The sequence below is a fragment of the Mobula hypostoma genome, chromosome 26 (genome assembly GCF_963921235.1).
Source record: "Mobula hypostoma chromosome 26, sMobHyp1.1, whole genome shotgun sequence".
NCBI classification, from domain to species: domain Eukaryota; kingdom Metazoa; phylum Chordata; class Chondrichthyes; order Myliobatiformes; family Myliobatidae; genus Mobula; species Mobula hypostoma.
In genome coordinates, this window is record NC_086122.1 from 7588471 (window position 1) to 7660559 (window position 72089).

Consider the following 72089-nt stretch of genomic DNA (forward strand, 5'->3'; position numbering starts at 1 on the left):
GTGGAGTGATGGAGGGGGTATGGATAGTTAAGGATGCCACCCGCCCTGGTCCACGAAACCCTGAGACCTGACCCAGGAAATCTTCTCTTCAACGGGAGTACTGTGAGACCCTCTCTCACTGTTCCCCCTCTGTGGTCTCAACTGCTCTCCAACTTTTCACCCACGTGCTGACCCAGACTCGCACCTATCAGCCTCCCAGCTTGTACTGCTTTTCCTTGTCCCACCATCTCCTTGTGGCTCCCCCTCTTCCTTTCCAGTCCTGAGGAAGGGTCTCCACCTGAAACGTTGGCATCACCTTCTGGTTTTGGGGTGGGGTGCGAGGCACTGCAGGGGATCGAAATAAGCTGCAGGAGTTTGTAAACTCAGTCAGCCCCATCATGGACACTAGCCTCACCAGCATCCAGGAGCCATGCCTCAAAAAGGCGGCATCCATCATTAAAGACCCCCCCCCCCCCATCACCCAGGACTTGCCCTCTTCTCATTGCTAGGATCAGGAAGGAGGGACAGGAGGCTGAAGGCACACACTCAACTTCATCCCCTCTGCGTTGCGATTCCTAAATGGATATTGAACCCATGGACACTGCCTCACCGCTTTCTCTCCCGCTTTTTCCACTACTAATTGTTTTAACTTTAAAATGCATATACATATTTACTGTATTTCACAGTTTTTAAAAATTAAGTATTGCCATACAGTGTTGTGGCATACCAACAAATTTCACGGCGTATGCCAGTGATATTAAAACTCACTCTGCTGCTCCATAAAAGCTGCCCGACCTCTCGACTTTCCCAGCATTTTGTTTCCCCAGCTCTGTGATCAGCGGATCAGCGCCCCCATTGGTTCCATAAACCCATCAATCATTTCCCTTCTCCGCCCAGCCGGACTCCGATTGGCGAAGCCGGGCTGGAGGGGGCGGGCTCGCCGATCGGGGACCATGGAACGGGAAGACGAGTGGCCGACGCTCGATGTCTCCTACAAGGTAGGCCGCTCCCGGGCTTCCATCAGCTGCCGCCGCCGGTATCCGAAGGTGGAGAAACTGCTGGAGTGTTAGTCCTCTGGGACCGGGCCCGGGCTCGGCTCCGGCTCAGCTCATAGGATGTGAGCTGAACCGCCGTTCCCCTCAACCCGTCCCGGGAGCTGGGAGGACGAAACAGCGGGTGGACTGCTTCTGGTAAAGGAAAGCAGGCGGGCAGGCAGGAGAGAGTCAGAGACTGTGCTGGAAACACTCGCCGGGTCAGGCAGCAGGGGAAGGGTAAATGCTTCAGCAGTCCGAAAACTTTATCTCTTGATTGATGCTGTATCATTTCCAGCTTTTATTTCAGATTTCCAGCATTTGCATTTGTGTAATCGTGCAGCGAATAAAAGACGCATCACTTATCAAAGCTATGAACACCAGAAACTGCAGAGTTGTGTGTATTGCTCAACATATGACGGAAATCACCCCCCCCCCCGACTCTGTCTACACTACACACCGTTTCGGTAAAAGAGCCCGCATTATCAAAGACCCCGCCCAACCAGGGCAGGCTGCCTTCGCCCTTTTCTCGGCCGGCTGCCTGAAAAGCACATCTCCCCAAGTTTATGGTTAGCTTCTGTTACTTATCATGACCTCTTATGCAATAACATGGTCTCGTGATCTTGCCACATACCTGGTTCTGATCTTCCTCTTTTCTGTCCACCTGCACTGCATTTTCCCTATTCTGCATTGTTATTGTTTTACCTTGTTCTACCTTATTGCATCGTGTCATGATTCGATTTGCGTGAGTAGTACGCAGGACAAGTTTTGGCCTCATCGCTCAGGTTGGAGGAGCAACACTTCTTGTTTCCTCTGAATAGCCCTCAATCTGGTGGTGTGACCACCAATTTCTCTAACTTCTGAAAATTTCTACCCTCTTATTTTCATTTCCCATTCTGAGTTGATCTTCTCTTCACTTGCCCTCCAATGCCCCTCCTCCTTCCCTTTCTTCCATGGTCCACTGCCCTCTCCTATTTCAGAATATCACCCGCATGTGTCATGAAATTTGTTGGCTTTGTGGCAGCAGTACAATGCAATACATAATGATAGAGAAGAAGGTGGAATTACATTAAAAATATTAAAAACGTTAAATAAGTCATTCAAAAATGGAAATAAAAAAGTAGTGAGGTAGTTCAATGTCCATTCACAAACCAGATGGCAGAGGGGAAGAAGCTGTTCCCGAATTGCTAAATGTGTGCCTTCGGGCTTCTGTACCTCCTCCCTGATGAGAACAAAGACAACAGGGCATGTCTTGAGTGTCGGGGATCCTTAATGATGAACACTGCCTTTTTGAGGCATCACTCCATGAAGATGCCTTCTTCAAGGAATCTGTTTAATGCCTTCTTCAGTCCTTCACCTTTTATCCCCTCCCAGCTTCTTACTTTATCCCTTCTGCCTCATCCATCCACCCACCCACATATCATCTATCACCTGTTGCCATGTTCTTCTTCCTCTCTCCCCCCCCCCAACTTATTCTGGCTTTTGCCCAGTCTTTCCCAGTCCTGATTAAGGGTCTAGTCCAGAATTGTTGATGTTTTATTCCTCTCCATTGATACTGCCTGACTTGCTGATTTCTTCCTGCATTTTTTATGTATAAGAGGTCATAAAGTTTTATTATTTTTACTGCATAATTGTGTTGGTATAACAAATGCATTTGTTTGCATTACTGTGTTTGACAGTCCTGTGTAGTAATTATGTTTGCTTTGTTTGGAAATAAGATATGTCAAATGATTTAATTTAACATATATGTGTTAAATTAAATAAGTAATGAAAAACATTGGAATTAAAAGTAGGAGTAAAAAGTGCTGAGGTAGTGTTCATGGGTTGAGTGTCCATTCAGAAATCGGATGGCAGAGGGGAAGAAGCTGTTACTGAATCATTGAGTGTGTGCCTTCAGGTTTCTGTCCCCCATTTCTGGTGGTGGCAGTGAAAAGTGGGCATGTTCTAGACGGTGAGGGTCCTTAATGATGGACGCTGCCTTTTCGAGGCATTGCTCCGCGAAGATGTCTTGGACACTACAGAAGCTGGTGCCCATGATGGAGGTGACTAACCTTACAACTCTGCAGCTTATTTTGATTCTGTACAGTAGCCCCCTTCCCCACACCGGACGGTGATGCAACCTATCAAAATGCTCTGTGTTGAAATTTGCAAGTGTTTGAGGTGACGTACCAAATCTATTCAAACTCCCAATGAAATACAGCCGCTGTCTGGCCTTCTTTATAGCAGCATCGATCTGTTGGGACCAGATTAGAAGTATTGACAAGGAACATGATATTGCTTACTCTCTCCAGTTATGAAAATAGTTATTGAAAAATATGTAACTGGTTCATGAGTTAAAACCCTGACCTGGGACGAGGCTATTTTTGATGGAACTTGCAAATGGCTGGCACAATAGCATAGTAGTTAGCACAGTCACTTTACAGGCACCAAGTGTAAGATCATGGTTCAGGTCTGCCACCATTGTCTGTAAGGAGTTTGTACTTTCTCCCCATGACTGCGTGGGTTTCCTCCAGGTCCTCCGGTTTTCTCCCACAGTCCAAAGACGTACGGCGTACGGGTTAGTGTTGGTGAGTGGTAGGCATGGAAGTGTGGGCTGCCCAGCATAATTGTTGATTTGATTTGACGCAAGCGACGTGTTTCACTGTATGTTTCAATCTACGTGACAAATAAAGCTAATCTTTATCTTTCTTTACTCTTTTGATTTGGGTAGGCTGTTTGCAGATAAAGGGAGGTCTAGCAAGTGCAAGTCTTTTGAGTGTGAGATAGGGAGAATTCAGGGCCAACCTGTTCTTCTAAGAGCAACACACACAAAATGCTGGAGGAACTCAGCAGGCCAGGTAGTATCTATGGAAAAGAGTAAATAGTCGACGTTTTGGACCGAAACCCTTCATCAAGACTGGAAAGGAAGGGGAGAAGTCAGAGTAAGATGGTGGGGGTAGGGGAGGAAGAAGCACAATGTTAGAGGTGATAGGTGAAACTGGGAAAGGGTGAGGAGGTGAAGTAAAGAGCTGGGAAGTTGATTGGTGAAAGAGATAAAGGGCTGATGAAGGGAGAATCTGATAGTAGAGGTCAGAAGACCATGGAAGAAAGGGAAGGGGAGGAGCACCAGTCCTGACGAAGGGTCTCAGCCCGAAATGTTGACTGTTTACTCATTTCTATAGATACTGCCTGACCTGCTGAGTTCCTCCAGCATTGTGTGTGTGTGTGTTGCTTTGGATATCCAGCACCAGCAGATTTTCTCGTGTGTGTGTTCTTGCAGGAGTCAAGAGGAAGCCTGCCAGAATGTGGGTGCCTTGGTTGACAAGGGATACTGTGGTTCTGGGCAAAAAAAAAGGAGGCATATGTTAGGGCAGCTGGGATCAAGTGAATCCCTTGAGTATAAAGGATGTAGGAGTACATTTAAGAGGGAAATCAGGAGGGCAAAAAGACAACATAAGATACTTTGACAGATAATGGAAACGAAAGTTCTAATGTGTATATCATGAGCAAAGGGATAACATGGGAGAGAATAGGTTCCCTGAAGGATCAGTATGGTCATCTGTATATGGTGTCAGAGGAGATGAGTGATGTCTTAAATGAATATTGTCATGCAAGCTAGGGAATTCAGAAAAGAGGATGTGATGCCTTGAAACATACCTGCATTACAAAATACGAGGTGCTGCTGGACCTAAAGTGCATTAAGGTGAATAAATCCCAGGGACTGATCAAGTGCATCCCTGGACTCTATTGGAAACCAGGGAAGCAATTGCTGGGACTTGGCAGAGTAATTTGTATCATCGTTCGTTGTAAGTGAAGTTCTAATGTTGTGTCTTTATGAAGGGTTGCAGTGTGGTAGCTGTTACCTTCAAGGACTTTTGACCTAATCCCACAGGTTTGGAACATTACATCTCATGGGATTCAAACTGGCTTGATGAAAGGCAAATGGATAGTTGTTTTTCCAGTCTGGAGTCTTGTGTGTCATCTCTATTATCAATTTGCATGGGAATGTGGTGGGCCTGGCTAGTACATCTGCACATGGAATCAAAATTGGTGGTAGAATGGACAGTGAAGAAGGTTATCTAAGATTACAACAGGATCCAGATCAAGTGGGAAAGTGAGCCAAGAAACAGCAAGTGGAATTTAACCAGAACAAATACAAGGTGTTGCATTTTGGGATGCTGTATTAGGTCCAGACTTTCACAATGCCCTAGAGATCGTAGAACAGAGGGACCTAGGGGTACAAGCACATAGATCCCTGAAAGGGACGACACGGGTAGGTGAGATGGTGAAGAAGTGTTTGATGCACTTGCCATCATCATTCCGGGCACTGAGTTCAAGAGATGGGATGCAGAGTTGAAGCTATACAAGAAATTGGTGAGACCACACCCGAGTACCGTGTGCAGTTCTGGTGATGTTGTTAGGCTGGAGGCTGGATAGGCTCGGACTTTTCTCTCCCAGCAGGTAGGATACTGAGGTGACCTTGCAAAGGTTTATGAAGTTATGAACAGATGTGAAGTGGATTATCATCGATTTTCCCAAGTAGGAGAATCTAAAATTAGAGGGTATAGGTTTAATATGAGAGGGGAAGGATTTAAAGGGCACCTTCGGGGCAACATTTCCACATGGAGGGTGATGAGTATGTAGAACAAGCTGCCAGAGGATGTTGGTCAGACCACATTTGGAGTATTGGTATTAGAGTTGGTAAGACATTGGTCAGACCATATTTGGAGTATTGGTATTAGAGTTGGTAAGACATTGGTCAGACCACATTTGGGGTATTGGTATTGGTAAGACGTTGGTCAGACCACATTTGGAGTATTGGAGTTGGTCAGACCACATTTGGAGTATTGGTATTGGAGTTGGTAAGACGTTGCTCAGACCACATTTGGAGTATTGGTATTAGAGTTGGTAAGACATTGGTCAGACCACATTTGGAGTATTGGAGTTGGTCAGACCACATTTGGAGTATTGGTATTGGTAAGACGTTGGTCAGACCACATTTGGAGTATTGGAGTTGGTCAGACCACATTTGGAGTATTGGTGTTGGTAAGACGTTGGTCAGACCACATTTGGAGTATTGGAGTTGGTCAGACCACATTTGGAGTATTGGTGTTGGAGTTGGTAAGACGTTGGTCAGACCACATTTGGAGTATTGGTATTAGAGTTGGTAAGACATTGGTCAGACCACATTTGGAGTATTGGAGTTGGTCAGACCACATTTGGAGTATTGGAGTTGGTCAGACCACATTTGGAGTATTGGTATTGGAGTTGGTAAGGCCACATTTGGAGTATTGTGAGCAGTTTTGGGCCCCACATCTAAGGATGCCCTGGCATTGAATAGGGTCCAGAGGAGGTTCACGCAAATAATCCCAGGAATGAAAGGCTTAATCTGTGAGGAATTAATGGCTCTGGGTCAGTACTGACTGGACTTTAGAAGAATGACGAGGGGATCTCATTGAGACCTATCAAATGTTGAAAGGCCTAGATAGAGTAGACTTGAAGAGAATGTTTCCTATAGTGGGAGAGCCTAGGACCAGAATGATCTGTAGAGCCTAATTCTGCTCTTTTGTCTTATGGTGGAGGTGGGTACAATTAAAAACGTTTAGACAGGTTCACGGAGGGAAATGGGCCAAATGTAGGCAAATGTGACTAGCTCAAATAGGCAAATTGGTCAGCATGGACAAGGTGGGCCCTTCCCATTCTGTATAAACTCTGACTCTATCAGCCATAGTGTAACATTGTAGGATTTTCAGAGCACATTGTAATAGGACCAGGCTGTAAATATTTGAAATTCACACCAACTGAAGAGATGATTCCTTTGGGGAAGGAACAAGCTGCAGACAGCTGATCCTCAGGAGGCCGTTCGAATCAGTGACAGTAACATTGGGAATTTTATAAATTACGCATACATGGTTGTTGTCAGTTACCGGGAATAATAACTGTGGATAACTATATAAGGACACAAGGAAATAGGAGCAGGTGAAGGCCTGCTCTACCGTTCAATCTGCCCCAGGCCTCAGTTCATTTTCTCAAGTAACTAATCATTCAAAAATCTATCTACCTCTTCCAATACCCCACTGATGTATCGTCCACAATCCTTTGGGATAGAGAATTTTATAGATTCAGCATCTTTTTTCAGAAGAAGAATTTCTGCACCTTAGTTTTAAATGACCAGCCTCTAGTTTTATAACCATGCCTTCTTTGTTGAGACTTTCCCACTAGAAAAACATCTCGCCATCTACCTTGTCATTCCTCCAGAAGCTCTTACATGTTTTAACGAAATTGCTCCACATCTTTCCAAACTCCTAAGAGTCTAAGAATTCAGGTCCCATTTCTTTAGCTGCTCATGGCAGGACAATCCTCTTATCCTAGAAATTACATAATGAATCTCTCTGAACTGACTGCAGTACCAGTATGTCTGTTCATAAGTGCGATAACCAGAATTATGCATAGTACTCCAAGTGTGGCCTCACAAATGTTCTGTATAACGCCTCTGTAATTTAATGTCGGTGTGATAGTTGCCTTCTAAACTACCTGCCAAACATGAGCAATATTTTGTGATTCCTCTTACAGAGGTGCATCAGCTCGCACTTCCCCAGGTTAAATTCCATTTATTATGTTTTAGCCCACTCACTCAACTTTGCAGAGTCCAAATATAAACTGTTTATGGAATTTTACCATGCTGTGGTCACAACCTACTAACTATGAGATCTTTATAGCGACACAGTAGCATAGCCGTTAGTGTAATACTCATTGTACTGCACTCGCTGAGGTGGAACATCAACTAGACAATCAGCTAAACTCAATGCGGAAATGACATGCGACTCAGGGTATAGTGTCCGAGCTCCTTGGATTTATTGCATGACATAACGAATAAGCAGCAAAAATGCAATGCTTTTGCTGTGGAAACAACAGGATGGCTTTCGAAAAAAACTTCTTTCATTCCTAACAAAACTCAGCAAACACTCACCACTTCCTGGCTGCACAGGAAGTGACCTAATACAAAACTGAAACGGCTCATTAAAATAAAAGCTGAATGTGCTTAACATCAATCCATTGCCTGAAAAGCAGAACAGTTATTATTGTGGCACCATCTGTCTGTAAGGAGTTTGTACGTTCTCCTCTTGACCATGCGGGTTTCCCCTGGGTGATTCGGATTCCTCTCACATTCCAAAGATGCAAGTTGTGGACATGTTATGTTTGTGTCAGAGGTGTGACAACATTTGTGGGTGGCCCAGCACGATCCTTGTTGATTTAATTTGTTGCAAATGCTGCATTTCATTGTGTTTCAATGTACATGTGACAAATAAAGCTAATCTTTAAAATCTTTATCTTTAGGTAATTAATCCTTTCTCATCACACAGGACCAAAACTGCAAACCCAGTTCCCAGATAGATTCTGCTCTAAGATATGGTCCCTGACACACTCAACACATTTCCCTTCCATATTACTCTTGCCAGTTTGATCTGTCCATTCAGTATGCAGATTAAACTTGCCCATGACAACTGCAGTTCCCTTCTTACATGCTTTTGATAGTTCTGCATTTATACTCTGTCCTGTTAAGAGGTTCCACTTTAAGACTTCCCAGCTGTGCATTCTGCTATTCCCCTCTGCCATCCGATTCCTAAATGGACATTGAAGCTTTGGACACTACCTCACTATTTTAATATACAGTATTTCTGTTTTTGCACGTTTTTAAAAATCTGTTCAATATACGTAATTGATTTACTTGTTCATTATTATGTTTTATTTTATTTATTATTATTTTTTCTCTCACTGCTGGATTATATATTGCATTGAACTGCTGCTGCTAACTTAACAAATTTCATGTCAAATGCCGGTGATAATAAACCTGTTTCTGATTATTCCCATCCAAACTGGTTCAAGGTAAATTTATTATCAAGGTACATATACGTCACCATCTGCAACCCTGAGATTCATTTTCTTGATAAATCCATAGAATAATAACCAAATCAGAATTTAGGTCAGAGCCAAAACCAACTTGGGCATTCAACCAATGAACAAAAGACAACAAATGTGCAAATACAAAGAGAAAGAAATGATAATAAATAAATATTTATCAAAATAAATAGGATCAAAAGAAGCCACAGAAAATTGTAAAATTAGCCAACTCCATCTTGGGTACTAACCTCTAAGGTATCCAAGAGATTATCATAGAGCGGTGCTTCAGAGAGCTGGTGTCCATTATTAAGGACCCCCACCACCCAGGGCATGCCCTCATCTCGCTGTTACCATCAGGTAGGAGATACAGAAGCCTGAAGGCGCACACTCAGTGATTCAGGAACAGCTTCTTCCCCTGTGCCATCCAATTCCTAAATGGACATTGAACCCATGAATAATATCTCATACTTTTTTATTTCTGTTGTTGCACTATTTTAAATTTAGCTATTTAATATATATTTATATACACACAACTTATTGCAATTGATTTACTTATTTTTCTATATTATCATATATTGCATTGGACTACTGCCACTAAGTTAACAAACTCATGACAGATGCCAGCGATATTAAACCTGATTCTGATAGTGATACTGAGACCATGAGATGAAGAGTCCTTGAAAGTGAGTCCTTAGGTTGTGGAAACATTTCAGTGATGGGGGAAGTAAAGTTTTCCCCTTTGGTTCAAGAGCAAAGAACTGTTCCTGAACCAGGTGATGTGAGTCCTGAGGCTCCTGTACCTTCTTGTTGATGGCAACTGCGAGAAGAGAACATGTCCTGTGTGGTGGGGTTCCCTGGTGACGGTTGGCTGTCTTCCTGCAACAGCGTTTCCTTGCTAGCCGTTGCATTTTTACCACTGCTCAGCATTGCCCTTGGTTAACAATGCTACTCCATCTCCTTTCCCTTTTCACCTCTTTTGGAAACTGGAATATTGACTTCCCAATCCTATGTCTGTAATAGCTGTAAGATCAAACTCATTTGTTACCACTTGTGCCATCACCTCATCTTTCTTGTTAAAAATGCAGTTTGCATTCATATAAAGTCATAAGTGTTCAACTTTTATAGTTTTTATTTCTTGCCACATACTTGTACCTTTTTTTCTCTTCCTGTTACACACTGGTTGTCCATCACTTTGCAGTTTGTCAGGATATTGGCCCCAGCGCTCTTCAGGTGAAGTCTGTCCCACCAAAACAACTCTTCTCACTTCTGTTATTTGTGTGTCATGAATCAAAATCCCATTTCCTCATATCAACCACTGAGCCATGAGATTACTTCTCTAATCTTATTTAGCCTCTGCTGGGGAAGGGTCAGAGGTCTCAACGGAAGGTTGGAGTAGATTAGGTTATGGGGAAAGATGGAGAAAGTTACAGGGGTACTTGGAGGGACATTTTGAGGGCAATATATTGGAAAGTTGTCAGATGAGAGAGCTGAAGCTGAGGGGCAGATGGAGAGCAAGTAATCTCATTGGAGATGTTGGATGGGTAGATTGAGATTGTCGGGAACGTTGCTGGGTTGCAAGGGAGCTGCACACTTGATGTGTGAAGTGAAGGTGGTAGGTGTTCACGGCGAAAGTTTGTGAGCAAAGTCATGGAGTGTGTCGAGCAAGAGTCAGCGTGCATGGTGAAGGGAGCTGGTTTGTACAATAAGAAATGGTGGAGTGAAAGTGGTTGGTTTGAAAGATTGAAAGATTTTAAAGATTAGCTTACTAAACTTAAATTAACTCACAACTTTCCAACTCTAACCAGTCATCTTTTGGAATGTGGGAGGAAACCAGAGCACCTGGAGGAAAGCCACTTGATCATGAGAAGAATGTACAGTCTCCCTATAGACAGCACTGGGGTACTGAACCCCAATCCTACAACTGGCATTGTAAAACTTAGAGCTAATCGCTATGCTACCACTTCTAAATATTGTGCTTTATGTTGGCACTGGTTTTCTCTTGCTACTTGTTACATGAGGATTGTTTTATTAACAGGAGAATCTTATTGGAACTCTACTCGCCATCTTTGGAAACCTGATCATCAGCATCTCTCTGAACGTACAGGTGAGCTTCGGACTGGCGGGAGGAAGGAAGTTTGGGCTTTAATGAGTGTCTTATCCTGAAATGAGAAGTGAGAGTAAAACTAGATGACATTGAAGTTCAAGGGAGCAATATTTGTGGTTGCTGCCGTGATAATTTTTTCCTGAAAATTTGAATTTAATTTAATTTGAATTTATGTAAATTTTACCTCCACCCCATAGCATGAGGGAGTAAAGATGTTTGTGTTATGACTCCATCACAATGTAGACACGTGAATTTATAAGTCCATTGGCTTGTAGAAGAAAGCTGTCCTGTAGCCTGTTGGTCCTGGCTTTCATGCTGCGGTACTGTTTGCCAGATGGAAGCAGCTGAAACAGTTTATGGTTGGGGTGACTGGTGTCCCGAATGATCTTCCGGGCCTTCTTTCTGCACTTGCTGCTGTAAATGTCCTCAATAGAGGGAAGTTCACATCCATAGATGCATTGGGCTGTCCGTACTACTCTCTGCAGTGCCCAGTGATCAAGGTTGGTGCAGTTCCTGTACCAGGCGGTGATACAGCCAGTCAGGATGCTCTCAATGGTGCCCCTGTAGAAGGTCTTGAGGATTTGGGGGCTCATGCTGAACTTCTTCAGACGCCTGAGGTGAAAGAGACAATGTTGTGCTTTTTTTGCCACACAGCCAGTGTGTACAGTCCAGGTGGGAACTTTGGTGATGTGTTTACCGAGGAACTTGAAACTACTCACCCTCTCAGCTGCAGACCCCTTGATGTTGATCGGGACGAGCCTGTCTCTGTTCCTTATGTAATCCATGATCAGCTCTTTTGTTTTTTGGACATTGAGGGAGAGGTTGTTATTTTGGCACCCGTGTGTTAGGGTGGTAACCCCTGGTCTGTAGGCTGTCTCGTCATCGCTAGAAATAAGGCCAATCAGTGCAAATTTGATCAGCAGATTGGAGCTGTGTGTGGCAGGACAGTCGTGGGTGTAAAGAGAGTACAGGAGGGGACTCAGGACACAATCCTGAGGGGGGCACCTGTGTTGAGGGTCACTGGTGAGGGAGCCCATCCTTACCACCTGGTACTGTTTGGTGTTTGCCATTAATTGACCAAACAAGGAGCATGCACAACACGTGCAACCAAATGTGTAACATAGAAACATAGAAACATAGAAAATAGGTGCAGGAGTAGGCCATTCGGCCCTTCGAGCCTGCACCGCCATTTATTATGATCATGGCTGATCATCCAACTCAGAACCCAGCCTTCCCTCCATACCCCCTGACCCCTGTAGCCACAAGGGCCATATCTAACTTCCTTTTAAACATAGCTAATGAACTGGCCTCAACAGTTTGCTGTGGCAGAGAATTCCACAGATTCACCACTCTCTGTGTGAAGAAGTTTTTCCTAACCTCGGTGCTAAAAGGCTTCCCCTCTATCCTCAAACTGTGACCCCTCGTTCTAGACCTCCCCAACATCGGGAACAATCTTCCCGCATCTAGCCTGTCCAATCCCTTTAGGATCTTATACGTTTCAATCAGATCCCCCCTCAATCTTCTAAATTCCAACGAGTACAAGCCCAGTTCATCCAGTCTTTCTTCATATGAAAGACCTGCCATCCCAGTAACATGTTATATCCAGTTGGAGCAATTATTTTATTTAGAGGAACATTGAGAATGTTAATGCGAGCAAATGTGTCACATTCCCAAAAATTGCCACACAAATGTTTAGAATTACGAAGCAGTATGATGGTAATCAAGCTGAGTAACCCTTACCATAGAGTTAGTTATGGATGGAATCTAATGAATAACATTGCATTGTTTATATAAAGAATAAAATATAGCTTGGGTGGCAGGTGGAGATATGTCTATCGAAGGAGCTGTAAGGCACTCCTGCCCTCTGTTAGCCTGCAGATCACCCTTGGGCAAGGTGTAGCACCTGCTTGTTCCCCCGACCATGGTCGCGTGAGAGCAAGTGGCGGATGGTCATATGAGCAGCTGGTGCATATCACAAATCCTGGTTGTGCGACCACTGACGTCAGGTAGACAGTCTCTGAAGAGTATTGATAATGGCTGGGGTCACCTGTCTTGTAAGGACACTGCCCCAGACGAAGGCAATGACAAACCGCTTCTGTAGAAAAATTTGCCAAGAACAGTCATGGTCGTGGAAAGATCATGATTGCCCACGTCAATATAACACAGCAGATAATGCTAATGATGATGAAATATAGCCTGTACTGAGAGAACTGCTATTAAACCAATGAACCTTTGCATTGCCTCCAAGTGAAATTTATTCCTCCTTAAACAAGGAGATTGAAACTTTATGTTGTCCTGTTACCCCAGGTGAAGTCTCATCAAAGACCTGTTCAATAACAGAAAGCTTCCCTACTTTTGTACTCTATATCAATTGCAATTAAGGGCGGAAAAGAGAAAACTCGTCTTCTGAATTACTTGGGGTACCTGCAGGCTGATTCTGTGAATAGTGGAAGAGGATGCTGTAAAGCAGTAGTTTATATTCTTTCAACCAACATACATCAAAGTTGCTGGTGAACGCAGCAGGCCAAGCAGCATCTATAGGAAGAGGCGCAGTCGACGTTTCAGGCCGAGACCCTTCGTATGCTGCTTGCCCTGCTGCGTTCACCAGCAACTTTGATGTATGTTGCTTGAATTTCCAGCATCTGCAGAATTCCTGTTGTTTGCGTTTTTATATTCTTTCCTCATTAATGACATTCTGCTTTTTCATTCCACAGCCAGAGTAAACAACCTCATATTTCCGAACATTGTCCTCCATCTGCAATCGTCCCAAAACTCCACCCTAAAATTACGCGGCTTCAGAGCTGATCCCTAACACTACCTCAGTGATTGCCTGGACTCCTTGTTCCTGGTAATAAGACCATAAGACACTGGAGCAGAATTTGGCCATTTGGCCCATCAAGTCTGCTCTGCCTCTCCATTATGGCTGAGTTATTTCTCCTCTCAATCCCATTCTTCTCCCTTCTCCCCATAACCTTTGATGCCCTTACTAACCAATAACCCATTAAATTCAGTGACTTGGCCATCTGTTGCAATGAATTCCACAGGTTCACCATTCTTGGGTGGACTTAGATTATGTTTTAGTTATAATTCTCTAAATTTGTTGAGTATGCCCAAAGGAAATTAAATCTCAGGGTTGTATAAGGTGACATTATGTACTTTGATAATAAAATTTGCATTGAACTTAAGACCCACCACAAACCAAGATCTTGACACCAATCATGGGTATGCATGTACTGAACTCTCTGAGGCATTATTACTGACCCTTGGAAACCTCTCATTGAGGTCCGAGACACTTACAAACCCTTAAGAACCAGGAACTGACTGTTCAGCCCCTCGTATCTGCAATGACATTCAATAAGACCATGGCTCTTGCTTTATCTCTGCTACTTGCCTTTCGGACATGGCGCTGGTGTTCAAAAGGTCAGCTATGTGGATAGATGAGATGTGTTACAGAGAAGTGTCAAGTAATATATCTTAGCAGAAACAGCGATAACTTGAATAATGATGCCTTTTAAAGCAAATAAAATGAGCTGCTGGAGGATTCAGCCTGAGATTTAGATTAAAATTTATACATCACGTGTACATTGACACGCAGCGAAATGTGTTGTTTATGTTAACAATCAGCACACCAACAGAAGTGCCGGGGGCAGCCCACAAGTGTCATCACACATTCCGCTGCCAACGTGGCCCACAGTGTTCAGCAGAACGACTCAAACAGTGACAACAGGATCAGAACAAAACAAGACAACAGCAACAAACCAGGCCCCTCCCCATCTCTCTCCCCCTCTCCCCAGGCCTCAGTCTTTGTCCCCAGGGTCCCAGACTTGCAACCTCAGTGGATCAGGCAGCATCTGTTGGGGAAAAGAAAACCAAATGGTTGACATTTTGATAAGAGATGCAGGGTCTTGTCCTGCATGTCAGCCATAGATGCTGAGTTCCTTCAGCAACTTCCTTTTTTGTTTCCTATTTTATCATCGGCAGTCTTTTGTATCTATATGATGATTTTAAAGAATGCACTGAAACGGTAGTATCTTGGTGCGTTATGCATTAATAGTTGAAAATGGCCAAAGTGACCCTGGCAGCATCCCGAGGAGTTTGGCTTTGATCCTGGGAAATCTGAGATCTCAGTTGATCTCTTGGCAGACACTGGGTCACAACTATTCCCCCTTTTCTGTACTCAGTATGCCTGGTCCTTGGTGGTGATAAAGGAACTACAAGAAACATCCTCTCCACATCCACTCTATCTGGGCCTTTCAATGAGATTCCCCTTTCATACTTCTAAACACCAGTGAATACAGATCCCGAGACATCAAACGCTCCTCAGACTGTACGTTAACCCTTTCATTCCCGGAAATACTCTTGTGAACCTCCTCTGGACCCCCTCCAATGCCGTCACTTATTTTCTTAGATAAGGTGCTCAAAACTGCTCACAATACTTAAAAGTGCATTCTGACCAATGCCTTATAAAGCCTCAACATCACATCTTTGCTCTTATATTTTAGTCCTCTCAAAATGAATGCTAGCATTGCATTCGCCTTTCTTACCACCGACTCAACCTTCAAGTTAACTTTTAGGGAATCCTGCACAAGGACGCCCAAGTCCCTTTGCACCTCTGATATATGAATTTTTTTTCCCCGTTTAGAAAATAGTCTATGCCTTTATTCCTTCTACCAAAGTGCATGACCATTCACTTCCCCGCATTTTTGCCCATTCTCTGTACAGTATTTGTCTTAAGTCCTTTTCAGACCCTTTGCTTACACAACTCTACTTGCTCCTCCACGTATCTTCGTATCATCTGCAAACATGGGCACAAAGCCATTAATTCCGTTATCCAAGTCATTGACATATAATGTGAAAAGAAGTGGTCCCAACACGGACTCCTGTGGAGCACCACTAGTAACCAGCAGCCAATCAGAAAAGACCCCCTTTATTCCCGCTCTTTGCCTCCTGCCAGTCAGCCAGTTTTCTATCTATGCTAGCATCTTTCCTATAATACCCTGGGCTCTTATCTTGTTTGTTAAGCAGCCTCATGTGTGGCATCTTGTCAAAGACCTTCTGAAAATCCAAGTAAACAATATCCACTGACTCTCCTTTGTCTATCCTGCCAGTTGTTTTCTCAAAGAATTCCAACTGATTTGTCAGGGCCAGTTTCTCCTTAAGGAAGCCATGCTGACTTTGGCCTGTTTTATCACGTGCCTCCAAGTACCCCGAATCCTCATTATTAATAATGAACTCCAACATCTTCATAATCACTGAAGTCAGGCTAACTGGCCTATAAATTTCCTTTCTTCAGTCTCTCTCCCTTCTTAAAGAGTGGAGTGATATTTGCAATTTTCTAGTCCTCCAGAACCATTCCATAACATTGTGATTCTTGAAAGATCTCTTTTAATACTTCAACAACCTTTTTAGCTACCTCTTTCAGAACTCTGAGGTGTAGTCCATCTGGTCCAGGTAACTTATTTGCCTTCAGACTTTTCAGCTTCCTAAGCACCTTCTCCTTAGTAATAGCAACTGCACCTACTTCTGCTCCCTAATGCTCTTTGAATTTCTGGCATACTGCTAGTGTCTTCCACATTGAAGACTGATGCAAAATGCTTATTAAGTTTGTCTGCTAAGTCTTTGTCCCCTGTTACTATCTCGCCAGTGTCATTTTCCAGTGGTCCAAAATCCACTTGTGCGTTGTTATTTATGACATTAATATGATGGGAATATAAAGGACTTTGTACCAGCAGTTAACTGCCCTTGGACTGTGTACAACGAGATGGGTTGTGGAATGTCTGTAGTGTATTGTGGATACAGGTCTGCTCTTTTTTTTAGCTGTAACTCACGTAAAATGTTGGAGAAACTTAGCAGGTCAGGCAGCATCTATGGAGGGGAATAAACAGTTGATATTTTGGGCTGAGACCGTCAGATTTATTTTTTTTCCCATAGATGCTGCTTGGCCTGCTGAGTTTCTCCAGCATTTTGTGTGTTTTACTTTGGACTTCTAGCACCTGCAGAATCTCTTGTGTTTATATTTAGTTTTTAGACAGGACCGACTGTGCTGCTGCATGTGAGGTAATAAATATGCATTGTCCTCCCTCTAAACCTGACTCCTCCTAGCCATGTTACATTTTTATACATTCTTAACCAACTTACAGGAGTATTCAAAGACATTTTCAATCTCTGATTGCTACAGTCAGAAGTTTCCACTTGCTTCGAAAGGGCAACAATTGTACCAGTGCCCAAGATGAGTAGTGTGAGCTGCCTCAACGACTGTTATCCAGTAGCACTCACATCCACGGTGATAAAGTGCTTTGAGAGGTTGGTTATGGCTAGAATCAACACCTGCTGAAGTCTAGGTCCTTCCACACTAGGTCTACAGTAGACATGATCTCAGTGGTTCTCCACGCAGTCTTGGATCACCTGGACAATACAAATACCTGTGTCAGGATGCTGTTTATTGACCATATTTCAGCATTTAACACCATCATTCCTACAGTCCTGATCGAAAAGCTAGAACCAAGGCCTCTGTACCTCCCTCTGCAAATGATCCTCAATTTCCTAATCAGAAGACCATAATCTGTACAGATTGATAATAACGTCTCCTCGCTGACAATCAACACTGGTGCACCTCAGGGATGTGTGCTTAGCCCACTGCTCTACTCTCCCTACATCCACGACTGTGTGGCTAGGCATAGTTCAAACAGCGTCTGTAAATTTGCAGATGATACAATTGTTGGCAGAATTTCAGATGGTGATGAAGAGGTGTACAGGAGAGGGATATACCAGTTAGTTGAGTGGTGTTGCAGCAACAACCTAGAGAGAGGGAGAGGGAGAGAGAGAGAGAGAGATAGATAGATAGATAGATAGATATTGATTGAGATTTCAAGTTCCTGGGTGTCAATATCTCTGAGGACCTAACCTGGTCCCAACATACTGATGCAGCTATAAAGAAGGCAAGACAGTGGCTATATTTCATTAGGAGTTTGAGGTGATTTGATTTATCAACTGAAATACTCAAAAACCTCTACAGATGTACAGTGGAGAGCATTCTGACTGGCTGAATCACTGTCCCACCGTCTGGTATGGGGGGTTAGGGTCTACTGCACAAGATCAAAAAAAGTTGCAGAAACTTGTAGAATTACTCAGCTCCATCATGGGTACCAGCCTCCGTAGTATCCAAGATGTCTTCAAGGAGTGGTGCCTTAGGAAGACAGTGTCCATCACCCAGGACATGCCCTCTCCACACTGTTACTGTCAGGAAGGAGGTACAGAAACCTGAAGGCACACACTCTGATTCAGAAACAACTTCTACCTCTCCACAGTCCGATTTCTAAATGGACATTAAACCCATGAACACTACCTCAGTTACTTTTTTTATTTCTGTTATTTTGTACTACTTACTTAACTGACTATGTTATAGATACATATATACTTGCTGTAATTCAGTTTTTTTCTCTATTTATTTTCTCGTGTATTGTATTGTACTACTGCCGTAAAGTTAACTGATTTCACGACATATGCCAGTGAAATTAAATCTGATTCAGATTATTCATTTGTCTCCTATCACAGAAGTATAGTCACGTCAAGTTATCGGGCACCAAAGATCCTCGATCGTACTTTCGGACAAAAACATGGTGGTTTGGACTGACACTCATGTTGCTGGGCGAAATAGGGATCTTCACTGCATATGCTTATGCCCCACTATCGCTGATCACGCCCCTCAGCGCTGTCTCCATTGTTGGTATGAAAGTTTCCATGCCTTTCAGCAGCGATATAGTGGGTCAAGTGATACCAGGGATCTGAAGAGAAGGGGAAAATACTCGGTTGTGGTGTGGGGAGTGTGAGGTCCCGTCGGAGGGAATGAGGTGCTGGAGGAGGGAGGGAGCTCGGTGAAGGATTCTGGGGTATGGGGCTACGTTTACAAGTTGATAGAAGCTGACCTTTCTAATGTGTTTATTTTATCTTGTCAGCCAGCTCAATTATAGGAATCATATTCCTAAGGGACAAGTGGAAACCCAAGGAATTTTTACGTAAGTTTTTATCAGGTGAAATTATCCCTGTGTTTTAGAACCTGACCATTTGTTTGGCTGGTTACCTGGATGTGGGTAGAAACGTGGCAGGTGAAATTCACCAGTGAATAAATGTATTTTCAGAGTTGGAATCCTATAATACCGTTCAGTAGTGCAATTTTAAAAGCAGAGACTTTAAGTGGACAATTGAAGTGATTAGGCAGGTTTACAGAACAGTTAGAACATAGAAAAACTACAGCACGTTACAGGCCCTTGGGCCCACAATATTGTGCCGACATTGATAATGAAAGAGAAATGAGTGCAGAAGACAGAAAATTGTGCTAGTGCAATAGATTATCATCAATTAGACACCAAACTTTTGGAAGAACATGAAGGAATGCAGATGGAACAGCATGGATTTTCTGCTGTGGTTGAGGTGAATAATTTGGCTATTAGCTGGACAGAAGAGGAAAAGGTTAGCTGTACTTGTGACATGTACACGGAAACATTCATTGAATGCATTGTTTGCATCAACTCAAATCAGCGAGGATTGTGCTGGAGTCAGCCCGCAAGTGTCACCGTGCTTCCGTTGCCAACAGGCCATGCCACAACTCATTTAGCCCAACCGTACACCCTGGAATACGGGAGGAAACGGGAGCACCTAGTGGAAACGCATGCGGTCATGGGGAGAACGCACAAACTCCTTACAGACTATGGTGGAATTGATCGCTGGTGCTTTCAAGTCTTATGCCAACAGCTATGCTACTGTGCTGTACCTGATTGGGGCTATGTTTCTTTGAGCAGGGCAGTGGGTGTTTAAAGTCATATCTAGTAGCCAGAAAGAATAAACTGTTTCTGATGGTTCAAAATTTGATTAACAGGTTTATTGTGATTTGGAATGCAGTGTCTCATACCAGTGATGGGTAAAGGTTATGTAGTGACTGGGTAAGGGTGGTTCCTTTCAATTGGGAGGCTGGCCTTAGCTTACCAGTTAGGATTGTTTCTGCCTGAATGGCCTACGGCGTTTGCAAGCCTTGCATACTCAGTGGAATCTTGTGCAGGTGGTGTTAAAACGTGTATATGCATGACATTGGGCGTCACTGCATGTGGCTGGTGTAGAGCATGCAGCACAGAAGCATGCCCTTCAGCCCATCTTGTGGTTTCTGCTTGGTCCCATCAACCTGCACCTGGACCATATCCCTCCATACTCCTCTCATCCATGTATGCACCTGTCCAAACATCTCCATTAAACCTGCATCTACGACTTTGACTGGCATTTCATTTCTCACTCACAGCACCCTCTGAGTTAAGAAATTTCCCCTCAGGTTCCCTTTAAAATATTTTAGCTTCCACCCTAAACCTGTGACCCCCCCCCCCAGTTCTAGTCTCACCCAACCTGAGAGGAAAAGGCATGCAAAAGCATGCAAATCTTCCTTTTGTGCATGTACCTGACATGCTGAGAGCCCAGAATTAATTTAGAAAACTCCGTGAGCTGCACGTGAAGGATTAGATACCTTTGTAAATTGCAATACCTGAAGGATTTTCTAGCCCTTCCTGTTTCCTTGTACTTCTTATCACAGTGGAAGATCCAGATTTATTTATCACACGTACATCGAAACATACAGTGAAGTACGTCATTTGCATTAGCAACCAACGCAGCCAAGGATATGTTGGTGGTAGCCTGCAAGTGTTTTTGCATATTCAGGCGCTAACGTTGCATGCCCGCAATGTTCGACAGAACAACGTAGAACACAAGAATGGTTCAGTCTAATATCAGAGAATGTACACAGTATGCTGTGTACATTGCATGTGTTATCAGCACCCTCCTGTATGGCAGCGAGACTTGGACCATCTACTCCAAACAGGAGAGGAAACTCAATAGTTTTCACCTGCACAGCCTTCGCCGTATCCCCGGCATCACCTGGAGAGACAAAGTCCCAAACTCTGAGGTCCTCTCCCGTGCTGGACTTCCCACAATGTTCACGCTTTTAAGACAATGCAGACTGCGCTGACTGGGCCACGTCCGTCGTACGAAGGAAGGTAGACTGCCAAAGGTCATCCTCTACAGAGAACTAGCAACAGGCAAGAGGAACGTTGGTAGACCCCAGCTTCACTTCAAGGACCTCTGCAAGCACGACATGAAAGCCTTAAAAATCAACACAGAGTGCTGGGAGGATACAGCAGATGACCGCAACAAACGGCGAGGTACTCTGCAGCAACACCTAGAGCGAGGGGAAAGAGTGATCCTGAGTCAGTTTGAGGAGCGGAGAGCACAGCAGACAACAATTCCATGACGTCCTACGCGTGCAGTAACTGTGGCAGAGCCTACCGTTCCAGGATCAGCCTCAATAGCCACAGTCGACGCTGCTCGACAAACCAGTGACTACCAGAGGTGCGTTACCCATGGTCGACCACGACCGACGGAGACCACAGAGACAGTATGCAACCTGAAATTCTTACTCTCCACAGACATCCAAAAACCAAGACAAAAAAAGGAATGAATGACAGAAAACATTAGACCCCCAAAGCCCCCTACCCCTCCCATGCACAGGCAGCAGCAAAAGCATGAACCCCCCCCCCACTACCTACCATGTGACCAATAGCAAAGGCCCCAGAGACCACGATCTAGAGTCCATCCCAACACTTTGACGTCTCTCACTAACGAGGGAGAGGTATCGCTTCTGCAACAAACGAGAGGGAGACCAACGGTTCACTGTTTGGATGTTACAATCTGCAGCGTCACTTATTCGAGTTCGCCTGAGTCCGAGGGCTTTCTTCTGACTGCAACGTACACTGCTGTCTCGATGCTACAATCTCCTGCGATGCTTCAGTCAGCGACACCGGTGAGGAATCGGATCGTCCACAGGGCCGTACCTCGAAGGCGCACGTCATCCAGGCCGCTCGGTGTGTTCTGAGCGCGAGAACCCACCGCCATGAAAAACGACAGTTTGAGTGCAGCTGTAGATCATGGACTCCCAACAGGACCCCAGCCACCTTGAACAATAACAACATCAAAACAATCCCCTTTCCTAAACCTACCCTCCCTCCCACCCACACACAGGCAGTGCTCTAACTCAGGATAGGCCCTCTTCAGGCCTCAGGCCTCCAGTGGATTCGGACTTGCAGATATTGGGTCTCCGACTTCCCCAGCAAACTCAGAGATTCCCAGAGATACCACTCTCCGCGCTACGACTATCCACTTTCTATCTACTGAAATTATCAGGATTGACAACAATAGGCAGAAGGTTGATAAGGATGTATGTACTGTATAAACTCTGATAGATAAATATTTTTGCTTTTTAGGCTAAGCAGCAGGTGGCAGCAGAGCTGGTTAATTTGAGCATTGAACACTCTACTCCAATAAATTTACTGCCCTGATTTCTATATTGGAACAGAAAGTGCAGTTGCTGGGTATCCAGAGCCAACACTGAGAATGCTGGAAGGATACAGAAAGCCAGGCAGCATCTGTGAGGAAGGAAGTGGATTTGAGGATCAAGGATCGGATATCACAATCAGAAAATCATAAAGATAGGAAAGGGAGAGAGAGGTGGATACATATGGCAGGATGCAGGTTGAAATTGTCAAGGTAATAACACTATTAAAGTCAATAATTGGAGACAAAGTAAAAAACAAAAAAGAAACAAATTTAAACAGGAAGATGTGGTCAAACGGACGTAGTTAGTGCTGCTTTCTCACAGCGCCGGGTATATATTTTGAATTGTGACCGCTGATGTTTTCTCTGGCATTCACTCATTCTCTGACAGTGCATGGATTCCCACCTCGTGCTCTGATTTTCTCCCACCTCCCAAAGGTGTGTTGATAGGTTAATTGGCCATTTTACATTATTCTATGGGGCGGGTAAAACAATGAAAGGGAAGTTCACGAGCACGTGAAGCAGAATAAATTGCCAGGCCACGGAGGAACAGGAAAAGTGAATGCAACTGATTGGTTTGCTCTTCTGGGAGCCAGTACAGATCCGATGGGCTGAATGGTTTCCTGTGACCTTATAGATAAGTAACTTCTGTGAAAGGAAAAATTGTAGTGTGTATCTGGAATTGTAAAATTCACTACGTCTTGAGGGCTTCAACATGCCCTGGCTGAAGATGAGATGCTAATGGTTGAAGTGACATTGGACATTGCCGGAGGTCAGAGTGGCAGTGGTGGAAAAAGTAAAATGGCAGGTGACAAAGCTCAGGGTTGCTCTTGGAGACTGAGTGGAGAGGTTCCACAAAGCGTTCCACCAGTCTGTGCTTGTTTTCTCCAACGTGGAAGAGACCACATCGTGACCACCAAGTGCAGTGCACTAAATTGGAAGAAGTAGAAATGAATCACACTTTCACTTGGAAGTTTGGGTTCCAGGCTGGTGGGAAAACAAAGATGAAAAAGAGCAGCTGCTGTTCCTGTCAAACCTGCAAAGGAAAAAGGAAAACGTGCAAAATGAGAAGTGGTATAAAGGGAACAGACCAGATGGAGTGCCAAACGAGTTAGAGATACAGTGTGAAAATACGTCTTCACCACAGTCCCACTTACACAAATCCTGTATTAATCCCATTTTTATTCTTACCACATTTTCATCCCAGATTGTACCTCTCAGCTACGCATTAGGAGCTATTTACAATGTCCAGCCCACGGATCTTTGAGATGTAGAAGGAAATGGGAGGGCCCAGAGGAAAGCCAGACGGCCACAGGGAGAAGATGCAACTTCACAGAAGCAGCGTTGCTGATCAGGGTCTATTTTATTTTAGTATTTTGTTTGAAGGGACAGTGAGGAACAAGCTCTTCTGGTCCTTTGACCCACGCCGCCCAGCAACCCTCCGACTTAATTCTAGCCTAGTCACGGGACAATTTACAGTGAACAATTAACCTACTAACTGGTATGTCTTTGGACTGTGGGAGGAAACCGGAGCACCCGGAGGAAACCCACATGCTCATGGGAAGGAACGTACACACTGGAATTGACCTCTGATGTCCTGAGCTGTAATAGGATTTCGCTGACCCGTACCTTACCATGGCCCTCATTGAGCCCGGTCTTTGGTAGAATGATGCCAAGGCTGTGCTAGCTGTGCCACAGCTGAGTTGATGGGGTGGAGGTGAAGAGACATCAAGTGTTCTGTTGTAAATGACAGTAATTATGGAGGCTGATTAGGTTGAGGATGTGACAAGGGGACTCTACCCGGTTGTGGATGGGACCCAGGCTGTGAAAGCAGAACTACAGGAAGTAAAGGACTGTCAATGGTAGAGGGAAAGCCACATTTGAAAAAGGAGGACATTGTAAATTCTTGCCATTAGATTTTTGCATAGTAGAGTAATTAAGGGTTACGGGAAAAAGGCAGGTAGGTGGAGATGAGTCCATGGTCAGATCAGACATGATCTTATTGAATGGCGGAGCAGGATCGACGGGCCAGATGGCCGACACCTGTTCCCATTTCTTTTGTCCTTATTATGTATCAGATCAAGTATATTGGGCTCTGAGAAACTGGAAGACTGGAATAGAGTACATACAGAAGCAGGGAGGGAGGAGATGGACAACTTTAAAATAAGCAAAGCCTTCTCTGACCCTGCTTCCTGTAGTTGGCCAGGCTCCCACCTGAACTTCTGTTTCCCACAGGGATCCAAACAGCTCTTCCAAGTGAAGCATCAATTCATTCACATTTCTTCCAATTTGGTGCTCTCAGTGATTATTGCATATTGGGTAAATGTTTTGTAGAGTTCCTCCATTCAGTTTCCAAGGTGGCCCTGAGCTTCCTGCTGTCTGTGGCATTAATTCTTCACTTCATCCAGATTATTCTGACAGCTTCATGCGTTGTTTCAACAGTTCCCAATGTAGGCTTGAGAAGCAACACCTTATCTTCCAAGTAAAACACACAAAATGCTGGAGGAACTCTGCAAGCCAGGCAGCATCCATGGAAATGAGTAAACAGAATCAACGTTTTGGGCCAAGATTCTTCATCAGTCTGTACTTGTCACAGGCACTCTCTCAATGTCTCTCTGTCTCCTCCACCCAAACCCTTCCTGCAACTTCACATTTTAATTTTTCCAATTGTAATCGATACAACAGTTCTGTTTCTGTCATGGATCCTGGATGTTGCCTGATCTGCTGAGTACTTCCATCTTTTGTTTTTGTTTTTGATCCTGAGTAATTTGGGTGAGGTTTGTAGCCTGAGTAGAGCATCTCTCTGTAACTCACGTATTTGTTCTTCTGTTTGTCCTGCAGGAAGTTACATATTATCATTCCTTGGTTGTGGGTTCACAGTGGTTGGAATCTACCTCCTGGTTACATTTGGACCAAACGCTCATGAGAAGCTTACTGGGAAGAATGTTGTTTCTCACTTGCTGGGGTGGCCCTTCCTACTGTATCTGGTAAGGACTGGGTAAGACCAAGCTGGGAACAAGGTGAAATGTAAAGTGGAAAAGAGAGTGATGTGGGGAGAGAAGAATGACATAGAGAGTGAGAGGAAGAGGCTGTCTATAAAATAAAAGATGATTGGGCACAAATGACAGCTGACATTGAAAGGAAGGTGAAACAGCAAAAGGAGAGTGTCTAGCTGATGTTAGCTTGGAGAGAGAATCAGACTGAATCTAGGAAGATCAGAGAGAAAATGAACAAAATAAGAGGGAAAAGGGGAGAACGTGAGAATAGACTGACAGCTTATTATGAAACGAAAATTAGTTTTTGTAGTCATAGAGTCGCATATTGTAAGTTTCAAACAAATATTAAGAGGAGGGTGGAGGTCAACAGAGATCAAAAGAATGAACGAGATGTACATGCACACAAAACTTTGAAGCTGGTAGGGCAGATCGAGATAGTGATTTTAAAAAAGTAAATAAGAGCATAGCACACAAAAACAAGGTCATTTTATTGAAACTGGTTTGTCCACCAATCAGGACACTGCAATTTAGGGAGGATATGAAGACTTTAAAGAGGTGTCAGTGACGAAATTGACCTTCTTAAAGAAGATTTTACAGAATGCTGTAATGATCCATGAGAGGGGAGGTGGGGAGAGCTGAGTGAGTTTGAATTAAGAGTGAATGAGAGCATGGGGAAGGAGGGTAGGGTGTAGCAAAGGGACAGAGAGTGCATGTGCTCTCAAGAAAAAGCAAAGGTCTGTATTACTGTTTGTTTTTGTCAGATTGAACAGTGTATTGCCAAATCTGTTGTTGAAATGTCATAATTCAGTGTTTCCTATTGGCTTCCTTCTGTCTTCCAGCTGGTGATGATTATCCTGTTCTGCCTTCTCCTATATTTCTACAAAATACGCAAGATGGCCTATCTTGTTGTTATTCTTCTACTGGAGGCCCTGCTAGGTGAGTAACAGATCAGCTTCAGTTCACGATGCACGTCTGGAAGTTCAGGGCACCACTTTGGTTGTGCAGCCCAAGTCTGTACACGGAAAAAATTCTGTGGTTCTAATTAGTTATTAGAATGGGTTGCAGACAGATTCCAACATTGCTTCCTTACTATGATTGTTACTTAGTCTGTTGGTGTCTGAGTCGTTACTCACTCCCTCTGTTTGTCAAAATGACATTAGCATCAGTGTTACTGATCTTGCCAATATCTATTAAAGCATTTTTGGTGTGACTGGTGTCTCTCATAACATCCTGAGACTGATGGTTATGCTGCCCCTCAGTATCCCCAGCCTGATTATTATTCTGACCCTTCGTGTCTGTCTGGTTACATGGTTGTTACTCAGCACCACTGTAAAAGTTTAGGCATGACCCTTGCTTCTGGATACTCCAGCTAAAGAAAGCAGCTGTCAATCTGCGCTAAAGAAAGCCTCTGTTATTCTTCTGATGCAGGAGAGCAAGGGCACTGTTGCTTAACCTATTCTCCCAGGAAAGAGCAGGCACTGGTGAAGGCTCTCTACACTCCAGCTGTTGGCTGACGGGGGTCCTTAATAATGCCCCTTTTTGAGGCATCGCCTTCTGAAAGTGTCCTTGGTTCTGGGGAGATTAGTGGCCATTATGGAGCTGGTTGAGTTTACAACTTTCTGCAGTTTTTCTGATCCTTTTCAGTCGTATCGCCATACCAGACAGCAATGCAACTAGTTAGAATGCTCTCCACAGTAGAAATTTGCGAGAGTCTTTGATGTACTGTATCAAGTCACCTCAAGCTTCCAATTAAATATAGCTGCAGTCTTGTTGTCTTTGTGATTGCATCGAAGTGTTGGGCCCAGGATAGATCTTCAGAGATGTTTTACCCAGGGTGAAACTACTCACCCTTTCTACTTCTCATCCCCCGGTAAGGACTGATGTGCGTTCCCTCGAATTCCCCTTCCTGAAGTCCACAGTCAGTTCCTTGGCCTTACTGACATCACTCGGCCAGCTGATCGATCTCACTCTGTGCGGCTTCTCGTCACCATCTGCATCTGCCAATAATAGTTGTGTCATTGGCAAATTTATTGATGGCAATAGCCACACAATTGCGGGTGGAGAGAGGGTAGAGCAGTGGGCTAGGCACACATCCTTCAGGTACGCCAGCACTGATTGTCAGTGAGGAGGGGATGTTATTCCTGATCTGCACTGACTGGTCTCTCGGTGAGGAAGTCAAGGGTCCAGTCCCAGAGGGAGGTACAGAGGCCCAGGTTTTGGTGCTTGTCGATTAGAACTGAGGGTATGATGGTGTTGAACGCGAAGCTGTAATCAACAAACAGCAGCCTCTGATACTGCATATCAGTTGTTAAGGTAAAAACAATTTCCCCTCTATTAAACCACGTTGAATCTGCCCAGTCTTATTATTTGTTTGTTCTCTGCAATAAGGATGCCAGTCATCAGGTCCTGGGGATTTACAACCCACCGCACCCATTCATTTCCCTAGTACTAATTTTTTACTAGTCCCATTTCCTTTGAACTCCTCATTCACTCCATAGCCGCAGTTCACTGTACATTTCCAGGACCTTTTCCTTATCTTTTTCATGAAGGCAAGCACAAAATACGTCAATTTCTCTAACATCTGGTAATTTTTCCCCTTCCTTTTCTCTTCTTTTTTTCAACTCTCCATTCTGGCTCCCCTCTTACCCCTTTTCTTCTCCTCACCTGCCCATCACCTCCCTCTGGTGCCTGTCCTTTCCTTCATCCATGGTCCAGTCTCCTCTTCTATAAGATTCCCTCTTCTTTAGCTCTTTACCTCTTCCACCAGCACCTCCCAGCTTCTCACTTCATTCCCCACTCCTCTACCCACCTACTTCCCCCTCAGTTGGTTTCACTTTTTCCCCGCCAGCTTGTACCTCTTCCCCTCCGCCCTCTTTCTTATTCTGGCTTCTTCCCTCTTTCTTTCCAGTCCTGATGAAAGGTCTCAGTTTAATACATTCACTGTTCATTCCTCTCCAAAGACACTACCTGACCTTCTGAGTTCCTCAGCATTTTGTATTTGTTGGTCTGGATTTCTATAATTCCTAATATACTTTCTCCAACCATTATGTACCTATAGAGGTTTCTGAGGTTTCTTTTCAGACTTGTCTAATATTCTACTTTTCCTTTCCCTTTTGATGCATTATCTTACATCTTTGCTGAATTCTAAGTTTTTTTTTCCTGTCCTCAAGCTTGTTGCTTTTTTTGGCAAAATTATAAGCCTGTTGAAATAACTTCCCCGCGTAGCCACAGTTGGTACACTTTTATAATTAGGGTTTTGTGCCTTCTTTAATTGCTGGCTTTGGTTGTTTATCATCATAACTTTTAACATAATTTCGCAATCTGTCACAGCCAACTCATGCCACAGTCCTTCCTTGTTTGTGTAATAAGAAATTCATAGTCATAGATGCAAACAGCACTGAAATAGGCTATTTGGCCCAAATGTCAACCTCCCATATGCACTAATTCAACACTAATCCCAAATTTATTCACCAAACATTCTCTCCTAGATGATACCACAACAGAGAATGCAGATGCTGGAATCTTGATTTTTAAAAAAACTACAGAAGAAACTTGGCATATTGAGCTGCATTTGTAGGGGCAAAGTAATCATTGATATTTTGGGTTGAGACCCTGCATCAACACTGTCAACACTTTAATACAGTGTATTGACCCAAAACATTGACATTTTCTTTCCCCTACAGATACTGATCGGCATGTTGATTTCCTTCTGCAGTTTGTTTTTATTTTGCTTTTTTTTTTCAGGACAGTTTTCTCCCGCCATCCGAAGGTAGAGCGTCCCTATGAAACGGTTTGTAAGCCAAAATGTCATAAAGCGAAGAAGCAATTACCATTTATTTATATGGGAAAATTTTGTGAGCATTTGCAGACCCAAAAATAACCTACCAAATCATGCCAAATAACACATAAAACCTAAAATAACAGTAACATATAGTAAAAGCAGGAATGATATGATAAATACACAGTCTATATAAAGTAGAAATACAGTACTTCTCTATAACGATTGCCTGCACAGATCTCCGTAGCGAAAATCTCACGCAAGCTCTGTTGGCATGAACGCGCTCTCCAGTAACCTTTAAACTATGAAGCTGCCAAATCTATCAAATAACACGTAAAAATACACAGCCTATATAAAGTAGAAATAATGTATGTACAGTGTAGTATCACTTACCGGAATTGGGAAAACAGCGCCGAGCACACTGATGATGGTGTGTTAGGCTGAGTCGTCGCAGGCTGGGTGGTGCAGTGGCCCCCACCCTCCGGGCCGCTGACCCGATACATTACGCGAAGAACGAAGCAGTAGCTGGGAGGCACACAGCACATCTTTAAGAAAAAAGCCGAAATAAACATGCTAATTAATTAGGTGCTGCCCAGCACGTAAATGTTGGCACAGATCAGAGGCGATTGCCAATTGCATCGCCTCTGACCTGGGCCGACAATTACGTGCTAGGCGACACCTAATTAATTAGCATGTTTATTTCGGCTTTTTTCTTATAGATGTGCTGTGTGCCTCCCGGCTACTGCTGCATTCTCCGTGAATCGATACAGTATCTGTCCGCGGCCTTGGTGTTGGGATGGTGGGACACGGGAGTGTCATCTCATCGTCGATCAGGTCAGGCTGCTCATCTTGTTCTATGACTGCCCGCCTCGATGTCGAAGGTCGAGGTTCGTCGTCTGCTGTGGCTGATGTGGAAGGCTTGCTTGACTGCTGAGCCTCGCGCATTTTTCTATCATACAGTTGTTTGTAAGCACTCAAACCATCCTGCAAATATCCCTTAAACCTACGTACCCTTTCAAAGTTAAAGTTGTACTTTATCATTGCAGGGAAAATCTCACGCAGTTGCTTCACTTTCTGCATTCGGTTTCGATTGTTATCCTTTCCTCTTCCAATTGCATCAGCTCTTCATCTATCAGTTCTTGGTCATGGAATGCCAAAACCTCTTCAACATCATCTTCGTCAGCTTCCACAAGCCAAACTCACTTTGTCCCCTTGCTTCGTTCACCACGATCGAAATGCTTAATTTTGTCTAGTTTTACGCTAAGTATAACACCCTTACTCTTCCAAGCTTTTCCGACACCTTAGAACTCATCTTGCTAATGGCTGCTCAATGCAACCTGTTTAAGCAATGCCGTTCCGAATCTGGGGCAGAGCGGCTGCTCGGGGTGCGCGCTGCCTTTTATCGTGCGCTGATTTTTTATCGCGCGCTGCCTTTCTTCGTAACAGTGAAAACACCTTCTGAAAGCGAAAACAGGTAACTAATGTAGGTCTTTGGTAACAGTGAGGTTTCATAAAGCGAACGTTCGAAAAGCGGGGGACACCTGTATCTTAAAATGGTTGAACATTATTTCATGACTCGTAGGCACACTCTGCCATTTTATAAGGCTTAGTGTCTTGTATGCTTTTTTTTAAATCAATTTCTCAACCTACTGTGCTGTTTTCATGAACCATGGGCCTTTACCCCCAGATCTCCATTTTACCATTTTTGGAATTGTATTCTTTATATTAATTCACCTCATTCTTTGTACCAATGTGTAATATTCTGCATTTTCAGCAGTAAATTTCACTACCCACCCATTCCACCAGCCTATATCCTCTTAAATTCTTTTGCTAATCTCCAAACAGTTCACTGTGCCTCTAAGTTTTGTGTATTCTTTATATTTGGAAATACACTTAAAGACAGCTCTATTAGGTACAGGAGTGGAACCCGGTGTGGTTTTCTGCTGCTATAGCACGTCCACTTCAAGGTTCGACGTTCAGAGATGATCTTCCTCACACCACTGTTGTAACTTGTGGTTATTTGTGTTATTGTCAGCTTTCAGTCAGCTTGAACCAGTCTGGCTATTCTCCTCGACCTCTCTCATTAGCAAGGTGTTTTCACCCACAGAACTGCCGCTTACTGGATGTCAAAGTTGCTGGTGAATGCAGCAGGCCAAGCAGCATCTATAGGAAGAGGTGCAGTCGACTGGACTATTCCTCTTCTCACCCTGTCTCTTGCAAAAACGCCATCCCCTTCTCGCAATTCCTCCGTCTCCGCCGCATCTGTTCTCAGGATGAGGCTTTTCATTCTAGGACGAGGGAGATGTCTTCCTTTTTTAAAGAAAGGGGCTTCCCTTCCTCCACTATCAACTCTGCTCTTAAACGCATCTCCCCCATTTCACGTACATCTGCTCTCACTCCATCCTCCCACCACCCCACTAGGAATAGGGTTCCCCTGGTCCTCACCTACCACCCCACCAGCCTCCGGGTCCAACATATTATTCTCCGTAACTTCCGCCACCTCCAACGGGATCCCACCACTAAGCACATCTTTCCCTCCCCCCTCTCTCTGCATTCCGCAGGGATCGCTCCCTACACAACTCCCTTGTCCATTCGTCCCCCCCATCCCTCCCCACTGATCTCCCTCCTGGCACTTATCACTTATCCGTTTAAGCGGAACAAGTGCTACACATGCCCTTACACTTCCTCCCTTACCACCATTCAGGGCCCCAAACAGTCCTTCCAGGTGAGGCATCACTTCACCTGTGAGTCGACTGGGGTGGTATACTGCGTCCGGTGCTCCCGATGTGGCCTTTTATATATTGGTGAGACCCGACGCAGACTGGGAGACCGCTTTGCTGAACATCTACGCTCTGTCCGCCAGAGAAAGCAGGATCTCCCAGTGGCCACGCATTTTAATTCCACATCCCATTCCCATTCTGACATGTCTATCCACAGCCTCCTCTACTGTAAAGATGAAGCCACACTCAGGTTGGAGGAACAACACCTTATATTCCGTCTGGGTAGCCTCCAACCTGATGGCATGAACATCGACTTCTCTAACTTCCGCTAAAGCCCCACCTCCCCCTTGTACCCCATCTGTTACTCATTTTTATGCACACATTCTTTCTCTCACTCTCCTTTTTCTCCCTCTGTCCTTCTGAATATACCTCTTGCCCATCCTCTGGGTCACCCCCCCCCCCGTCTTTCTTCCCGGACCTCCTGTCCCATGATCCTCTCGTATCCCCTTTTGCCTATCACCTGTCCAGCTCTCGGCTCTATCCCTCCCCCTCCTGTCTTCTCCTATCATTTTGCATCTCCCCCTCCCCCTCCAGCTTTCAAATCCCTTACTCACTCTTCCTTCAGTTAGTCCTGACGAAGGGTCTCGGCCTGTAACGTCGACTGCACCTCTTCCTATAGATGCTGCTTGGCCTGCTGCGTTCACCAGCAACTTTGATGTATGTTGCTTGAATTTCCAGCATCTGCAGAATTCCTGTTGCTTACTGGATGTGTTTTGTTGACTGCACCTTTCTCAGTAAACTCTGGAGACTGTTGTGTGTGAAAATCCCAGTTTCTGAGATACTCAAACCACCCCATCTGGCACCAACAATCATTCCATGTTTGAAGTCACTTCCCCATTCTGATGTTTGTTTTAACATCAACTGAACTTCTTGACCATGTCTACATACTTATATGGATTAAGTTGCTGCCACATGATTGGCTGATAGATTTACAAACCTGTAGCATTAATGAGAAGGTGTACCTAATAAAGTGGCTACTGAGTCCAGTATCTGTGTGCCAACTCTGAGCCATAGTCCCGGTTTTGCCCCCTTCCTACTCCACAGCACGTTCCAACCAAAAGACACCCTGCTGCTATTTGTTTACTCGTTTTCCATCCATGCTTTTACAACTCTTTCATTCCATGGCCTTCAGTGTTGATGAAGTACCTATTATGTGGCAATTTATCAAGTGCCTTATTTACCGCATCATCCATAATCCTGCAATCAGCTCTCCCTTTTACTTCATCAGACAACTGTTGTTCATTCCACATGAACTGCCCTTAATTCATTTATGTTGCTTTTTTTAAATCAGCACAAAATTGGCTAAGTGATTGCTAGTTCTGTCCATGATTATTGTTTTCTAGAATCTTCCTTGAGGTTAATTTTACTGGTCTGTTGCAATTGGGTTTATGCCTGCTCTGTATTTGGATAATGCTGCAACTTTTGCAGTTTTCCACCTTGAAACTAAGGATGTTGAAAAGATTATGATAGGGCCTTGGCAATTTACTCTTGCATTTTCCAATGGCCTAGGATGACCATCTGGGACAACTGATTATCCACTTCCAGTACAGCTAGTCTCTCCAGTATCTTGTTTAATAATTTCTAGCCCCTTTAGAATGACATCTTGCACGGGCTTCAGGAGCATTTTTCCCTTGTAAAGACTGATGTGATGTACTCAGTTAATGTAAACTTTGCTTCAGAATAGATTCCATTTTTGACAGGCTCACCTCATCTCTTTACAACCTTTTTCTTGTAGAATGTACAGGACAAGTTTGGATTCCCTGTTATGTTTGCTGCTAGTTATTTTTTCTTTTTGCCTTTCTTATTTTTTTTTCTTTTACTACACTTCTGCACTTTCTGTAATCAATCTCTTTCTCATGGCGAACAGATTCACATCTGTCATACATTTGTTTTACAATTGTCATTTATCACGGTGCTGGGGAACCACAGTGACATTCTGCAGGTTGTAGACAATATTTCTAATTAGATCTCTCTTGAATTACTCTCACTGCAATCTGCAGCATGTAATCTCCCTCTAAGCAATGTATTTTTAAATCAACTTAATGATCTACAGACTTCACAATCTTTTGAAGGATTCGGCAGACCAAGCAGGTACCGCACCTTTAAGAGGGCGTAGGTTCATCGCCATGCCTGGAAGCGAGGCGGTGGGGGGGGGGGGAGGTTCAAAGTCAGGTTGAAGCGCAGAGGGATGAGGACTCCTCTACCCAGCATCTTGTTGGCAAACGTACAGTCACTGGGGAACAAAATTGAGTACCTGAGGGCATGATTGCTAGTTTGGAGAGAAATAAGGGATTGTTGTGTACTATGTCTGAGTGAGACATGGCTTCCTCCGGGCATGTTAGATACAGTGATCGAACGGAAGGTTCCCGATTTACCGTACAGATTGAACTGCTGATTCGGAAGAGGCAAAAGGTGGAGGTGTGTGTTCCATGATAAACTCTTGATGGTGCTCCGATGTGGTGGCTTTGTCAAATTTGTGTTCCCCCAGCCTTGAACACCTAACGATCAAATATCCGTTCTATTTACCAAGGGGTTCTCTTCCATAATCCTGACCGTATTTTACATCCTCCCAGCGGCAGACTATAATCAAACTTTTGAGATGCCGCATGATGCTGTCTCCAAACAAGAAACAGTCCAGCTCAATGCATTTGAAATCATAGTGGGGAACTTCACCAGGCTTGTTTGAAGAAAGCCCTGCCCAATGACCATCAGTATATAACCTGTAGCACCAGAGTTCCAAACACACTAGACCAATGTTGTACTAAGATAAGGAATGCGTACCGTTCCAAGCCTAAACCACATTTTGGTAAATTGGCTGTCCTTTTACCCCATAGGCAGAGGCTAATGAGCAAAACTCCAGAGGTTAGGACAACGAAGAGGTGGTTTCAGGAGGAAGAGGAGTTCCTATGCGATTGCTTTGAGTCAGTGGACTGGGTCATGTTCAAGGACTCATCTTGGATCTGAATGACTTTATTAAATCAGTTGTAGACAAGTGTGACCCCCAGAAAATCACTCAGAGTCTTCCCCAAACTCAAGCCTTGGATGAACCATGAGATCCGCAGTCTGCTGAGGGCCAGATCAGACACGTTCAAGTCTGGTGACTAAGAAAGCGACAAGAAGTCCAGATACGATCTCTGGAAAGCCATCTCACAGGTGAAGTGGCAATTCCGGACTAAGCTTGAATCAACAAAGGATACTTGACTGTTGTGGCAGGGTTTGAATGCTATCACCTCTTATAAAGTTAAATCAAGTGACGTAGGAGTCAGCAGGGCTTTGCTTCCAGATTAGCTCAATGCCTACTATGCTCACTTTGACCGTAAAACATGGAGCAACCATCACAAATTTCTACAGCCCCCAATGATCCTGCAATTTCAGCTTCTGCGGCTGATGTACGAACTGTCTTCAGGAGGGGGAACCCACAAAAATCATCCGTCCATGTGAGGTACCTGACCAAGGGCATATCAACTGGCTGGAGTGTTCCCTGAGATCTTTAACCGCTCGCTTCGGCAGTCTGAGGTTCCCACCTGCTTCAAGCAGGCTTCAATTATACCAGAGTCTAAGAAGACATGGTGACCTGCCTCAATGATTATTGCCCAGTAGCACTTACATCCACAGTGATGAAGTGTTTGAGAGCTTGGTGATGAAACATATCAACTCCTGCCTGAGAAGTGACTTGGATCCACTTCAGTTTGCCTACCGGAGCAACAGGTACACAGCAGATGCCATTTCATTGGCTCTTCACTCAACCCTGGAACATCCGGACAAGAAAGATGCATACATTAGGATGCTCTTTATCAACTACAGCTCTGCATTCAATACCATCATCCTCTCAAAACTAATCAATAAGTTCCAAGACTTTGGCTTCAAAACCTCCTTGTGCAATAGGATTCTGGATTTCATCACTTGCAGACCCTAGTCAGTTTGGTTTGGCTACAACATCTCCTCCACGATCTCTTCAGCACAGGTACACTTCATGGCTATGTGCCTAGCCCCTTGCTCTACTCGCTTTACACATGTCTGTGTGGCTAAGCACAGCTCCAAAGCTTCAAGTTTACTACAACACCACTGTCGTAGGCTGAATCAAAGGTGGTGATGAATCAGCATATAACAGGGAGATTGAAAATCTGGCTGACTGGTGCCATAACAACAACCTCTTAATCAATGTTGGCAAGACCAAGGAGCTGACCAAGGGTCCATGAGCCAGTCGTCTTCGGAGGATCAGAGATGGAGAAGGTCAGCAACTTGGAATTCGCCAGTGTTATTATTTCAGAGGACCTGTATTAGGCCCAGCACATAAGTGCTATTACAAAGAAAGCAAGGCAGTGCCTTACTTCCTTAGTTTGTGAAGATTTGGCATGACATCTGAAACTTCGACAAACTTCTGTAGATGTGTAGTGGAGAGTACAGTGGCATGCAGAAGTCTGGGCACCTCTGGTCAAAATTTCTGTTACTATGAATAGCTAAGCGAGTAAAAGATGAACTGAATTCCAAAAGGCATAAAGTTAAAGATGACACATTTCTTTAATACTTTAAGCAAGAAAACTTCTTTTATTTCCATCTTTTACAGTTTCAAAATAACAAAAAAGGAAAAGGGCCCGAAGCAAAAGTTCGGGCACCCTGCATGGTCAGTACTTAGTAACACCCCCTTTGGCAAGTATCGCAGCTTGTAAACGCTTTTTGTAGCCAGCTAAGAGTCTGTCAATTCTTGTTTTGGGGATTTTTGCCCATTCTTCCGTGCAAAAGGCTTCTAGTTCTGTGAGAGTCTTGGGCCGTCTTGCATGCACTGCTCGTTTGAGGTCTATCCACAGATTCTCGATGATGTTTAGGTCAGGGGGCTATGAGGGCAATGGTAAAATATTAAAGAAATGTGACATCTTTAAATTTATGCCTTTTGGAAATCAGTTCATCTTTTACTTGCTTAGCTATTCACAGTAACAGAAATTTTGACTGGGGGTGCCCAAACTTTTGCATGCCACTGTATATTGACTGGCTGCATCATGGCCTGGTATGGAAATACCAAAGCCCTTCAAAAAGTAGTGGATACGGCCCAGTCCATTACGGGTAAAGCCCCCCTTCCCCACCATTGAGCACATTTCCATGAACGGTTGTTGTAGGAAAAGCAGCATCCATCATCAAGGACCCCAGCACCCAGGGCATGCTTTCTCCTTGCTGCTGCCATCAGCAGGAGGGTACAGGAGCCACAGGTTCCACACCACGGTTCAGGAATAGTTATTACCGCTCAACCATCAGACTCTTGAACCAAACTTCACTTCACTTGCCCCACCACTGAAGTGTTCCCACAACCTATGGACTCACTTTCAAGGACTCTTCTTCCCATCGTTTTGGTATTTATTGTTTATTATTATTATTATTCTTTTTGTATTTGCAGAGTTTGTTGTCTTTTGCACACCGGTTGAACCCCCGAGTTGATGTGGTCTTTCATCTTGTTATGGTTATAATTCTATGGATTTATCGATTATGCTCACAAGAAATTGAATCTCAGGGTTGTATATGTTGATATATATGTACTTTGTTAATAAGTTTACTTGGAACTTCGAACTTCCTTTTCTGGTTAACTTGCTATCTCTTTTACCATCCAAAAGCAGCCTTTCACTCCGCACCCTCTTCCCCCCCCCCCACAGGAATGTACTTAGAATGGGTGTTCCCAGCCTGGGGTCTACATATCTCTCAGTTAATGGTAGGGGTCCATGACGTTATCAGAAGATTGGGAAGCCCTGACTTAGGGTGTTGTTGAACGTAGAGACTGATGAACTTTAACCAGAGGATGCTTCAGGACCAATGCTGTGGCCACACCTCTGTGCAGTGTATTGATATGATAGGCCAATCCCAATGCAGGGTTTCGACCCTAAACCTCAATCGTTCCTTTCCTCCTTATAGATGCTGCTTGAGCTGCTGAGTTCCTGCAGTAGACTGTGATGTTAGTGGTGTAAGTGTTCTGGCTGTAAGATTCACCTTTAATTCAGTAGATTAAGGATCACTGGCTGTGTTTCTGTACATTTAATACTGTGTCATTTGCCCCTTTAGGTTCAGTGACTGTTGTTGCAGCAAAGGGTGTATCGGGAATGATTGTCCTATCGATCCAGGGGAATCTACAGCTGGTCTACCCCATATTCTATGTTATGTTCGTAGTTATGGTTGCCACTGCAGTCTTTCAAGCAACGTGAGTAGATCATTCCCTGACCTTAAGCATGTGTTTCTCTAACCCTCTGGAGTTGAGGTCTCTGGGTACTGGACGTGGCTCCCACCCGAGTAATTTGACTTCTGTCTGAGACTTGCTAAGCTGCAAGAGATTAAGGCTCTCTGTATAACTAACCTGAAGATTCAGTCAGTTCATGTGTATATTAGAGCTTCCCTTTTTGCAGATCCCAATGGATAAGATGCATCTCTATTTGTGAAACAGTGTCACTCTCTCAGTATATTACTTCAGTTATAGCTAGGACTTGCTAACAGCCAGACTTAATTCAAGAATGAAATTCATATATAAAATTATAATTCATTGATTCGCAAACCTAATGAGTCTTGTTCAAAGCTGCCAAGTGAAAATGAGAGAATCATAGAATTTCATAGCGTAAGTGTTCACCCTATCTAAATGCAAAAGATTCAGAGCAACACACACAAAACGCTGGAGGAACTCAGCAGGTCACGCAGCATCCATGGAGAGGAATAAATAGTTGATGTTTCATCAGATCACCCTTTCTGTTCTCTTGTGTCTCTCAAATGAGAATGCTGTTCTTGGACTACAGTTCAGCATTCAACACCAGGCTCGACAAGAAGCTCAGAGACCTTGGCCTTGACCCTGCCTTGTGTAGCTGGATCCTGGACTTCCTGTCAGATCACCAGCAGGTTGTAACAGTGGGCTCCCTCACCTCCACCCCTCTGACTCACACAGGAGCCCCTCAGGGCTGCGTACTGAGTCCCCTCCTTTACTCCCTGTATACCCATGACTGTGTCACCACCCACAGCTCCAATCTGCTGATTAAATTTGATGATGACACTACATTGATTGGCCTTATCTCAAACAATAACGAGATGGCCTACAGGGAAGAAGTCATCCCTGACACAGTGGTGTCAAGAAAACAACCTCCCTCAATGTCGCAAAAACAAAGGAGCCGGTTGTGGATTACAGGAGATGGGCTAACCCCTATTGACATCAATGGATCTGGGGTTGAGAGGGTAAACAGCTGTAAGTTCCTCGACATCCACATCACTGAGGACCTCATGTGGTCTGCACACACCAGCTGTGTGATGAAAAAGGCATAACAGCGCCTCTTTCACCTCAGACGGTTGAGGAAGTTTGGTATGAGCCCCCCAAATCCCAAGAACTTTCTACAGGGGCACAATTGAGAGCATCCTGACTGGCTGCATCACTGCCTGGTATGGGAACTGTACTTCCCTTAATCGCAGGACTCTGCAGAGAGTAGTGTGGACAGCCCAGCACATCTGTAGTTGTGAACTTCCCATGATTCAGGACATTTACAAGGACAGGTGTGTAGAAAGGGCCCATAGGATCATTGGGGACCCGAGTTACCCCAACTACAATCTATTCTAGCTGCTATCATCCGGGAAATGGTACTGCAGCATAAAAGCCAGTTCCAACAGGCTTCAGGACAGCTCCTTCCACCAGGCCATCAGACTGATTAACTCATGCTGAATTGAGTGTATTCTATGTTACATCGACTGTTTTATTTACTATAAATTATTATAAATTTCTATGATTGCACGTTGCACATTTAGACGGAGATGTAACGTAAAGATTTTTACTCATGTATGTGAAGGATGTAAGAAATAAAGTCAATTCATTTCAATTCAAATTGTTTTTTTATAATTTTCTAAAATATTTTGTCATTGGGCAGGGATGCCCCTGGCAATGCCAACCTTTATATCCATCCCTCAATATCTCTATTGCCCTTCAACTAAGAAGGCTGTGAAGAGGCAATGACATATATTTGTCAATGTTCCTCAATCTTTCCCACTGTTTCAAATTTGCACATTTAAGTACTGATCTTCAGTTTATTTCTTCCAGAGAGTGAATTCTTTCCATCAACTTTTCAAAGGCAGAGAATTCTTTGAAGTATCCTGCATTGGAAGGTTAAGGATACTTATAAAGTGTTTGCAATCATTGTCAATATTGATCAATTTTGAGACATTAAGGGAATCAGAGTGTAAGAGGATCTGGCAAAGGATCGATCATACTGAATAGCAGAGCAGTCTTCAACGACCCATGGCCCATTCTTGTGTTTCTTGTGTTCTTAAATGGCAGTGTATTGATTAATGGAAAAATTGAATTTATGTAACCTTCAGTGTTCCAGTAACCATGTTCACTGTCTCAGTTCCTCCAAGAACCTCCCTTCCATGTACTTATTCAAATGTTTGGTAAATGGTGCAGTCGTACGTGCCTTACCTCTTCTTCTGACAGCTCATTCCTGGTGCTCACTACCCTCTGTGTAAAGAAACTACTTCTCACATCTCTTTTCAATTCCTCCCCTCTTGTATTTGTACCTTCTAGTTTCAGACTGTCCCATTCTGGAGAGAAGAATATGACCATCCACCTTATCTGTATCATCCATATCCCTTATGATTTTATAGACGCCTATGAGTTAACCCTCACTCTCCTGCAAAGATCCGGTATAGCCAGCCTGTCCCTACAAATTAGGCAGGTCCTCTAGTTCAGGCAGTGTCATTGTAGATCTTTTCTGCACCTTCTCCAGCTTGACTATGTGTTTGTTGTGATAGGGTGATCAAAACTGTACACAATACTCCAAGTGTGGCCTCACCAATGACTTGTATAACTGCAACACAATATCCCAACTCCTGAACTCTATGCCCTGACTGATGAAGGCCAGCATGTTAAATGCTTTCTACACCACCCTGTTCACTTGTGCACCCACTTTCAGTGAACCACGTGCACTTGTATTTCCAGGCCCCTCTGTTCCATAACACTTGCATGTCAGTGCCCTACCATTAGCTGCATAGGTCCAGTCATGGTTCTAAGTGTCCAAAATTCATCTCTTCACATTTACCTACATTGAAATCCATTTGCCTTCCCTCAGCCTATCTCCCTAGATGATCAATCCAGTTTGAAGTTCGGAGTACTTCAGCATGTCCATATGGAAGTTAAGGTCAATGGGGGTGGGGATTTCAATGTACAGGTAGATTGGGAAAATCAGGTTGGTGCTGGATTCCAAAAGAGTGCCTGCGAGAAGGCTTTTTAGGGCAGTTTGTGGTTGAACCCAGTAGGGGAAAGGCAATTCTGGATTGGGTGTTGTGAAATGAACCAGATTTGATTAGGGAGCTTAAGGTAAAGGAACCTGTAAGAGACAATGATCACAATAAGATAGAATTCACCCTGCAGTTTGAGAGGGAGAAATTGAAGTCTGACGTATCAACATTGCAGTGCAGTAAACGGAACTAAAGAGGCATGAGAGAGGAGCTGGCCAAAATAGATTGGAAATAGACACTCTCAGGGATGATAGCTGAACAGAAATAGCTGGAGTTTCTGGGCAATTCGAAAAGTGCAGCATAGATGCATCCCAAAGATGAAGAAGTATTCTAAAAAATGGATGAGGGAACTGTGGCGGGCAAGGGAAGTCAAAGACAGCGTAAAAGCAAAAGGGAGAACATTTAATATAGCAAAAAATAGTGGGAAACTAGATTGGGAACCTTTTAAAAACCAACAGAAGGCAACTAAAAAACAATATAATGGAAAAGATGAAATATGAAGGTAAGCTAGCTAATAATATAAAAGCGAATTCCAAAATTTTTTCAGATATATAAAGAGTAAAAAAGAGGGAAAAGTAGACATCAGACCACTGGAAAATTATGCTGGAGAGGTAGTAACGGGGACGAAGAAATGGCAGATGAACTTACTAAGTATTTTGCGTCAGTTTTCGTTGACGAAGGCACTAGTAGTATGGCAGAAATTCGAGCATGTTAGGGGGCAGAAATGAGAGTAGTTGCTATTACTAAGGAGAAGGTGCTTGGGAAGCTGAAAGTTCTGAAGATAGGTAAGTCAGTTGGACCATATGGACTACACCCAGGGTTTTGAAAGAAGTAACTGAAGGGACAGTGGAGGCATGGAGGCATTAGTAATGATCTTTCAAGAATCATCAGATTCTGTAATGGTTCCAGAAGACAGGAAAATTGCAAATGTTACTCCACTCTTCAAGATAGAAGGGAGGCAGTAGAAAGGAAATGATAGGCCAGTTAGCCTGACTGAATGGCTTAGCAGGGCCAAATGGCCTAATTCTGGTGAGAATATTTTACATCTGTCTTCACAGTAATATGGAGATACAGCCATTGACACTAGGAAGGAAGGAATATGGCATTTTGGAAGTACAGTCGGTCCTCCTTATCCGCATGCACGGATTCAACCAACCGCAGATTGGGAAAACCCGGAAGTTGAGCATTGTTCGCCTCGTGTCTAGTTCGTTCGCTACTTGTGTTGTGAACGAGAGGAAGGAGTTTAAGGCTAGTAAGGGATGGCTGGCTAGCTATGTAAAGTGCTACAGCCTCAAGAGTTTAAAGATCACGGAAGAATCAGCATCAGCTGATGCCAAGGCAGCATCAGCGTTCCCAGAAGAGCTATCACAGTTGCGTCTGTACTGAACATGTACAAGACTTTTTTTTGTCATTATTCCCTAAACAATACAGTATAACAACTATTTACGTAGCATTTACATTGTATTAGGTATTGTAAGTAATCTAGAGATGATTTAAAGTATACAGGAGGATGTGCGTAGGTTATATGCAAATACTACGCCATTTTATATAAGGGACTTGAGCATCCATGTTTTTTGGTATCTGCGGGGTGTCCCAGAACCAATCCCCCGCGGATAAGGAGGGCCGACTATAATAAACATTGGTGAAAATCTTCAACAGATGATAAAATTACCAGTCTCCAGCTCTTAAAAGAAACGAAAGAGGCAAGAGTTTTTGTGCTGCAGCGGAAATTTTCCAATTCTCTTTGAGTATAGTTAGTGCTGAAAGACTGGAAGGTTGCTGCTGAAACATTATCATACATAGAACATAGAATAGTACAGCACAGTACAGGCCCTTTGGCCCACAATGTTATGCCGACCCTCAAACCCTGCCTCCCATATAAGCCCCCACCTTAAATTCCTCCATATACCTGTCTAGTAGTCTCTTAAACTTCACTAGTGCATCTTCCTCCACCACTGACTCAGGCAGTGCATTCCACGCACCAACCACTCTCTGAGTAAAAAACCTTCCTCTAATATCCCCCTTGAACTTCCCACCCCTCACCTTAAAGCCATGTCGTCTTGTATTGAGCAGTAGTGCCCTGGGGAAGAGGCACTGGCTATCCACTCTATCTATTCCTCTTGTACACCTCTATCATGTCTCCTCTCATCCTCCTTCTCTCCAAAGAGTAAAGCCCTAGCTCCCTTAATCTCTGAAATCTTCAGGGATTATTGTAGGGAGAAGAAGAAACTGATAGACCGAAGAACTAAAGCCTGGGTGCTCCAGTTTTGTCACCTTTGTAATTGGATGGCGTGGCATAGCTCATTAGGCTGGAAGGGTCTGGCACCATGTTGTATCTCTAAATAAATAAACAATGTTGTTTTACATCTTACATAGTTATTTCTGTTCAGTCAGACTCAGAAAGTTAATGTACTGGCACAGCTGATGAGACTGCCCTTTCAGTCTCTTCAGCTGTGTCGGATCCAGCAGCTCGCATTCTTGGCACTAGAGGTTAGGTCCAGTACCTCTGCACCGTGGGTCTGGATAAGGCTCTCTGTAGTCAGTCAGGCTATAGTTAAACCACGCAGCTTTTTAAATGTGTTTGCTCCACCATCCCATCAAGCAGTGGCCTCCAAATCTGCTTTTGAGTGCAATAATCTTTTCATTCCTCCCCTTTTAGGTTTGCACCAAATGAACTTAAACCTATATCCCTTGGTTACTGAATTTTCCGACAAAGGAAATAAATCTCCTTGACATCATGCCAAGACTTCTCAATTTTATAAGACTCCAATCTCTTTTCGGTCCCCGTTGTTCCAGAAAAATATAGCTCCAGTGTATAAACTCCCACTTCCCTACCTTTAATTCCATTTGACCCTTTTTTTGGTCTATCTAATCAGTCTGTAATATTCTTTTTCTAGCCTAAAACTTTCTCCTGTGTTATCAACCACACTGCCAATTTTAGTCAATGCCAATGTGAACCCCAAATCATTTATCATTTATAAGTACAATGAAAAGCAGGGAGTCTCATATAAGCACCATGGAATTCTGCTGCTTACAGCCCTCTGATCACAAAAACTCATGAGGAACTTTCCCTCTGTTTCCTATCACACACATCCTGCTTTCCCTTAGCTCCCGTTGGCTTTTACTTTCTTGACCAGTCTGCCACAAGGGTATTTGACAAACACTGTTCTGGAATCCATTAACACTACATCAAGCTCTTTACCCCATTGACACTCCTTACCACCTCTGGTCAAAAAATTTAATTTTTAGTCAGCAACACATGTCCATCCCTGACCAAATACATGCTGGCTATCGTAAACACGAGAAAATCTGCAGATGCTGGAAATTCAAGCAACACACATCAAAGTTGCTGGTGAACGCAGCAGGCCAGGCAACATCTCTAGGAAGAGGTACAGTCGACGTTTTGGGCCGAGACCCTTCGTCAGGACATGCTGGCCATCCCTCATTAACTCTTGCTCACGAAATGCTAATTAATATCCCTCAGAACTTCATCCAATAATTTACCCATGTCTCATGTCAGGCTGACTGCCCTTAGTTCTTTGGTGTATCCCTTTCTCCTTTTCTCTACAACTGTATTTCACCAGCAACCTTCCAGACCTTCGGCAGCGACTATTGTTAGAGAAGATTGGAAAACGATAGCCAGAGTCCACACTGTTTCCTCCCATGGTTTTTTAAGAGCCTGGAATATGATCTAACTGGTTGGGTGCTTTATCTACTTTTGAAGATCCTCGTCTAATATGTGTTTCTTACTTCCAAGGTACAACATTCTACCTTTTTAATGTTAACTTTTATATCTCTCAGTTTATTCACACCGCTTAAAGAATTTCCTCAGTCTTGGACGAGTAAGGACACGTTGTACACTAATTCTGGGGTCAGTGAGTTACAGACTACGCATCCAGTTTTGATGAAGGGTCTTCACCTGAAATGTTAACTCTTTTTCCCTTTCCAGAGTTGCTGCCTGAGCAGTTTATTATTTCCAGCAATTTCTGTTCTTGTTTGAGATTTCCACTGTTTGCAGCTTTTTCTAATTTTCACTTCCATATTCCATAAGGCAGACTGCATTTCCAGCAGACTTTCTTGTTTCTGAGACTGCATTCTATCACACTTTAATGCGTGGGCTGGGAGATAGTCACTTGTTTTCACAGTCAGATGCAGTGTGTCTATACATTTGTATGCATTTTCTCTTTCTAACAATGTCCTTTTACTTCTGAGAGTGTTCTTAACTTGGACGGTAAATCACAACTAATTAAACTCTGGGGCAGTGCAGCATATGCTGTTACTTCCCCCTAGTACAGAGCATCAGATACTGCCCCTTCTCCTCGCCCCCCACCCCCCATGGGACAGACTGACAGTCTTTTTAAACTGCACCAATAGTTCAGGCATGTTTTCTCTCACCCCCTCTATTCTCTGCGGGCAGTCTATGCTCTGATACTCTTGAACAACGGGACTGGTCTTGTCACTGTAAAATAGGATAAGATGCACTCTGGGACAGTGAGGCCGTGTGTTGTCTGTCGATTAGGACTCTCCTTCCCTTCTGCCACTTTACGGGAACAGTGTTGTCTGTCCATGCTTTGGACACTGTGGCACATGCTGTTCTAACAGAAGCTGCTTCTTTACAGTTTGGAATGGATTTATTATTTGGTCTGTAGTATGGCGTGGGAGGCCCTGAGGTTTCAGTGTTTGTACGCGATGTTCTTGGCGAGTGTGATGTGGTGTGGAGCTCAAGACTGAAGCTGTCCTTGTTTTTCTGAAGGTTCCTGCGTGACGTTTCTGAGCTGTATGATCCATCCCAGATTACTAGCGTCAGCTACATTTTTTCCACAACCATTACTGTCATTGCTGGTGAGTGTTGATGCCTTTTAGATGTTGACCAATTAACGACCTCCGGGAAATATTAAATGTTAGAAAGCTGAATAGATCACTGTAAGTGAGTTAACAGCTTGAGTAGTTGGGAGCCTGCAAATGGGTAGGAGCCCACAGGAGTCATGTGATGTAGCAGCCCCCTCGATTTAGTGTGGCCTCTACTTTCTGAGGAGCTGGACTACGCACATCTATACTCACAACCTTGTACAGATGTGCAGTAGAGAGCATCCAAACATGTTGTATCACTGCATGGTATGGAAGCTACACTGCAGCAGACCGGCGCATCAAGGACGTATATACAGAAGGGTCCCGGGAAAAATGCCAGCAATATCATCCACCCTGCTTATTGTCTGTCTGTCCACTTCCGTCAGGGAAGAAGCTACACAGCTTCCATACCAGGACCACCAGACTCAAAAGCAGTTACTTCTCCCAAGCCGTCAGGCTGATCAACACCTCCACCCACTAACCCACCCTACTCTCACCCCCACCACAACTATATCCACATCAGCCACTCCTCTCTACAGTCCCTCAGCTCTCACGCACTGTCACTTTACTTGTATATTGTTATTTGTAGCAACACACATAAAAGTTGCTGGTGAACACAGCAGGCCAGGCAGCATCTCTAGGAAGAGATACAGTTGACATTTCGGGCCGAGACCCTTCGTCAGGACTAACTGAAAGAAGAGCTAGTAAGAGATTTGAGAGGGGGAGGGGAGATCCGAAATAATAGGAGAAGACAGGAGGGGGAGGGATGGAGCCAAGAGCTGGACAGTTGATTGGCAAAAGGGATATGTGAGGATGATGGGACAGGAGGCCCAGGGAGAAAGAAAGGGGGAGGGGGAATCCCAGAGGATGGGCGAGGGGTATAGTGAGAGGGACAGAGGGAGGAAAATATATTTTTCTCTCTCTCTCTATAATAATAATAATAATAAATAATGGATAGGATTGCTTTTATATTTATAGCTTTACACTGTGTCTTATGCTTTCTGTGTTTTTTTAAGCTGCATCAGATCTGGAGTAAAAGTCATTCATTCTCCTTTACACTCGTTTACTGAATAATAACAATAAACAATCCTAACTTTTAGTGCCCACGTGTGTAGCAGTCCCTGTGAATGGAGAGTGACTTTGCATCCTTAGTGATTGGGAGTGGTGACTGGTGAAGGCCAGAGGGGTGGGAGTGAAGACAGTGAAACCCGACCCACCCTGACTGCCTTGTTTTGCTTTCTAGGGGCCACGTTTTATTTAGAGTTCAATGGTTCGGATGCTCTTCACATCTGCATGTTCATCCTCGGGTAGGTAGATGCCGTAAACACACCGGCTACATAACGGTGGGATTAATTCATGCCTCTGGCAATAGCACCAGAACTGTGTGCGGGTTTCCAGTTCCAATTTCTCATGAATAATGACCTTTTTTATGTGTGCTTTACACTTGGCTGCTTTTACCTCTCCTGCCTGCGACAGCTTGTGTTGGGCGCAGGATACAAGTTCTTGTGTCTGTGGGTATATTTGCACCCCAAGAAGTCCAGGATAAATGCACGGAGCCCAGCCAGTAAAGTTAGTGAAGTGCAGAGAGGCAAATTGTCACTTGATATAACTGTAGTAAGCAGCCTGACTCAATGAAGGGGAGGGTTGAAAACATGTTTCTAGCCACAGGTATCCAGGAATGGTAGTGATGGGGAGAAAAGGGATGGTGGTATTGATGAATAAGACATGGAGCTTAGGAAAATAGAGGGCTATGTGGTAGGGAAATTCTAGGCAGTTTCTAGAGTAGGTTATGTGGTCGGCACAACATTGTGGGCCGAAGGGCCTGTAATGTGCTGTAGGTTTCTATGTTCTGTGTTAAAATTGGCACTGGAGAGAGATGCAGGCAAGAATCCAGAGAACAGATCTTCTTATTAAAATATGAATCCAGGTCAACTACAAGCTAATTACAGGTTAATAGTAGAATTTTTGAATGGTCCAGTTGAAAATGCCTTGCCTTTACAGTCGCTAGTGATGTAGTTTTAAATGGTCACTGTGTTTTAATCGCAATATGATGTGGCTGCTCCCTACCACAGCATTCCCCTGTTCATGCCTGATTTTTTTCACCGCATCACTGGCAACAATGACCCAGACTATCAGACAGGCTGGTTACGGAATAAGAATAGTTTATTTTGGTTGAGCAGAGGAGGCAGTGTGGGCTGGTCTGCCTCTGGTCCGGATCTCACACCCTTTGATTTGCACCTGCTCCAGCTGTTGGTGACTGAGCCAAGTGTGAGTCAACACCGGATCGGAGCTGGATCTAATACTTCTGAGTGAACATCGGATCAAATTCCCAAGCCATATACAGAACCAAACTAGTCACTAGAGAATTAGTACCGAGTCAAGTCTGGCATCATCTCATCTTCACCTGTGCGTTTCTCGCCCTCCTTCCCCCCTGTTCTCGCCCTCCCTCCCCCGTTCTCATGCTCTCTTCCCCCCCCCCCCCCCGTTCCTCTCTGTCACACAGCAAAGAGTGGAAGAAACAGAATTCTCTTTATCAGGGTATCCAATAAAAGTGGAAGGTGTGTTTTGAACTGCTTCTAGAGAATCTGGGGGCAAGTGGGACCATCTTTGGTTTGAAGAACAGTGACAGTAAAACCAGATTTAGAACACATTGAGAAAATGATAAGGAACAGTCAAGCAAAATATTCAAACTATATGTGGAATAGTTGGAAGGGAGCGTGAGAAAGGGAGAGAGCGTGAGAAACGCATAGAAGCTGAAAAATGACAAGGCAGACTGGAATCTTAGATTGACAAGTAACAGATAGAAATTGGGTGAGATCCAATTAATTGGGAAGTAGTAATTAAAAGATAGAAGTCATTCAAAACATTTTCAGGATTTGGAGATATTATAAAATTTGGAAATGTTAGAGAAAAAGTTTGGGTGGCTAAGTAACAACTTCATAATGACTCTGACAGACTGACGAAATGGTCAAGCACATGACAAATCGAAATTTTTCGATCAGCATTAAACAAATTTTGGTCGGAAGGAAGATGAGAATTAATTTAGCAAACAATACATTATTTAAATGTATGTGTGACTGAAGAAATGGGAATGCTTAATCATGGAAAGTGCCAACACAAATTGACAGTGCTGTGTATAAAACCGCCTATGTGGGTTACCCCACACCTGCCCTCCTGTTCCCTTCTCCTATCCCTGCTCAAAGAAATGATCAACATTGACCCATTACATCCATAGCCCTGTGACGGAGAATGCTAGAGTCACACGCCCTGTGGCTGACAATGTGCTTCTTGACACCTTACTTAGTCAGGTTCTTTATTTAAGGATATGCCCACTGAATATAGAGAAACTGTTTATCTACAAAACCTAAGAGGCCATTAAACAATTTGAATGCATAAATTAGATTCCTGGAATATTCTTAGTATACTGTGTCCTCTCCAAGGCCAGTATTGATTTTGTGAAATCTGCTGTCCTAATGTAAATACGGTATTGGAGCCTGACCAAGACCCCGTAGTTCGGAAGCACCTTCATCCCTGTGTATTACAGTAATGATCAGAAATTGTGTTCGACCCAGGTGTCCCTATAAAATGCAGCATCTTTTGGTAAACCAAAAAACTTCTGCAAACTGTTGAGCATCTGAGGAACAGGAGTGATTCCAAAGCACTGGAACTAAACTTAACAAATTAAATTATTGATGATATCATCACCCTAACTGAGCACAAAAATAATATAATTTTTCTCATCCATGGCAGGATGAGGTTAGAGGCTCATATCCAAATGCTTTTCTATTAGCTTTGAGTAATTTATTATCAAAATCCTCCCTAGTCTCTCATTTTAAAAAAACTCTTATTTTGTTTTCATATATTTAAACTGGATGATCTCATCCTTGTCTACATAAAACCTCACTAGCCACAGTTTTAACATGCTCGTTTATTCTTGCTGCTCCCATCTACAAAAATTGCCTCTTGATCTGGTATTGTTCTGAAATTTGGCACGTACAACTCTCTGCTCCTTCCCTAGATGTGGTGAAACACTGAAGACAGGAAACAGACCTCAAGGAACATCATGGGTTACATCACACCACTCAGAGGACAATCTCTGTCTCTGGTCTAGTTGTTTCCCAGCCAATCACCTTAAAGAGAATGTGCCTATCTCCTCCATCACAGCCCTTGGGTGTATCCTGTCCCATCAGCAGGACAGACCACCTGATGTGGTAGCACAATTGAATACAAGGGTGAATAACAGCCTGGGACGCCCCAGTATTGGCTTGTGAAGTCACATATCATCAGATGAATCATGTATATGAAGCCTTGTAAATTTTTACTGTCCACAGTATATGGTGCAGTAATATCAGGCAGTAGTTGGCAGGGTGATATAGCAGGCACTTCTTCCTCACAGTTCCAGTAATATTTGTTCGATCTTCACATCTTTTTGTGAGTGTGTAGATTTTTTTTGGGGGGTGTTCTGGTTTCCCCCGTAAAAGGTACTGCGTGTGGGTTAAATGGCACAGTAGCGTACTCCTGGGGAGTGGGTGACAGGAGACTCTTGCTAGGAGTGGTGGTAGAGGCAGTACTATTCACGGGCACTTAAAAAAAACCTTCTTGTTAGGCAGATGGATGATAGAAAAATGGAAGACGATGTAGGAGAGATTAATCATATCACTTGTTTGTTATGTGCCGTTTCGTATGATGTAGGCGAGCATGGTCTTTCCATGACCATGAGTTCTTGGCAGATTTTTCGACAGAAGTGGTTTGTCATTGCCGCCTTCTGGGCAATGTCTTTGCAAGATAGGTGACCCTAGCCATTATCAATACTCTTCAGAGATTGTCTGCCCGGCAGCAGTGGTCGGATAACCAGGACTTGTGACGTGCACCAGATCCTCATATGACCAGCCACCACCTGCTCCCATGGTTTCTCGTGACCCTAGGCGGGTGTTACACCTTGCCCAGGGGAAGGAGTGCCTTTGGTAGAGACATATCTCCGCCGCACCACTCTAGATTAATCATAGTGTGGGTTAAAAGGTCAGCACAACATTGTGGGCTGAAGGGCCTGTACTGTACTGTTCTATGTTCTATAATCCAGGTGTGAATAGGCATATGAGAAAATAGAGGTTACAGGGAAATAAATGGGAGAATGGGATTGCTCTGAAAGCCAGCATGAACTCCAGGGACAAATGGCTGCTTCTGTGTTGTAAGAAAATATGAAAAAATAATACTCATTCTACTCTGTATCAGAATGATGTCAAATCTAAATGAGTAAATACTGTGCAGATGCAGTGCGATCTGAAGAACCAGATGGTAAATATTTCCTATAATTTTAAAATCTAAAACTGCAGATGCTAGAAATCTTGGAAATACTCAGTAGGTCAGTCAGTGTCTGTGGAGAGAGAAGCAGTTAACATCTCAGGTCAAGGTACATTTCATTAGTACTGGGGCAGGTATTCCATTTGAAAAAGTACGAAGTTGCAGAGAAGACTGAGGTAGATGGAACAAAGAGGATATGTTTGTGATTGTGTGAAGGGCAGGAGAGGATGAGCACCTTTCAATTGATATTGGTCATATCAGTTGAAAGGTGGTGGTAAATTGGAGAAGGAATGTGGAGGAGATGATGAGGGAAATTTCAACCAATCAGAAGAGAAAAGAGGGGGAAAAAACAAATGGAAGAAACATGAAATACAAGAACAGAACAGCCGACCATCTGAAATTGTCCAGTCAAGTGCTGTGTCCTGAAGGCTATGATATATCTTTGTCAATAGAGCCAAAGTGATAGGCAAAGAAAACCACAGCCAAGGAGAAGGGAAGTCATATTGGAAGCACCTCTCATCTATGGTTTCCAGACACTATACTCAACAGCACGGGCTCCATTTTCCACCCATTGCTCACGTAAACGGGGCTTCCTTCCCCATCTCCATCTGCACTCCCACCAGCCCCCTCACAGAGGCACACTCTTCAACTTTAAGTACTCATTCAGCAGTGCAGTCAAGGTGAATTCTATCGGGAGTAAAAGGATAAATGCATTCCACATAATAGCTTTTGATTTTTGTGTTTTATATTCTGTGTTTTCACTCTTTTATTTTTGCTGTTTGCGTGATTTTTTTTGCGCTTGGGAGGGGAGGTTTGATGTTTTTCTTTGGGTTGGTTCCATGGTTCTTCTTTGTTTTGTGGCTGTCTGTGGAGAAGATGAATTTCAGGGGTTGTATACTGCACGCATACTTTGATAATAAACATACTTTGAATCTTTGTGATTTCAGGAATAAAATATTGGATTCTCATTCTAAACCGTACCCCGGGAGTCTTTCCCAGAGAACAGACTTAAATACTCTCTCCCCACTGTATATGGAGGGTAATGTGTGCCATAAAATGAGTCTTAGTATTCACTGTGGTTTGCATGGGACTTTTTGTTTTAAGGCCACTCTGGCATCGATAAAATAACTGACCATGACAACTCCTCATCCCAGGCGCTGTTGTTCCATTTCCACCCCAGCCCTGTCTGACTCTATTTGCTGGTCTTTACCATCACACTTACGTACTTACTCTTCTTCCCTGGACTCTGACTGCCACACGAGATCACCAAATTGATCGCTGAAGCAACCTGGTTCTCACTGGTTATTTGATCAAAACAATCAAGTTAGGATTAAATTTCTTAAACAGCAAATATTTATGATGTGGAACTCGGTGTGTGTAGGGAAGGTGGCAAAATGGGGGGAGAAAAGCACTCAGTACTACAGAGAAAGAGCAGGTGAAAGGAACTCATTAGTTTGCTGGACTAGGACCTGGTCTGAATATAATTCTTTGATTCTGGTTTCTTAATTTCCTTAGCTCCTGCATCGCCTTTCTAGGAGTTTTTTTGATTACACGGAGCAAGAAGAAGGCCTTTGAACCATACATCAACATGGACGTGATTCCAGGTCGGTAATAATGCAGACAGCTGACGGGGCCAGCCCAGTGATGTAGGAGGAGGTGTACGTGAGGGTGTGGTGGGGGAGCACGGTTGTGGGAAAAGCCAAGTGGAAACACGCACAGCCTGTCCAAACTTTTTCATGAGACAGTCTGATCTCTAACGTTCTATGAACTGCTTCCACCACTATAACATTGATCCTTAAATAAGCAATCTCAAACCATACATGTCACTCAAGATGTGCTGTCACCACTTCCCCAATATAACGGAAACATAAGGCTGCTTTGGTATTGAATTTCCCTCGCAAAAAATAATAATATTCACTTAGCTTTCTCAACTTCTTTATCTGCATACCAATTTAATGTGAATAATGCACGGGACCCTGCTCCCAATCTCTCGTCATTTAGACAAGGTGTCTTATTTTTAAAATTTTTGCAAAATGAATCGTTTCACATTTTGCTGCATTTCGTACCATTTCAAAGTTCAAAATAAATTGATTATCGAAGTACATATATGTCACCATATTACAACCCTGAGATTCATTTTCTTGTGGACATAATAAATCCAATAACCATAATAAAATCAATGAAAGACTGAACCAACTTGGGCATTCAACCAGTGTGCAAAAGACGACAAACTGTGAAAATACAAAAAGAAAGCAATAGTTATAATAGGTAAATACACATTAAATATGGAGAACATGAGATGAACAGTCCTTGAAAGTGAGTCCATAGGTTGTGGGAGCATTTCAGTGATGGGGTAAGTGAAACTGAGTGAAACGCTGTGGTGTCGCTGTAACATTGGTCCTTAGCTAAGCCGTCTGATACCATACAGGTTATTCCAGATGTGCTGTCACTTTTGGTTCAAGACCCTGATGGTTGAGGGGTAATAACTGTTCCTGAACCAGGTGATGTGAGTCCTGAGACTCCTGTACCACCTTCCTGATGGCAGCAACGAGAAGAGAGTGATGGGGTTCCAGGTGGTGGATGATGCTTCCCCGTAACACTTTGTGTAAATGTGCTCAGTGTTAGGGTTAGGAGGTAATTATGCAGGCAGTGGGAAAATTATCCCTCATGTATTTTCTTGATCCCGTTACTGGAGCTTCAGTGTTCCTCAACCCTGCCACTCTGATCTGGCCCACGCCTTCATTAACCTGATTCAACGCTACTTTACGGTCTTTCTCATTCTGCCACCTGTCTTATTCAGGTATGGATATGCTAAGGGTTTGTGGGAGTGGCGGCTAAGGGTTGGTTATGGTTGGTGTTGGGGGTTGGATTGTAGGGGATGAGTGCTCGTGTTTGTGGGGATGTGGGCCCCAGACCTTTGCTCAGTCTCTTGACTTATCTGTATCTTTTACACTGCTTACACCCTTTTACAATTTGCTTTCTATCTTTGTATCGTCAGCAAGTTTAACAGCCATATTCCTGGCCTGCATCCAAGTTATTTAAAGTTGAGGCCCCATCATTGATCTCTGTGGCACATCTCACTTTGCCAACCAAAGACCCATTTTTGTCCACTTACATTTTTTCCTGTAAGCCAGCCAATCTTCTAGTTATAACAGAATGTTACCTCTTGCACCTGGAGCTTTTATTTTCTACAATAACCTTTCATTAACATCTCTTCACATTAATCCACCTCACCACCCCCTACCACCTAGTGTCACTTTATATCAGTCTATGTACATACTCTAACCTTCTGTATATAGAGCCACACTCAAGCAGTTAACATGTACATTGTTCTATAGGACTGCTTTTATATTTATTATATTTCTTTGTTTTTTTTTGTTTATGCTTGCTGTGTTTTTTATGCTGCATCAGATCGAGAGTAACAAAAATTTCACCCTCCTTTTCACTCGTGTACTGAAGAATCATGATAAGCAATCTTGAAGCAGCACTTTAAAACTTCTTTTGGAAATCTAAACATAGTTCCTGCCTTAGTTTTATGTTGTTTTAGCAAATTCCAATAAATTGGTCACACGTGATTTCCCAGCCATACAGTCATGTTGACTTTGCCTGATTGCCATGAATGTTTCTGTGTACCCACCCCTTCTCCCTTGGTGGAGTCACCACCCTCCCTGGTATTCAGCGCTCCCTAACCCTCCATCTCCTCTTACCCTGGCAGATGGCCGATCTGACCTCTGTGGTTCCAGGGTGCAAAGCTCCAGGAAGGATTCAGCTTTCTGAGCACCATGGAGTGATTGCAGCAGCTCCATAGCTCAGAAACCCTGAACTCAGCCTGCAAGTAACTGGAGAAACATTCTGCGCGTTCGATTATCCTAAATCCATGCAGCATCTGACAGTTTCTCAGCATCTCAGCATTCGGCTGATAGTTACCACATGTGTAGTCAGAAATGGTTTTGCTTGGCGCTTGCTCCTTAGCTCAGGCCCAGCCCAACTGGTGCACGTCAGAGTTTATGCTTGTGTTAAGTTCCTTCTCACCCACAAGGTAAACGGACCCATCACCAGCTCATCATAAAGCAATCCAGTAAGTCCTGTTCTCCTGTTCCTATTTGAGCTCATCTCCAGTTCCTTCAGGAAACCCCGATTTACTCTGTTGCCACAACTAGTGAGTTCACGATCCGAAACATCCCCCTGAGGAAATAAAGTTTCTCCTTAGGAGCATCGCCACCACCTCAGCTATCATCTTAAATGTGTGTCCCGTTCTAATCAGACACTAATACTATCTTTTCTCCCTTGTATGAACTCCATTTCCCAACAACTTCACCTACATCACCCATTCTCAACAACTCCAGTCAGTAGGAACTGTAGCCCTTGTTGTAGTCCCCTCTGTAAACTGCAAGTATATTCTTCTTGTCTACCCTTTTGCAATACTTATTGGGCATTCCTCAACATCTTGTCTGCAAAAAAGACCTTAAGCCTGTTCAGTCTGATAATAATTTGGGCTGGAGTTTTGCTATTTTTAGTCTGGTTCTTTTCAGAGAAGCTTTTCATTTTTATTAGGTGTTTGGCAAAATCAAGTACTGTTGGTTGTTAGAACACAGAACATTACAGCACAGTACACCCCCACAATCTATTGCGGACCTTTTAACCTGCTATAAGATCCCTGCTACACAGCCCTGCTGTTTGCTGTCATCCATGTGCCTAAGAGTTTCTTAAATGCCCCTAATGTGTCTGCCTCTATCACCGCTCTTTGTGTAAAAAAAACTTACATCTGACATCACCCTTATTCCTTCCTCCAGTCACCTTAAAATTAAGCCCCATGGTGTTAGTCATTTCTGCCCTGGGAGAATGTCTGGCTATCCACTCAACCTATGCCTCTTATCATCTTGTACACCCCTGTCAAGTCGACTCACTTTCTCCTTGGCTCCAAAGTTAAAAACCCTCATTTGCTCAACTGTAAATCATAATGATTTAACCACAGATATATTGGTAGTTCTCTATAAAGCACAACTGAACTGAAAATGATAATATTTACAGACTGAAAACTGAATATATGGGGGGGTCAGAATATCAGCAGATCAGGTAGTATCAGTGGAGAGAAGAACAAGAAATAATTCATCTGGGTGTAACTTAAGTTTTCCATTCAATCACTGGGAGACAAGTTTTCTTCATAACTGACTTCGATAAGCAGGGAAATTCACACTTTGCATTTGTTACTTATTGGCAAAATCTTTGATTTTCATGGAATTATGAAGACCCTTTGTGTCTCATCCCAAGTCTGCTCAAATTTTACTTTCAGACTTTTACTTCTCTTTAGAGAACAGTTGAGTATGTCCCAGTCTCCTGTTCTGAGTGACTACCTCTCCGGTTCCTTATAAAAGCCCCAGATGACTTGGTTACCACATTGGGATTGCTAAGTAGTCCACTCGAGTATTTTGAAAGTTATGTGCAACATTCTGAAATTGAAATGAACATAAAGATAAGTGTGAAGTGATTCATTTTGGTAGGTCAAATATGATGGCAGAATATAGTATTAATGGTAAGACTCTTGGCAGTGTGGAGGATCAGAGGGATCTTGGGGTCCAAGTCCATAGGATGCTCTAAGTTGCTGCGCAGGTTGACTCTGTGGTTAAGAAGGCATACGGTGCCTTGGTCTTCATCAGCTGTAGGATTGAGTTTAGGAGCCGAGAGGTAATGTTGCAGCTATATAGGATCCTGGTCAGACCCCACTTGGAGTACTGTACTCAGTTCTGGTCACCTCACTATAGGAAGAATGTGGAAACCATAGAAAGGGTGCAGAGGAGATTTACAAGGTGTTGCCTGGATTGGAGAGCATGCCTTATGAGAACAGGTTGAGTGAACTCGGCCTTTTTTCCTTGGAGTGATGGAGGATGAGAGGTGACCTGATAGATGTGTATAAGATGAGAGGCATTGATTGTGTGGATAGCCAGGGCTGAAATGGCTAGCATGAGAGGGCATAGTTTTAAGGTGATTGGAAGTAGGTACAGAGGAGATGTCAGGGGTAGGTTTTTTTCCTCAGAGACTGGTGAGTGCGTGGAATGGGCTGCCGGCAATGGCGCTGGAGGTGGATATGATAGGGTCTTTTAAGAGACTCCTGGACAGGTATATGGAGCTCAGAAAAATAGGAGGCTGTGGGTAACCCTAGGTAATTTCTAAGGTAAGGACATGTTCGGCACAGCTTTGTGGGCTGAAGGGCCTGTATTGTGCTGTAGGTTTTCTATGTGTCTATAAAGGTTAGTTGTTCATGATTGACATTTATTGCTGCAGAGAGTTCTGTAAAATATATAAGCCAGACAGTCGATGGGTTTTCTGGTTTTTAGTTAAAAAACTGCTTTGATATTATTCCACCCACATCTCCCTCTGATATCCCCACATTGCTGGAGCTTTCTGACGATCCAAGACTTGTTTCTTTTCCAGGGCTCAGGAGCATGTTTGTTAAGAGTCCAGTGCAGCCAGAACTGAGTAGCTCTTTCTCCTATGGCACCCTGGAGCACAGCACCAATCCAGTCGACAACGAGTATACAGACCCACAATGTGATGTTAGTTCCTCTCGCCCAGGGATTGTGTCCAAACAAGACTGAGCTCTCAGCCCGAGGAGGACGAGCTCCCGCCCATCTGGGCCAGTCATGAGCTCTGCTGGAGCTGCCCTCCATTTCCCTCCTTGGACTCCCCATCCTGTGACTGAAGCAACAGTGAGATCGACTGACGGGACCTCCACTGTCCGACAAGCTCCCATTCTTTCCTGTCTGCTTGCTGAGATCCGTGGGAGAAACCAAACATGTCGCAGAATAATGAAGCTACGGGCGACTAGCTCCATTCCACACGATGAATTACTTGTTGCAGTTCTGATAGTCAAGCACTCACTCGCCTGAATTACCCCTGCGTTCCCTGCGTCTGGTAACCACGGGCTTCTCTGTGGTTACAATCCCTTATTTAATGACAGTTTGTATTTGCTGTACAGTAAAACTCTGGTAGTGAGGTGCCCTTGGGACTTCAGTGGTGCTAGACTGGCAAACTTACTTTTCTAGTGTTATTTCCACACCACAACTGTAATAGGCTCCCCAGTGAGCCAGTTAAGTTTATAAGCACAAAAACAGGACTCCAGTCGGACGAAAGTGAGTATGGGAATCAGGGCCTGGGCAATCCAGAAGGGAAGTGAGGAGCCAGGACACTGGGGACTGAGATGGGAGTGTGGGAACTGGGACTCCAGTGTCGAGACCTCAGAAACAGGAACCAGAGCATTGGAGAGTGAGATGGGAGTGTAGGAACTGGGGCTTCAGTGAGTGAGACGGGAGTGTGGGAACTGAGAGTGAGATGGGAGTGCGGGAACTGGGAGTGAGACGGGAGTGCGGGAACTGGGAGTGAGACGGGAGTGCGGGAACTGGGAGTGAGACGGGAGTGTGGGAACTGGGGCTCTGGAGAGTGAGATGGGGAGTGGGAACTGAGAGTGAGACGGGAGTGTGGGAGCTGGGGCTCTGGAGAGTGAGACGGGAGTGCGGGAACCGGGAGTGAGACGGGAGTGTGGGAACCGGGAGTGAGACGGGAGTGCGGGAACTGGGGCTCTGGAGAGTGAAATGGGGAGTGGGAACTGAGAGTGAGACGGGAGTGTGGGGACTGGGGCTCTGGAGAGTGAGACGGGAGTGTGGGAACCGGGAGTGCGGGAACTGGGGCTCTGGAGAGTGAGACGGGAGTGCGGGAACCGGGAGTGAGACGGGAGTGTGGGAACCGGGAGTGAGACGGGAGTGCGGGAACTGGGGCTCTGGAGAGTGAGATAGGGCAGTGGGAACTGAGAGTGAGATAGGGAAGTGGGAACTGAGAGTGAGATAGGGGAGTGGGAACTGAGAGTGAGATAGGGAAGTGGGAACTGAGGGTCTGGTTAGTGGAAAGCACAGGAGCTGGGGCTCAGCAGGTCAGAGCATGTGGGAATTGGATCCAGTGAATGAGAATGCGTGAAATGAGCAAGTTGGAAGGGTGTGAAGCAAACATTACTTGGGAGCCAGATGCCCAACGATCGAGAAATCTGAATGATCAATTGGCAGAATGAGAGTTTTACTGTATACTGAACTCCATAGTTTAAAATATTTGTTATCTCTATTTAAATAAACACCGATATGTTATTTTCTGCTGGACAGTAAACATTTCCTCCATACAAATAAGGAGACAAATAACGGGTCAATAAAGATTGTATTTATATATCACTTCTCTTGTTAACTGCGTGCATTGCTGGCAGTGAAGTAACTTTTTGAAATGCAGACGTTATCTAGTCTTGAGATGTGGAATAGTGGGGAATAACTGTAACCCATGAATTCAGATCTGAGCCCAAACAGTAATGTCCTGCTGTCAGAAATGGTCCCGGCACTGCAGAGGGAGATGGAAATTGAGGCACTTGGGAAAGAGAGGATGAGGGGATATTATGGGAACTGACACTGGGAGGGTTAGAATTTCGCTTTGAATCATGTGAGGTGATATTACGGCAAATGCTTAAAAGCCCAAGCAAATAGGAGTGTTTTAAAAAGGAAGGATGGGAGAAGTTGAAAGGAAGGAAGAAAGAGGATTTAGGATGATACTTGGGATCACCAGCAGTTGGAGGTGTTCATTAGGGATCCTTGGTCGAGAGGGTGGCTGGGTCCTTTGGAGCAACATTTCCTTGCCTCCGGTTTCACTGCACTATTACTGTCACCACTCACTCCATACCACTGCACCAGTGAAGAAATACTTCAGAATCAGGTTTATTATCACCGGCATGTATCATGAAATTTGTTAACTTAGCAGCAGCAGTTTAATGCAATACATAATCTAGAAGAAAAACAAAAATTAAATAAATCAATTACAGTATACATATATTGAATACATTAAAATTTGTGCAAAAACAAATAATATATATTAAAAACGTGAGGTAGTGTTCACAGGTTCAATGTCCATTAAGGAATCGGATGGCAGAGGGGAAGAAGCTGTTCCTGAATCGCTGTGTGCCTTCAGGCTTCTGTACCTCCTACCTGATGGTAACAGTGAGAAAAGGACATGCCCTGGGTGCTGGAGGTCCTTAATAATTGATGCTGCCTTTCTGAGACACCGCCCCCTGAAGATGTCATTAATACTTTGTAGGTAAATACCCAAGTTGGAGCTGATTAGATTTACGACCCTCTGCAGCTTCTTTTGGTCCTGTGCAGTAGCCCCTCCATACCAGACAGTGATGCAGCCTGTCAGAATGCTCTCCATGGTACAACTATAGAAGTTTTTGAGTGTATTTGTTGACATACCAAATCTCTTCCAAACTCCTAATAGAAGTGTAGTCACTGTCTTGCCTTCTTTGGGACCAGGTTATGTCCTCAGAGATCTTGATGCCCAGGAACTTGAAGCTGCTCACTCTCAGCTCTTGCGTCTTACTGATGTTGTGAGTGCCAGCTGCAACACCATTCTACTAGTTGGCATATCTCACTCCTGTCCTTTACACACCTGCTGATAGACGGTGGTGACATTCTCATCTGGATCCACTGCTGAGTCTTAATATAGACCAGTCTACTGACTTAAAGCAGTCACATCAAAGTGAAGTTATCTCCTCAGACCGTGATGTATGGTGTTCAACACCGGACCCTCGTGTTCCACTTTCTGTTTGCATGCAGGGATAAGAAATACAGCAGTTCAGAGGAAGAGTCTAATTTGTGTGAACAGTCTGTGAGTCAGTTCCCAGGACGTTTAAGACCACAAACAAGAAGCAAAAGGCTCATCATTGCGTGGTGTTTACAAGATGTTCTAGCACAGACAGTTCTGCTGCAGGAAACAAAACTCTTGATGACTGCAAGGCGTTTGTTCTTTACGTATTGGGTGTCAGGGTAGCATAGCAGTTTGATAAAAGTATTACAGTACCAGCGACCGAGGTACAGTTCCCGCCACTGTCAGCGAGGAGTTTGGACATTCTGTACGTGACCTCCTAGTGCTCCAGTTTCCTCCCATATTCCAAATTCCCGGGACGGGAGGAGAAGATGACAGCGCGATGCAGCGTGCGCGGCCGCTCCAAAATGATATCATATTTGTTAAATAGGGGCCGTGCACAATCCTGATTTGATGGAGACAGACGTGAGAAGCACAGAGGAACATCTGGAGAAACTTATGAAATGCCTGCTTCGCTGCTACTGTGTGATCGAGAATCTCTGGAGGGGAAGGTCCCAAATCCTCAGCTTTGCCTGTTGTCTGTTGCCAGGGCCGGGGTCGAAGCACTCGGCAGAGATGGTGCTCAGTGCTCGGTGTCAGAGGGCTGGTTGGAGGCTCGAAGTTTTCGGACAGACTCGAGTCGGCTGTGGTCGGGTGCTTCCAGGATGCTGCATCGGCAAGTTTGCGGCGCTGGAAGCTCATGGCAAGGAGAGTTTCTCCCTTCTACTGTCTGCGTGAGATGATGAGACTTTCGAGAGACTTTGAGACTTTTTTTTTACCGTGCCTATAGTCTGTTCTTCGTCAAATTACGGTATTGCTTTGCACTGTTGTAACTATATGTTATAATTATGTGGTTTTGTCAGTTTTTTTTAAATCTTGGTTTGTCTTGTGTTTCTATGACATCATTCTGGAGGAACATTGTATCATTTTTTAATACATGCATTGCTAACTGACAATAAAAGAGGACTGCGCCTCATAATCTAATAGGTTAATTGGTAACATGGGTGTAATTGGTTGGCACGGGCTCGCTGGGCCACAAGAGTCTGTTACCGTGCTGTGTATCTAAATAAAATAAAATAATGTTTCCCTTCCCTGATTCAAGCACAGGCTAGTTGCACAAAGGAAGGTCTGTGCCGCATTGTGGAGGCAGTTTAAAGACTATGATGATCCCAGGAAGGATCTTGTAGCAAGAACGGATGTAGTGTCAGCCCATTGTAGCATGGCAAGAATGTGAAGAAACCAGCCCAGGAGGAGCTGCAAACCTTGGCAGTGATGGATAAAGTGGAAATCGGAGGTGGTTCAGCTTCAAAATGGGGCGGTAGGAAAGATCTGGGTGACTGCAGGATGTCGGAGTTGAGGGGTCAGGAAGGAAGACGGTGCAAAAACAGAGGCACGAAGATGGAGAGCTGTAAGAAGCAACGGAAGTAGGAGGCTCTTTTGCTGGTATAAGCAGCCTGCAGATTAGCACAGGGCTGCGTTGCTGAGAAGTGTTAGTAACCAGAATTAGGAACATTGTGGGAGAACATTACGGAAAGGGCAATGATGAGCAAGTGAGCGGGTACAGACGCCTCACCGACTCAGTGAGTCCGCCCAGTGCTCCCAGCTCTGCTCAGCTTAACTGAGTCCCAATTGGTGGGAAGGTCAGGAGAGGGGGGTGGTAGAGTGGGATTGGTGGGGAGAGAAGGCTCATAGAAATGCCCTTTTCCTACCTGGCAGAAGATGCCTGCAGCCCCATAGTACCTGCAAGATCCATCCATCTCCATCCCACCAGTCTCCCATAGTTTGTTCTTATGTACAGGCTGTCCATGAGTTGTGCATTCATAACCCAGTGTCCAGTACACAAATACAGTGTATAATTGTAACCACTTGGTAGTTACTGAGAATTATTAGCCTTGTGGATAACAAGTTTACCCCCAGAACTTGGTAAATCTTCTCTATGGTATTGTCCCTCTACAGACTCAACACAGGGCCCTTTGCTTCTTGTTTGTGAATCCGTGTAATGTTTAGTTAAGTTTATTGAGGGAAGCTGTTGTTTAGAATATGCAATACCCTCGTAGTTATTTAGACAATTATATTGGAGTTGCAATTGCAGATTGAGATTTGAGACTAGATCTGTATGAAGCCTTAAATAGATTATGTAAAGATCAGAGGAAAGAGTTTTGTAGATGAGATGAAGGGACTGAATAAATTTATGATTGGTTAAATTTATGTTTAAACATCTTTGTAAATAACCACTTAATTGTATGATTTAATGGATGTAAATAATTGTATATTTTTATGTATTTATATGTTTACTTTCTTCAAAGGGAGAATAGTGTAACACCTAATTATTAAGAACAGAGTATTCGTATGATAGGACTTCCATGCATTGTTGTAACAGACAGCTGTTGGTAAGTGTTCACCATTCTCAGTTGACGGCAGTCCCTGGATCATTTTCTTTGGTACGAGGAGCCACTCAACACCACTCAACCTGTAATGAGAGGGCGGTGGGGAGAGAGCACGCCGGCATCAAGAGGCCTTTGATTCATGTGGTGTGCTACTGAGGCAGACAGCTCCCAGAATTAGCCACATACATTCCGATTCGCACCACATTAAAACTTTGGCTGAGATTCCTCATCCCTGTGCTACCCGTGAAGTGAACGTCCATGAACACCTAAAATAAGAACCTGCATTTTGCCATGATTTTTTTTTTCCCTGAAAGTTGACCTAGACAACAGGGACCTGACAACAAGGGCGGGCAACAAAGCAGGTATATTGAAGTATCAGAAGCTTAACACTTTCTTGGTAAAAGTTTAAGCCTTTAGGGACATAAATTTAGGGACATTTTAGTCAGAGGGTGGTGAATCTATGGAATTTGTTGCCACGGGCAGCAGTGGAGGCCAAGTCATTGGGTGTATTTAAGGCAGAGATTGATAGGTATCTGAGTAGCCAGGGCATCAAAGGTTATGGTGAGAAGGCGGGGCAGTGGGACTAAATAGGATAAAATGGATCAGCTCATGATAAAATGGCGGAGCAGACTCGATGGGCTGAATGGCCGACTTCTGCTCCTTTGTCTTATGGTCTTAAATAAAATCCCCCATGGCTGGGATTTAAAATAGCAAAACTAATGAGAGTGGCTCAGTGATCAAAGGAGCATAGAGTCATTCAGCACTACAGCACAGAAGCAGGCTCTTTGGCCCATCTAATTCATGCTAGACAGTTATATTGCCTAGTCCCATCAACTCCACCTAGACGGTAACCTTCCATACTCCCTCTATCCATGTGCCTATCCAAACTAATCCTAAATGTTGCAATTGAACCCATGTCCACCACTTCCACCGGCAGCTCGCTCCTCACCCCCACTACCCTCTGAGAGAACAAGTTCCCCCTCAGGTTCCCTTAACCTATGGCTTCTAGTTTTAGTCTCACCCAACCCCAGTAGAAAAAGCCCACTTGCATTTACCCTATCTATACCACTTTTAATTTTGTAAGCTTCTGTCAAATGTCCCCTCATTCTCCTACACTCCAGGGAACAAAGTCCTAACCTATTCAATCTTTCCCTATAACTCATATTACCTATAGCCATGGCTGCTGCCTTCTCTCAGTTATCAGCAGAGAAGTCATGAGAGAGGTCCCACAACACAGCAACAGAAAACAGTTACTTCCCTTCAACCATTCCGTTCTTGAAGCCACTGGCTCAACTCTGATCACTACAGCTTAGTGGCACTATGACCAGTTCAATCACTTTGAGCTAAAATGTTCTCATTGTGTTTAGCTCTATTGTTCTTTCTTGTAAAATGTGTGTATGTTTCATGTTTGTTTTTCTAGAGAATGCTGCTTATCTGATGCTGTGTATCTGTGATGCTGTTGAAAGTTTTTCATTGCACGTTGCATATGGCCAAGTGGTTAAGGCATTTGTCTAGTGATCTGAAGATCGCTAGTTCAAGCCTCAGCTGTGGCAGCGTGTTTGTGTCCTTGAGCAAGGCACTTAATCACACTTTGCTCTAGTGTCTGTGCGAGGAGTGGTGCCCCACACAGACTTCCAATCTGCGCCTTGTAAGGCATGAGAATGCCCGACGCAGGCCTCTCATCGTCTGAGTCGCCGTTCCCTCCCCTCCCTCCTGTGCATACGTGTACTTGTGCATATGACAATAAACTCAACATCAACTTTGTTATTTGTTTCTCCTCCTCTGACTCTACCTCGTCCCGGGAGTTATATGGCCACAGGAAAGTGAGTGACTGAGAGCACCTTGAGTCAATCAGCCACAATTCTGCCACCGACAAAGGCGTTAATGAAGTAGCTGTTCATTCTCTGCCTGTCGTTCTTGTACATCTACTTGCAATGTTGGACGGAGCTGGCAGAGAGCAGACATGAGGATTTCCATCAGGACAGACGTTCATCTAATCTCCTGAAGGAGGGCAGAGCTGAGAGCAGCTTCTCACAGCTACAGAGACCCAGGTCCAATCCTGAACTTGGCTCCTGCCCATATGAGCTTTTGTGCTCTCCCTTTAGTCAGTGGGCTTCCTCTGAGAACCCTTGTTTCCTCCCAGTGATGTCAATGATGTGTGAATGGTCGCTATAATTGCCCTAAGTGTGAAAGGGACGAGTGGAATCTGGAGAGCAACACAATGCTGGAGGAACTCAGCAGGCCAGGCTGCATCTATGGTAAAGAGCGCATTCAATGTTTAGGGCCAAAACCCTTCGGCAGCACTGGAGAAAAAAAAGCTGAGGAGTCGATTTAAAAGGTGGGGGGGGCTGCAGGGGAGGGAGAAACCCAGGGTGATAGGTGAATCCTGAAGGGGAAGGGATGAAGTAAAGAGCTGGGAGGTTGATTGGTGAATGAGAAACAGGGCTGGAGAAGGGGGAGTCTAATATGAGAGAACAGAAGGCCATGGGAGAGAGAAAAGGAGAGAAGAGCACCAGAGTAAGGCGATGGGCGGGCAAGGAGATAAGGTGGGAGGGGAAAAGGGGATGGGGGCCATTACCGAAGTTCAAGAAACTGATGTTCATGCCATCAGGTTGGAGGCTACCCAGACGGAATATAAGTTGTTGTGCCTCCAACCTGAGTGTGGCCTCATTTCAACAGGCCATGGATTGACATGTCAGAATGGGAATGGGAAGTGGAATTAAAATGGGCAGACACTGGGAGGATAGAACGAATGTAATATTTGACGTATGGGATGTCTCTGTGCCATGTGATAAATACTGTATCTCCTCCCTCAGCGCTGGTTGAGTGCGGAGGTTTTACACATTGGTGAGGGAGCTGCCATCACTCCAGTCCCAGACCACCTCAGCCTCAGACATGTTGATACAGTCTGAATGGTAATGCTGATCAGAGACAGGGAGAGAGAATACATGGACTAACTGGCCTACAAGTGAAGCAACAAACACGCAGCTGGATGAGCTCAGTGGACTAAGCGGCCTCTGTGGGTGGTGGGGAGAAGAACTGTTGATATTCCTGGTCAACATTCTATTTCAGAACTGAGGGTGGGGTGAAGTGGCCAGTATAAAGAGGTGACAGGGAGTGAGGAAGGTGATTGTGGACTGAGGAGGGGCATTTGCTGACAGTGCCAGGTAGGGTAGGGGCATTGAGAGACAGAGGCAAGTGAATGCTAAGTGGAGCCAGACAGAGAGAGAGAGAAAGGGAGGATGGGAAAGAGGGACAAAAACAGATTAATCAAGGTGTGGGGGAGGGGATGGCAGTGCAAATATTGGAGACAGTCCATTCACCTTCCACTATACCAACTCCACCCCCTCTCCCCATCTTATCTGGTGCAAATTGCCTGTCATCTTCCACCTATCCTCAGTTCACCAATTACCTCAGAGTCACCCTCCCCTTTATATCACCCATTTCCCCCTCCACTCTCAGTCCACCAACTACCTCAGACTCCAGGCTCACCCTCCCCTTTATATCACCCATTTCCCCCTCCACTCTCAGACTCCAGGCTCACCCCTCCCCTTTATATCACCCATTTCCCCCTCCACTCTCAGTCCACCAACTACCTCAGACTCCAGGCTCACCCTCCCCCTTTATACCACCCATTTCCCTCTTCAATCTCAGTCTTAATACAGCGTTTTCCCTGGAATGTTGTCCAACAATTGGAACATTTTAAAGAAAGAAAATATAGAAATGCACACTAATATCAGTAAAGCAGAGGTGAAGTGTGTAATCCGGGAAAAAAATCAACCAAATGTGGCAAGAAAGATGGGACAGGGAGGGGAACGGGAGGCATTTATATCAAATACAAAAAAGTGTAGCAGGTACTAGGGTAGGTAGTGGAAACAGAAGAGAGGAGACTGTGTGGACTAGGTTCAGGCTGGGGCACTGTGCATTAAACAAAACATTGAAAATGATAGGGAAACACCAGACAGGATTGTGTGAGGAATGTCAGGAAGAGGAGTCAGTAGAACATGTAGTTCTGAGCTGCAGGAAGTATGGGATACAGAGAGAGATAATGAAAATTAAACTAAGGGAATTGGGGTAGCAGGAATTCACATTAAAAGGGTTGCTGGGCATGGGTGAGAGAGCACAGGTCAGGGTATTTTTAGCTTTCTTAAGGGGTACAGGGTTTTTTTAATAAGATATGACAGATAAACAGGAATAGGGTACTAGGATGGCCAAAGATGAGAGGATAAAATGTAGGTTAGGGTATGTGTGTGTGTGTTTGTGATTGGGTGAAGAGATTTAGAATGTAAGTCTATTGCACACACTCCGGAGCAGAAGGTGGCGGTAATGCGCCAAATGCCGTAAAACAAGACGGAGAAGTAGAAGAAGAAAAATTGTCCAACACCCCTCACCCCCCCCCAACAGATGCTGCTCGATCTGCTGAGTTCCTCCAGTAGATTGCTTGTTGGTCCATATTCCAGAATCTGCAGTCCCTTGTCTGTATGACTTACTAGTGAACTTTGATCATGTGTGAAAAATTATGACTCTATTAGCATTTAAAAATAAAAGTCAACAGCTTATAAATGGAGCTGCTATAAAGTTCAAAGTACATTATTATCAAAGTATGTGTGAATTATACAACCTTGAAATTTTTCTCCTTACAGGCAGCCACAAAACAAAACCCATAAAAAAGACCAACACACACCTAGTGTGCAGAGAGAGGGGAGAAAACTAATTGTGCAAACCATGAAAGTAAGCAAATAGCAGTTAGAATGAAAGTGAGTCCTCAGACACGAAGCCTGGAGCAGACCACAGCCTCAGCCTCAGGTCAGTGGAGAGTGGAGGAAATGTCCCTGAGCAGTGACCAGAACCAGCCTGACCCTCACCTCTGGTCCCCTCACCCTGCCTCTTCAATCCATCTGGCCCAGTGTTTAAATTGTTCAAATGTTGGAAAATCACTAGCACCAAGAAAACTGGAAGCTGATCTGTAGAGTGCATCTCGACTGAGATGGTATATGTTGCTGGCATCATCAGCATTTATAACCCATATGCATTAGATTTCAAGATCCTGGGTTAATAGCAACTTTCGTTACTGTCTGTGTGGAGTTCTTCCAGTAAACACATGGGTTTCCCCCAGACGCTTCACTTTCCTCCAAATCCTAAAGGCATGAGGGGCCTCTGAATTGCCCCTAGTGCCTGGATGAGGGGTAGAACCTTGTAGAGTGGAGGCTGATGTGAATTTTGGATTAGTGTAAACGGATGAGTTCGGCGGGGTGGAGATACATCTCTACCAAAGGAGGTACAAGGCCCTGCTAGCCTGCAGGTCACCCTTGGGCAAGGTGTAGCACCTGCTTAGCCCCCTGATCAGGGGCACGTGAAGCCAAAGGAGCAAGTAGTGCATCTGAAATCCTGGTTATGCGACCACTGACACCAGGCAGGCAGTCTCTGAAGAACGTTGATCATGGCTGGGGTCACCCGTCTTGTAAAGACACTGCCCAGGAGAAGGCAATGGCAAGCCAATACTGTAGAAAAATTTGCCAAGAGCAGTCATGGTCATGGAAAGACTATGATCGCCCATGTCACACAACGCAGCACATAATGACGATGATGTTGTAAATGGGTGACTGTTGGACTTGATGGGCTGAACGGCCTATTGGCAAGCTGCATGTCTCTGTGACTCTGACATCCCAAGGAATGTGCCAGCAATTTAGCTGGCCAAGTTACCCCTTAATGTAGGCAAATGGCAGTAGAATGAAAGAGGTATTGATGGGAATGCATAAGAGGAAATAGGTTTCGGGGGATAGGAGGTGAGAGAGAGAATGGGATTTCTAGCATATGTCTGATGGGCTGAATGTACTCTCTATATCTTATAATAAGTAGAACATAGAACACAGAACACCACGGCGCAATACAATCCTTTCAGCCAAGAGTGTTAGACCATAAGACACAGGAGCAGAATTTGGCCATTTGGCCAATTGAGTCTGCTCCACCATTCCATCGTGGCTGATTTATTATCCCTCTCAATCCCATTCTCTTGCCTTCTCCCCATAACCTTTACCACCCTAACTAATCAACAACCTATCAACCTCCACTTCAATATACTTAATAACTTGGACTGCACTGTCGTCTGTGGCAATGAATTCCACAGATTCACCACCCTCTGTATAAAGAAATCTTTCCTCACCTCTGGTCTAAATGGAGTTCCCTCAATTTTGAGGCTGTATCCTCTTGTCCTAGATTCACCCACGAGAGGCAACATCCTTCCCACGTCCATCCTGTCTGGGCCTTTCAATATTCTAAATGTTTTAATGAGATCCCCCCCCCCCCCATTCTTCTAAACTCCTGCGAGAACAGACTCAGAGTTATCAGACGTTCCTCACATGTCATTTCTGAGATCGTTCTTGTGAACCTCCTCTGGACCCTCTCCAATGCCAGCACATCCTTTCTTAGCAAAGGGGCCTAAAACTGCACACAGTATTCAAGAGCAATTTGACCAATTCCTTAGCATTACGTCCTTGCTCTTCAAAGGTTTTAAGGTTTCAAAGGTACGTTTAATGTCAGAGAAATGTATACAATATACATCCTGATAGGCCAGGCAGCATCTCTAGGAAGAGGTGCAGTCGACGTTTCAGGCCGAGACCCTTCGTCAGGACTAGTCCTAGAGATGCTGCCTGGCCTGCTGCGTTCACCAGCAACTTTTATGTGTGTTGCTTGAATTTCCAGCATCTGTAGAATTCCTGTTGTTTATATACATCCTGAAATGCTTTTTCTTTGCAACCATCCACGAAAACAGAGGAGTGCCCCAAGGAGTGAATGACAGTTAAATGTTAGAACCCCAAAGTAACCCCTCCCCAGCTCCCCTCCCTCCTGTGTGTAAGCAGCAGCAAAGCAACAATCCCCCCTCCCCCCTCCCCCCACCGGCAAAACAAAAGCATCGGCACCCACCACCGAGCACTCAAGCGGGAGCAAAGCAATACCAGAGACAGAGACTTGCAGTACTCCAAAGACTACGTATTCACCCGGTATTCGACATACCACAGGTTCTCTCTCTCCCTAATAGGGGAGAAAGAGGTGTCTCCACTTCACAGCGAAAGGGGAGACATAACAAACAGCTTGCTGGTTTATAATGTTAAAAATCCATTGTGTTGCTTTTTTCCAAGCTGTGTGCTCAAAGATCTCAGATCACAGCCAAAGATCTTCCAGTTCCCACGACACACTGATTCAGGACACCGACCTTCGATCCAATCATCTCCAGAGCCCTGAGATCCTAAGGTGAGCCGAATTCTTCGGCTGCGCTCTTGGCATGTCGGATAACGGCCATTCGTGACACCTCGAGAGTGGGTCCCATTCCCGCAAAGAAGCGAAGTCAGTGTGTAACTCCAGGTCATGGTTTTCAAAAGAACCCTGAAAGGGAAAAATAGAGATATTAAAGATGGAAATAGAGCTGTTTCCGAAGATGCAAGTAAGGGAGTTGCTGTTCGGTGCCATCTTGACTAAGCTCCACCCTCCAAGTCCTAGTCCTCTCAAAATGAATGCTAACATCACATTTGCCTTCCTTACCACTGACTCAACCTGAGAGTTAATCTTCAGAGAATCCTACACAAGGACTCACGTCCCTTTGCATCTCTGACGTTTGAATTTTCTCCCCATTTAGAAAATTATCTAAGCTTTTATTGCTTCTGCCAAAGTGCATCACCATGCACTTTCCTACACTACATCTGTCACTTCTTTGCCCATTAGCCCAATCTGTGAAAGTCCTTCTGCAGACACCCTGCTTCCTGAATGCCACCTGCCACTCTACACATCTTTGTATCAAATTGGCCACAAAGCCATCAGTTCTTTCTTCCAAATCACTGACATACATTACTGTGCAAAAGTCATAGGCACAAATATATATAAGCTAGGGTGCCCAAGACTTTTGCTCAGTACCGTATCTTTCTGATGTTGCTTTTTAAAATTTATTATTATCATCTGGGACTCAACAGTTTATGAACCTGTGAATTTGTCCACTTTCTGCCTTTTCTTTTAAATTCAACTGTTTCTCTCTTCTTGCAAAGAAAGCGAACTGCACTTCTTGTTTAAACTCGCATGTCTAGCTCCACTTTTTGAAAAATCAAACATCTCGCTGTGCTTCAACAGCTAGGTAGTCTCAAGTTTGTTTTAAAACTTGATGTCACTGTAACTCCAAAGCATAAAACTAATTGAAAGAAAATATGAAGCCGAGAGATGCATGTTTCATTTTCATTTTTACTTTAAGTGAGGTGTACATTTATGATGTGGTGATGTGATGACATGTGCCATTCATGTACTTTTACATATAACCCGTAAAGAATTACTTAAGCAAAGAATGCTTAATCAAACAATATATTTACAATATTACTGAAATATTAAATATACAGTAACAACAAACACTGACTCTATCTTGCATGTTATTTCCTCAAAAAATGCCAATAGACGTGTCAGGCAAGGATTCCCCTTTAGAAAATCTTGCTGACTTTGGCCTTTTTTTAAATCGTGTGCCTCCGTGTACCATGAAACTTCATCCTTAGTAATAGACTCCAACATCTTTCCACCCATTGATGACAGGCCAACTGACCTATAATTTCTTTTCTTCTGTCTCCCTCCCTTCATAAAGAGTGGAATGACATTTTCAATTTTCCAGCCCTCGGAAACCATTCCAGAATCTAGTGATAATTGAAAGATCATTACTAATGCCTCCACAATCTCTTCAGGCACCTCTTTCAGAACCAGG

General features: G+C 44.1%; 1 protein-coding gene across 1 annotated transcript; it reads left to right on the top strand.

Annotated features, from left to right (window-relative positions):
- Positions 1-916: 916 nt before the first annotated feature.
- On the top strand, positions 917-59716 carry nipal3 (NIPA like domain containing 3). The gene is made up of 11 exons (XM_063033655.1): positions 917-977; positions 10927-10995; positions 18550-18721; positions 18951-19010; positions 25204-25349; positions 26198-26294; positions 37962-38097; positions 45910-45998; positions 47248-47311; positions 52821-52909; positions 57738-59716. The coding sequence occupies exons 1-11, from the start codon at positions 933-935 to the stop codon at positions 57899-57901; spliced, it is 1131 nt and encodes a 376-aa protein (XP_062889725.1). The 5' UTR covers positions 917-932; the 3' UTR covers positions 57902-59716.
- Positions 59717-72089: the final 12373 nt, after the last annotated feature.

Bases quoted from the DNA above. Each gene is read 5' to 3' on its own strand.
- nipal3 (XM_063033655.1), top strand. From the start codon at position 933: ATGGAACGGGAAGACGAGTGGCCGACGCTCGATGTCTCCTACAAG. The intron at 978-10,926 runs GTAGGCCGCTCC...TTTTATTAACAG, and splicing joins CGCTCGATGTCTCCTACAAG to GAGAATCTTATTGGAACTCT. The intron at 18,722-18,950 runs GTATGAAAGTTT...TTATCTTGTCAG, and splicing joins CAGCGCTGTCTCCATTGTTG to CCAGCTCAATTATAGGAATC.